The 59,428-nt window shown below is 45.2% G+C and overlaps 2 protein-coding genes, 1 long non-coding RNA gene and 1 pseudogene across 12 annotated transcripts; 2 read left to right on the top strand and 2 right to left on the bottom strand.

Moving 5' to 3' along the window:
* The first annotated feature begins 240 nt into the window (after positions 1-240).
* On the top strand, positions 241-31,795 carry SLC36A2 (solute carrier family 36 member 2). Of its 6 annotated transcripts, XR_008289115.1 has the most exons (13): positions 247-739; positions 1,595-1,801; positions 4,761-4,851; positions 5,414-5,502; positions 6,048-6,143; positions 10,875-10,959; positions 13,770-13,988; positions 15,489-15,587; positions 20,445-20,611; positions 22,623-22,792; positions 26,006-27,313; positions 27,601-27,767; positions 31,638-31,776. XR_008289115.1 is itself a non-coding variant. In XM_015063926.3 (11 exons), exons 2-11 carry the CDS (start codon positions 1,638-1,640, stop codon positions 26,275-26,277), a joined length of 1,452 nt encoding a protein of 483 aa, XP_014919412.1. In that variant the 5' UTR covers positions 241-735; positions 1,595-1,637; the 3' UTR covers positions 26,278-27,379. The 6 variants fall into 6 exon arrangements, 4 of the variants coding, with proteins under 4 accessions (XP_014919412.1, XP_053055970.1, XP_014919411.1 ...); XR_008289117.1 differs by lacking the exons at positions 27,601-27,767; positions 31,638-31,776 and adding an exon at positions 23,337-23,486 and having other exon boundaries at positions 260-739; positions 26,006-26,140; XM_015063926.3 differs by lacking the exons at positions 27,601-27,767; positions 31,638-31,776 and having other exon boundaries at positions 241-735; positions 26,006-27,379.
* LOC128311124 (uncharacterized) lies at positions 10,713-37,143 on the bottom strand. The gene is made up of 3 exons (XR_008289118.1): positions 36,718-37,143; positions 14,080-14,198; positions 10,713-11,054 (listed from the first exon to the last, which is right to left on the bottom strand). It is a non-coding gene; the product is annotated as an uncharacterized LOC128311124 (long non-coding RNA).
* On the top strand, positions 31,886-57,886 carry SLC36A3 (solute carrier family 36 member 3). 5 transcript variants are annotated; one of them, XM_053199968.1, is made up of 12 exons: positions 31,886-32,025; positions 32,239-32,360; positions 35,707-35,797; positions 38,244-38,332; positions 41,192-41,287; positions 46,092-46,176; positions 47,100-47,318; positions 49,210-49,308; positions 49,694-49,860; positions 52,795-52,964; positions 56,141-56,395; positions 56,537-57,886. In XM_053199968.1, exons 2-12 carry the CDS (start codon positions 32,239-32,241, stop codon positions 56,626-56,628), a joined length of 1,485 nt encoding a protein of 494 aa, XP_053055943.1. In that variant the 5' UTR covers positions 31,886-32,025; the 3' UTR covers positions 56,629-57,886. The 5 variants fall into 5 exon arrangements, with proteins under 5 accessions (XP_053055943.1, XP_026933283.1, XP_053055945.1 ...); XM_027077482.2 differs by lacking the exon at positions 31,886-32,025 and having other exon boundaries at positions 32,229-32,360; XM_053199970.1 differs by lacking the exons at positions 31,886-32,025; positions 56,537-57,886 and having other exon boundaries at positions 32,229-32,360; positions 49,694-49,898; positions 52,795-52,900; positions 56,141-56,409.
* Positions 37,659-43,795, bottom strand: LOC128311123 (rab9 effector protein with kelch motifs-like; annotated as a pseudogene).
* Positions 57,887-59,428: the final 1,542 nt, after the last annotated feature.

Consider the following 59,428-nt stretch of genomic DNA (forward strand, 5'->3'; position numbering starts at 1 on the left):
TGGGGCCCGGATTCAAACCAAGGGGTCAATGTAGTAGTCAGGGCCACAGGCCTCAGAGACAGAAAGATCTGGCTAGGGTAGATTTGGGACTCTGCCCAGGATTGGCTGTGACCTCGGGCATGCTATTCTTTACCTCTCTAAGCCTCAGTTTCCACATCTGTAAAAACAAAGTGGCAATGCTCCCCAGAGAGGTAGCCAGGTTTTTTGGAGCCTGACGATTAAGCCACTTGGTGGGTGGGGGGTGTCGGTAAGGGGTGGAAAGGGCCTCTTTCGGAATAAGAATACAAAATTACAAATTCAAAATTGCACCCAGGACCTTGGAAGGAGTCCCGTGGAAGGGAGGGCCTGGACAAATCTGTCTCAGACGCCACCAGTTAGCTGAGAGATCATTGGAGCAAAGCCTTTGGCCCATGAGATGATGGTACAGGGAGCGGTGTGGCTTGAGTAAAATGCTATAATTTTGAAGGAAGGAGGAAATCTTGGCCTGTTCATCTGTCACTGAAGCAGAGATAATGACAGAGCTTGGAACACTAGAGAAACCCCCTCAAGGCCTTCTTTAGCTACGGAGTTCAATCCTGAATGTCATGTGCGACCTTAGGCAAATCACGTGCTCTCCAGGCGCCAGTGTCCTACCCAGTGAAATGTGGCTGGGGGTTGTTACAGTCTCTGCCTTTTCCAAAAGAACCCTCACGGCTCTCTCCCTGGAGCTCCACAAAAGCTAAGAAGCTTCTGGAGGTGGGTGAGTGCTGGCTCTTTTTTCTCCCAACTTTTCCCAAGAAAGGGAAGCACCCAGAAGGAGGCCTTACAACAGATGTCAGCCAGTGGGAAGTGGAGCCCCCAACCTGGGATGAATAAGGAGATGGGATGTATGGGATTCCCTTAGAGACAGAAATAAGGTGTTAGTTAAAAAGCCTGCCGGGTGGCTTAGATGGTTAGGCAACGGACTTCAGCTCAGGTCTTGATCTCGTGGTTCATGAGTTCGAGCCCCGCATGGGACTCTGCTGACAGCTGACAGCTCAGAGCGTGGAGCCTGCTTCAGATTCTATGTCTCCCTCTCTCTTTGCCCCTCCCCCACTTGGCGCACGCGCAAGTCTCTATGTCTCCCTCTCTCAGATTCTATGTCTCTCTCTCTCTCTCAAAAATAAATAAAAACATTAAAAAACAAAAAAAAGCCTGACAAGTTGGGCTCTGGTCCCTACTCTGTCACTTTCTAGCTATATGATCTCAGGCAGGTCCCTTTAGTTGGGTCTGATTTCCTTGGCATTTAATTTATAGGATGAAATGAGAAAATGTAGGCAAAGCACTCAGGAGAACATCTGTCTCTTAGTGAAGGGCTTCATAAATGTGAGTTCTTAAAATAATGGGTATTGCAGTCACTGGTGCAGGTGAGGTGGGTAACTCCCCTCCCAGATCCCTTCCTTCCTGTTCTGCTCCAGCCTCTCTTGCACTGGGCTCCTTGGGGCAGGAGGAGTGCGCTCCGGGGGAGGTGGGCGGGTCCTCATTCCAGCTCCACCAGAGCCTGCTGAGGCAGGAGCCTAGCCGCTGAGCTGCGGGTTTGCACCTGACAGATACCTTCCTGCTTGCCTCCTTCCAGAGCAGACCTCCTCATCACCCGGAGCCCTCTCTCGGAAACAGTCATGCCCGTGACAAAGAGTGCTGGGGGCCCTCAGGGAGCCGTTGACCTCAAACTGGACCTCAGGTACCCACCCAAAAGTGCCAAGAGGCTGCACAGCAAGGACTCCAGTTTCTGGGATGGACACCCTTCCGAGTCGCCAGGCTTAGAGAAAACCACAGGCATAACGTGAGTGCTCTTTTCTGCCACCCCCATTTCTGCCTTCGAGCCCGGACGCTTGCCTTGGCAAAAACCCTCGAGTGGCTGCGTCTGACCCCCACCCCATTGTGCAGATGGGAAAACCAAGGTCACAAACGGAGCAGTCAGAGACTGGGTCCAGATGAGAGCGGAGACTTGTGGTCCCGCCCTCCACAGGTGCAGATGGGGACGTTAAGGCCTAGTTACCCCAGGCCACGCACTGGGCCATTGGCAGGAGGGGCGCTAGAATCCAGTGCTGGCCCTACGTCAGTTTTGTTCCTGGTCAATCCTGACCATTGGGAAGTGGGGCAGAATCCCCAACTTCTCAGAGGAGAAGGTGAGATCTGGGCTTAAAACCACAGTGGCCTCACCGACAGCCACGCCTTACCCACCACCCACCCCATCCTCAAGCTACCCTGGCCTCTACTTCGGCCTCTACTTCAATGGTGAGGACATCAAAAGCACAGTATGAGGAAGACTTTCTTCCACCTCCTTGGGGTGTGTTTGGGAGTGGAGGGGGCTTGGAAACCATGACAAGGAAGGGTCTGCAGAAGGAGTTTAGGTGGGGAAGCCAAGCTACGGGGCTCAGTAACCTCGGCTTCCACCACTCAAGCAGAGTGGCCAGTCCACTTAGGAAATGTGGGTGAGGTGGCGTGGTGGAGAGTGCCGCCGCTTCAAGAGAACCCGTTGACCCCACTGGTGTAGTAGAAAAAACACCTGCGTTTACCTTGTGATTCTGCACCTTCCCTTCCCCAAGCCTCAGTTTTCCCCATATGCAAAATGGGGCTAATTTGGCCTCAGCACGAATTTAGAGAGGCTGCCTGTGGGAATTACACCTGAAGGGAGGGGACGAGTAGCGGGGAGGGCGAGCCAAGCTCCTTTCCATTGCTGCCCAGGACGCTGTGGACACAATGACTCCACCAGACAGGGCTCAGCTGCCCCGGGGGCTAATCCTGGAGGCTGTGAATTCCTGACACTGAGGGTGAACTCTCCAGGCCTTGGGGCCATCCACTGCTGAGTAGGGATATTTCTCAATCGGAGGCCTTCAGGGAACAGACTAGCTCTCACGTCCTAAACCGACACGTGGTTTGGAGGCAATTTCAACTACTCAAGAATCAAAGAAATAAAAGCATGAGAGAAGTAGAGGGATCCTCTGTGGCTTTTGGAGCGAAAGAGAAACAAGTCAGGCAAGCATGGAACTCAGGTCAGCTCACCCGAGTTCACATTCCCACTTAGCTGCTAACTGGCCTGAGCAAGTGACGGAACTTTCTCTGTGCCCCAGTTTCTTTTCTGTGAAATGACATTTCACTCCTCCCAGGATGGCTGCAGAGGTGATTTGTACATAAAGCCCTCAAGTACAGCACCCTTAAAAGCTGGATGCTGTGAATCCCAGAAAGGTCCAAGGTCAACAAATGAGTTAGGGCCATAAATCATGGGTCTCCCGCCTCCCAGCCCAGTGCTTTGCCCAGCTCACCCCACTAAGTTTTTAAGTTGGCTGAGTAGCCCAAAGTTAAATTCTGATTTCCTAAGTCCTTTGGTTAGAAATGTCTAACGTGACCTACTGACCCTTTCCTTGTTGCAAAACAAGCCTATTATTGGAGAGCCGGCACAAGTGCTCAGTCAGCAATGCTGACACCCACAGGGAGAGAGGAAGGCACCCGACTCTCCGCCCTCTTTCCCCCTCAATTGTTCTCTTTAACCCTTAACAAATGGATGGGCAGATCCTTGGAAAGCTACAGGATCTAGGGATTAACATAAAGATGAGGGTGGTTGGGGCAATCCTTTAAAAATATCATTCCTCCCAACATTCCAACATTTGCAGAGGCTTAGCAAAGTAGACGAGTTGCCCAAGATGACACAGCTAGTTAAGTAGTGGCCTTGGGATTTAATCCCGGGTTCGTCCAACCTCAGAGACCAGGCTCCTTCCAGAATACATCACAGTCAGTGTCCTTGCTGGAAAGCTCCCGTAGGGTACTTCCAGTGTTTCTAAAGTTGTGGATGTGAACCCAACACCCACCTTGGTTTAACCTGGTCCACGTACAAAGAGGTATAGCAATAGATTGTTTTGTAATTCACCTCCCTGGAACTTAGCCCTGATGGTGTCCTTCACACAACCTTCCCTTCTGTCTTAAAGAAGGGGTCTGAGTTTTTGGTTTTGTTTTTGTTGGGGGTTGAAGGAAGCAAGCCACTCCCTAGCTTGATGTCCTGGCCTGAGGGGCAAAAGAAATTCCTCTGGAGCCCAGTCCTCAAATGATCCTGTCTCAATAGACCCCATCTGGAGACCCAAGTCATCTGACCTATTTATTCAGAAGTCACCATGATTTCTCTTTACTGCCAGCCCTTTTCCCTTTTCTCTGAGTTCAGTCCTATTTCAGCTACTAGTTCTCTGACCTTGGATCATTCCCTTTCTGGGCTTCTGTTTCCTCGGTTATGAAATAGCATTATCCCTTTATGCATCTGTCTGGGCCTATTTCTAGGAGGCAGTCCAGTGAAAGTGGGGTAAAGAACAAGGACTCTGAGGCAGTTCTGGGTTCAAATCCTGACTCCCTAGTCTATCTTTGGACATATCGTTAAAAAAAAAAAAAAAAAAAAAAGATCTTTGTGCTCAGTTTCCTCATCAGCAAAATAAAAGCAATAACCTATTTCCTAGTCTTGACAAGGGGTTAAATGAGGTAATATGGGTAAAGTACTTAGCATAGTGTCTATTATATACTAAATATTAGAATCGTATACACTGAGTGTTAGCTGCTAAAACCAGAAGAGTTTTGGCAAACTGAGATGGTTGGTTACCCCACAGGAAACCCAGAGGTGCCAGTCAAGGCCATGGGGACCAAGAGATGGCCGGGAGCCCGCCTATCCAGCTGAACTCTGGTGTTGGCATGCTGTGAGAGGAGCCTGTTGGACCTCCTCACCTTCAAACACCTACACCCTCATGTCTCTTCTCCTTTAGAGCATTCCAGACCTTAGTTCACCTGGTAAAAGGCAACATGGGCACAGGGATCCTGGGACTTCCCCTGGCTGTGAAGAATGCGGGCATCCTGGTAAGAGGGGCTGCCGTGGGGGGGTGGGGGGGGGACCAGTATGACTGGATTGTAGAAGGGAAGTGGGAGGAGAGGCTCTAAGGGTTTTCAGTGGCTTGCAATGAGCAGTCTTTCTGGGAGGCAGCTGGGTCCAGACTTAGAGTCTAGACATCTAGCCAGGGCTTGAGTTCTGGCTCTGCCACAGACTCTGAGTGGCCTTGGCCACTCTGTCCCTTCTCTGGGACTCCATTTTCTCCCTTGTAGGACGCAGGGGTTGGACTATGACTAGTTTTCCAGTTGTGTCCTATGGAGCACTAGCGCTCAGTAGGGGGTCTCAGAAGGAGCCCCCTACTTCCACCACAACACCCACTGGAATTGCTTTAGGTACTTTATCGGAGTACCACTTGAGATTATATTCGAAAGAATAGCTGCTGCTTTAGCAAGCAGGGACTTGCAAAGCGGTTTGCTGGAAAGGCCCTCGAGTGCTGAATGGCGTCTGTGCTACCAGGTATCTCCTTGCAGTGCTCTTCATAAGTCCATCCTCTTCTCTCTTCCCATTTCCCTTGACTCCCCCTTCTTCCAGATGGGCCCGCTCAGTTTGCTGGCAATGGGCTTCATCGCCTGCCACTGTATGCGCATCCTGGTCAAGTGTGCCCGGCGCTTCTGCCACAGGTAAGGAGAACAGCATCCTCCCGGTGATTCCTTTGATACTCGGGTCTCAGGGACCTCCCAGAAACCTCCTAAATAAGCCAGAGTTCTGAATTTCGTCCAAGAAGGCCAAGGAAAAGAGAAAAGCAGTGGGACAGGGATCTAAGGCGAGGCTCTGCCATGTGACTCAATAGGTGATCTTGATCAGGCCACTGGGCTTATCTGCTTGGCTCATCTGGAAATCAGGCATGAACAATCCATGCCTAACCCTGCCTCAGAGAACTGTGATGAGAATCCACTGGGATCATGGACTTGAAAACTACTGTGCCCACGTGAGGTATGCATTATTACCCTTGTCATGTAGTAACCACCCCACTTGACAGGGAAGGAACACAAGCCACCCAAGAAGTACCTCCAGGCGTCTAAGTCTGAACTAGGACTTGGGTCTCTGCCCCAGTGTTCTTTCCACTCTAGTGGGGTCCTGCCTTGCTGTGTGTCTCCTGACTTTTCAGTACATGATCTTAGGTTAAAGTGCCTCTTGGTAACTGTGTGTGTACTTTCTCCCACAGGCTTAACAAGCCCTTCATGGACTATGGCGACACAGTACTGCACGGACTGGAAGCCAGCCCCAGCGCCTGGCTCCGGAGCCATGCCCACTGGGGAAGGTACCTTGTTCTTGCTTTGCCTGAAGTGGAGTAAGGTACAGGAGGAGGACATGTGTGGCTGTCAGGCATGCCTTCTTCCCTGGAAATCTGTCTCGTGTGGCACAGAATACTGGACCTTTCCACATGGACGGGGTTCATTGGCAATCTTCCCGATCCAGCCCCCCTCCTTGTATACCTCCAGTGACAGGGTGCTCATTCCTTTGTCTTGCAGCTTTAATACTGTTCGCTTATTTATTAAACTGCATTTGTCCAATTGTACTATGTACTAGGCCCTGGAAATACTGTGGAGAGCAAGGCAAGGAGGCTTTGTTCTCAAAGAACCCATAATCCAGTGGCAAAGACAAGCATTATACAGTTTAGGAGACAGTCACTTAATAACCACTGGGATAAGTGTGATGAAGGAAAGAAATACTAGTTTCTGGGGTGCTTTGGGTGGCTCAGCTGGTAAAGCACCTGACTCTTGATTTTGGCTCATGTCAGGATCTCACAGTTCGTGAGTTTGAGCCCCACATCGGGCTCTGTGCTGACAGTGTGGAGCCTGCTTGGGATTCTCTCTCTCCCTTTCTGTCTGTCCCTCTCCCACTCATGCTGTGTATCTCTCTCTCTCTCTCTCTCTCTCTGTCTCTCTCTCTCTCTCAAAATAAATAAATAAACTTTAGAAAAAAAGTAAAAAAAAATACTAGTTGCTACCGGGCAGGTAAGGAGATGCGCATGAGCTCATGTGGGCTGCCTAAGATGGAACAGTTGAGATGAGCCCAGAAGGGAAGAATTCTTGAGTATGAGGAATTACCTAGGGGAAGTGGGCAGGAGCCTGGACAGCCTTCCAGGAAGAAGGAAGAGCAGGGTGTGAAGGTCTGAAGCACGAAAGTATGCGTGACAGTTTCAAGGCACAGAAATACTTAGGTAGCTTGAGGGCAGAGAATCAAGGAGATGACACTGAGGAATGACCCAGGGGCCCAAGCAACCTGTACCTTTTAGACCCTCCTAAAGGCTTTGTTCTTTTCTTCAAAACAACCAGGAAGCCACCGGAGTGTGTTAATCAGGCAAATGATCATATTTGTATTGTTTAAAGATCTCTCTGGCTTTGGAACGCCTGGGTAGCTCAGTCCGTTAAGTGTCTGACTCTTGATTTCAACTCAGGTCATGATCTCATGGTTTGTGGAATCAAGCCCCACGTCGAGCTCTGTGCTGCCAGTGCAGAGCCTACTTGGGATTCTCTCTCTCTCTCTCTCTCTCTCTCTCTCTCTTTCTGCCTCTCTCCCACTCCCACTCTCTCAATCTCTCTCTCAAATAAAAAAAATTAAAAAAAAATTTTTTAATGTTTATTTATTCTTGAGACAGAGAGAGAGCACAAGCAGGGGAGGGGCAGAGAGACAGGGAGACACAGAATCCAAAGCAGGCTCCAGGCTCCGAGCTGTCAGCACAGAGCCCAATGTGGGGCTCGAACTCACAAACTGTGAGACCATGACCTGAGCTGAAGTCAGACACTTAACCAACTGAGCTACCCAAGTACTCCATAAATAAAAAACATTTTAAAAAATGTTTTAAAAAAATCTTCTGTTAAGAGAATACATTGTAAGCGAGCAACCATAGATTTAGTGAGACCCATGAGAAGGCTATTGACAATATCAAGGCAGATAGCAGTGACAGCTGGGACCAAGCTGGTGGCAATAGGGATGGGGAAAAGTGAATTTGGTTATGCTTTGGACTGTGGACTGTGGGAAAAGGAAAGGCAAGGTTGACTCAGATTTCTGAGGACTTCCGTTTTGGACAAGTTGAGTTTGAAGTTCAAGTGGAGATGGCAGGTGGGTAGTGATATATATGGATTTGAACATATCTTCATGCAAGAGATACAGAACCGAAGTCATCAGCCATGGTGGCAGGGGTCAGAAGAGGTCCCTCAGGGAGAATTGATCGTGAGAAGAAAAGGGAAGAAAGACCAAGACGTCAAGGACCCTTGGCTGTGCTGAAGTCCTCCTCCAGCAACTCCTGTCTTTTGCTTTCAGGGGTGACACTGACAAGTCAACCCCTTCCATTCTGTGGTACTTGGAGCTAAATCTACTCTTCCGTTTTTGTTTTCAGGCCTGTCCCCACCCTGTCTGCGTACTCTTTTCTGAGCACCATGTATGCCAAAGTCGCTGTTGAATTCGGATACCCTACACCATTACAGTCCCTGCGCTGTGCCCTCTCATGTAATGTAGTCGACAGACCATCATGGGTCTGGGGCCTCCTTAGGCCCAAAGCCTGTTCACATACTGAATCAATAAATTCAGCCTCTGAGCGGACGAGGGAAGACTTTGGGACGATAGCCAGAACTTTCCCAGAGTGTGAGCCAAGAGGAGGCTTCCCCTATCACTTACCCCTCAAATCCTTGTACTCATCATGGGACATATTAAGCAGCATTTACCTGGCTGGTTCAGTCAGTAGAAGATACGACTCTTAACCTCAGGGCCATGAGTTCAAGCCCCACACCGGGTGTGGAGCCTAGTTAAAAAAATTTTTTTTAATTTTTTTTTACTGTTTATTCAGTTTTGAGAGAGAGACAGAACATGAGCAGGAGAGGGGCAGAGAGAGAGGGAAACACAGAATCTGAAGGAGGCTCCAGGCTCTGAGCTGTCAGCACAGAAGCTGACACAGGGCTCAAACTCACAAACCATGAGATCATGACCCGAGCTGAAGTCGGACTCTCAACCGACCGAGCCACCCAAGTGCCCTGAGCCTAGTTAAAATTAAAATGAAGTTAAAGCAGCTTTTCCTGCGCTTCTTGGGGCTCTTGCTCCACGAATCATCCCCTCTCCTATAACTTGAACTTCTATTTTGATCCGTGGTCTCTTCCTCTCAACATTTAAATGCACTCATGCACCGCCATCTTAAAAATAATGAAATAAACTCATAAAGTTTCCTGGACCTCACGCCATCCTCCAGCAACCATCCTATCTTACATTCAGCAGCTGCTTATTCAGCAGATATGTACTGAATGCCTGCAGTGTGTCAGGATGTGTTCTAGGCAATGGGTCTACAGTGATGAATGGAAGGAATGGGCCCATCAAGCCCAGACTCACACTTAGCTCTGTGAAAGAACAGCACGCCCTCTGACTTTGCTTCCGTACATCTGGTTCACACCACTTCCGTGGGTCACCTAGATTTTCTGTCCTTACACTTCTGTTGAAGCTCTTTCCACCAGTGTCCTAAAAGGCCTCTTTATTGCACCTTCTTTGCCCTAGAGAGCCTCTCAACAGTGTGGGTACAATTGGCTATTCTCTTCTTCAAACATTCTCTCTTCCCTTGGCTTCTACTAAACCCTCTCCCCACTCCTAGTTTCCCACCTACCTCTCTGGCCAGTCCTTTGCTTTCATGGCAGGCTCCTTTGTTTCTGTCTCCGCTTTAAATATTGGTGTTCTCTAGGGTTTGGAACTCTGCCGTCTCTTCTCCTCCCCCCACACACTCCCCAGCACTGACCTGCCTTCTCAAGACCTTATCCATTACTAACAAATCAGTAGTTCCAGACCCTATATAAGGGTCTCCTGAATGTCTCTTCTAGGAACCTCAGACTCAATAATTCAGTTACTGAATGTGTCAATTCATGCCCTTCTCCTAAAACCTGTTCCTTCCTTCCAGTTCGTTTTGTTGTCTGAGCCAAAGCCCATCAGTCACCTTTCATCATTTCCTTTCCCTTTCCCCCAGATGTAGGTGGTCAACAGGTTATTTAAGTTCTAGATCCCTGGTACGCCTTAAAATGCTTTAATGCCTTTGTCTTTGTCCAGGCTGCTGGACACCTCTGTTCTTGTAAGAATCTCCTATCCAGTCTTCCCATCCTGAGTCTTGCCCCCTCCAATGGATTCCACACGGCCAGAGAAATCTGCCTAATTCCTCTGCTGAAATGCTTTCCTCACTTCTTCCTCTCCATCTCCTCCTCTTCGTCTTCTTTTTAAAAATATCTCTCTTTCTTCCCCTCCCCAAGGGATTCCCACCGAGTTACTGGTTTTTCTAGGAAGGCTGTCTGCTCTATAATTTGGGGAAAGTGTCCTTTTCACCGTGGCCCTCGGTGCCATATTCTTTTTTGTCCATCTCACCCATGACTCTATGAACCCCTAGAGGAGGGCGCCATGTGATATTTGTGTTTCCTCAGAGCCTAATGAAGTGTCTGGCACCTGGTGGAAAAAATTTTAATGTTAATGATAGCTAATTAAAAATGTAGTGCCTACTGCCCTACATCAATTTAGTATCAATTATGAGGAATGCCACAGAGCCAGGGATGGGGGAGGTTCCTAACCATGAAGAATCTCACCACTTGCTGAGCTGAGAGTGTGAGGATGGTTGAGAAACATTTTTTAAAAAGAGCTGTCGGGGGCGCCTGGGTGGCTCAGTCGGTTAAGCGTCCGACTTCAACTCAGGTCACGATCTCGCGGTCTGTGGGTTCGAGCCCCGCATCGGGCTCTGGGCTGATGGCTCGGAGCCTGGAGACTGTTTCCGATTCTGTGTCTCCCTCTCTCTCTGCCCCTCCCCCGTTCATGCTCTGTCTCTCTCTGTCTCAAAAATAAATAAACGTTAAAAAAAATTAAAAAAAAAAAAAAGAGCTGTCGTTACCTCACTTCTTACTGCCCCATTGTTGATTGAGGTAGCAGAATGGAGGGTGCTGGTACAGGGACACCAAGCCCTAGGGACAGACATCGAATTGACAAATCAACTCTTCTTTTATAACGCATTTTCTCTCTCTCCTTTCTCTTCCAGGCATATCGTGAGCTTCTTCCTTATAGTCACCCAGCTGGGCTTCTGCTGTGTGTACGTTGTGTTTCTGGCTGATAATTTAAAACAGGTAGAGTCTTCTAGAGAAGGTGGAAGGGAAAAGGACATGGAAGAGGAGGGTCCTCATTTAGTTGTTCAGCAAATGTGGCTTCTTCTCTTGGGCTCCTAGTGTCCTCATCAGTACAACAAAGGAAGTTAAATTAGATGTTATCAAAGAACCTAGACTTCCCCCAATTCACGTGTCTGTTCTACAAGTGGTTACTTTTTTCATAGTACCCTTGGTCCGTTGCCTTGGACCCGTTCTCAAAGCCCGTCTCTAAAACTGAGCTGGAAGGAACCTTGGATTTTGTCAGTTGTCCAGCCTTGGAGCTTAATCACCCTTAACTCTCCTAAAATGGATATGGTTCTTTTTGGATGATATCTAATCTTCTTTGGACGATCTTTTTTTTTTTTAATTTTTTTAATGTTTATTTATTTTTGAGAGACACAGAGCATGAGCAGGGGAGGGGCAGAGAGAGACAGAGACAGAATCTGAAGCAGGTTCCAGGCTCTGAGCTGCCAACAGAGTCTGACATAGGACTTGAACTCATGAGCTGTGAGATCATGACCTGAGCTGAAGTTGGACACTTAACCGACTGAGCCATTCAGGCATCCCATTCTTTGGACCATCTTTATCTACCTTTAGCTTCTTAACCTCCGGTTTAACAGTTGTTGTCTCTAGGACATTGTTTTGATCTAGCCCAGAAGTTATCTTGTAGCAATATAAGCAAAATAATATGGGTAGTAACAAAGGCCATCCTTAGTCAATGATTTAGAAATTTAGAAATGTAAAGAAATTAGAAGGAAAAAATAGTAAGCGTTCAGAGTTAGCCTCTGTTCTATGTCAGGAACAGGGAGCATGGTATGGGCTTCCCCTCATTCAGCTCTATCCATAGCCTTATCAGAGTAGGTACTGTGGCTATTCCCATTTCGCAGATGAGAAAACTAAAGCTATGAACTATAATGTATACAAGATCACAGAAGCACAGTCAAAAATCCAGGCCTTTTGACATAGAGCTCCAGTTCTTGAACACCATACCATATTGCTTTTCAAAATGAAACAAAATTATTGTTAATTCAACCACTCAGGTTATTGTTTTAAGTTAGTATCAGCTGGTGAGCATTTTGTAATGTCCTTATATTTTTAAATATAACTTCTGCTAGTTTCATATTTCATCACACAGATTAGCCATGACTTAGTCTTCTGTCATTGGATATTTTCTTTTTTTCCCTTTGTTTTTCTACTAAAATCTGTGGCAATGTTTGTATGCCCCTTTATTTCCTTAGCATATATTCCTTAAGGTAAAATTATGGGGTCAAAGAGTTTGATTGTTTGAAGGCTCTGAAAACACGTCATCAGATGGCCGCTTGGAAATCAGTCTGCTGAACGTTATCATCTCTGTCTAAAGACATAGCAAGCATTCACTTGAAGAGTTTGCAGGCTCAGTAGAATGTGTTCTAAAAAATAAAAAGTTAGCATCAGTGTATTTTGGTGCTGGGTCAGGACACCACTGACAACACTCTGAGGGCAGGGCTGCTTAATTGTGAACTTAAGGGGCAAAATACGTGGGGGCAGAAAAGATCATTAGAGCAAGGGAAGTCTCCCTTGTGGAGGTCCATCTGGGCTGGGTATTGAAGGAAGGTTGGAGGAGAGGTTCTGGCAGCCGAGAAGGGAGGCATGAACACCTGGAGGCAGGAATGTGCAGGACTTGCCCAGGAGAGGCAATAAAATTGGTTGTAGAAGGTGTCGGCTTTGGGAGAGGAAGAGCCTTCCAGATTGAATGGTGCCCAGTATAGAGGACCATGAGTGCTGGCTAATGTGCCAAATATTTTTCCTATTATAGTGAGGAATCAGAAAAAAAATAGACTTAATCGTTCATTCAAGTAGCTGTGGTATATTAAATGAAAAGGAGACTTCAAAATAAGAGCATATGCTGTGATTGCAGTCTTGTAAAATGGAAAGGATGCATGTGATACATGTAATTTGTGATATGGAATAGAAAATGCATAAATGGGGAGCACCTAGGTGGCTCAGTAGGTTAAGCGTCCGACTTCAGCTCAGGTCATGATCTCAGGGTTCATGGGTTTGAGCCCCGCATCGAGCTCTGTGCTGACAGCTCAGAGCCTGGAGCCTGCTTCAGATTCTGTGTCTCCCTCTCTCTCTGCCCCTCCCCCATGTGTGTGTGTGCTCTCTCGCTCTCTCTTTCTCTCTCTCTCTCTCTTTCTCAAAAATAAGAACATTTAAACATTTTTTTTTAAAAAAAGACAAGAAAATGCATAGATGAATATATTCCAGGACATTACCCTGGCTACCAATGGGTACTGAGATTGTCATTGCTTTTACGTTTTCTTCTTGCCTAACTCTAGTTTCTAATTGTTCTAATTGTATTGCTTGCAGAATACAACTGTATCAGTTAATTCAGGCTGATTCTAAATGAGGGTAGTACCAACCCAATTCTCCCCCATTCCCCCTGACTTTACCAGGGGATGTTTGTATTGTGTGCAGAGGGGTGTTTCTTGTGCACCACAATGATTGGGGGATGCAAATAGCTTTTATTGGGTGGGGTCCAGGGATGCTAAATGTCCTACAGTGAATGCAGTCCTGACAAAGAATAATTCTCTCACTCAGAATGCCAGTATTGGTCCAATTAAGAAACAGTAAGCGATGGGTTTTTTGGTTATAAGCAAAAGAGACACCCACCCTAACTCATTGTGAGGCCCTGGCGTGTGAGACATTCCAGCTCTTTGTGAGGGACTTGATTATGGGCCACGCACTAAGCTCATCGTGTGGCCAACAGATACATTGAATCTTCCCCCTTGCTTTTCCCATTTCTTCCTCAGGTAGTGGAAGCAGTTAATGGCACCACCAACAACTGCCATTACAATGAGACAGTGATTCTGACGCCCACCATGGACTCTCGACTCTACATGCTTGCCTTCCTGCCCTTCCTGGTGCTGCTGGTCCTCATCCGGAACCTCAGGGTCTTGACCGTCTTCTCCATGTTGGCCAACATCAGCATGCTGGTCAGCTTGATCATCATCACCCAGTATATTGCCCAGGTTAGTGCACACCACACACCTGACCCCTCCAGTGGGCAGAGACTTTTCTCTAGATACCTGCCTAGAGCCAGCCCTGAGGGTAGGTATGTACCTGACTCTCCAGCCTAGTACCATTGTACCATTTTTTCCACAAAGGTGTCTCTGTGCAGTCTCCTTCTTCTCGGTATCTCCTCTTTTATATTGCTTCTCCAATACTTGTCAAATTCTGGGCTTTGAAAAAAATTATACTCTGTAAGGAAAACATCTTGATTGGTGAACTACAGATCATTCCTCTAATGGTTAGATAGCAACAAAATGCAAATGAAAAATAGGATCCCGTACTGGATCCTATTATCTCAGAGACTAATCTCAGAAGACCACAAGCAAATCTGTCACAATGCAAATTATGATGCCTTTGAGGTTGAATTATGGATACTGATTTTCCCTCAATTTCTACTTTTCCATCCTTTCTAATTGTATTTATTGGACAAGGCTGCATAGAAACTTAAACCCTTGGCCTACCTCATACCTTTCAGATGTTATTCTCTTTCAGAAGTCACAAGAAAAAAATTATCTTGTCCATGGAATTTTTTTTTTAATTTTTTTTAACGTTTATTTATTTTTGAGACAGAGAGAGACAGAGCATGAACGGGGGAGGAGCAGAGAGAGAGGGAGACACAGAATCGGAACCAGGCTCCAGGCTCTGGGCCATCAGCCCAGAGCCCGACGCGGGGCTTGAACTCACAGACCATGAGATCGTGACCTGAGCTGAAGTCGGACGCTTAACCGACTGAGCCCCCCAGGCGCCCCTTGTCCATGGAATTTAATAAAAATAACAAATTAGTTAAGTATTGTAGGAGGACTACAAATCGGTCTTATATTCCTTAAGACAATATATTAATAAATCCTACAAAAGTGAATTTCTTAATGAGATAGCTACCTTTGAGTCATTTTTAGACCATTCCTGAGGTGGCCCAGTTAGAGAAATAGCTCTGTAATTGGTGTCACATTCCAGGTCACAGGGCACATAAAATATTTATTCCAGTACTTTTCTTCCCTTCAATTTATAACTCATTGAGGATCTATAAAAGGGGACTTTCATATCTATCTAACTACTTTGGACTCCCTAGAATATCACTGAAACTATAGACACAGCACTTTCTGTCACCCCTAACCTCTGGTACATACCAAGTGTCCAAGGGCATTTCAGGCTGGTACCAACCTGTGGTGTGTAAGATTTTCTTTTGGAGGATTCTGGTAAGCCATACTCACATCATGAGGTCCTGACCCTTCAGTACTCTGAATACCTCAATGTCTCTTTCCTCTGGCTCTTCGGTATCGTGTGGTGTTAAAATCAGCTTTGGTGCCTACTTCCTTTTGAAGTTTTCTGAATTTCTTGACATACATTTTTGGTTTTGTTTTTGTTTTTTAATTTAGATTTACTGTCAGAATATTCCCCTCTTAAATGAGCCCAAACACGCTTTAAGAATAAAGGTCCTACTACATTTCTCTCTCCCGTAGGAAATTCCAGACCCCAGCCGGTTGCCACTGGTAGCAAGTTGGAAGACCTATCCTCTGTTCTTTGGAACAGCCATTTTTTCATTTGAAAGCATTGGCGTGGTAAGGTTGGAATTGGGGTAGCCTTTCCCCGGTGCTGTGGGTGGCCTTCTGAACAGGAGCCGGGAGCTCTGGGTTTCTGGGTTTCTGTGTGCACATAGGAGAAAGTAACCTCTTGTCCCAATACCTCTATTAAACATTTATCTTCATGCCAACATGTGTTTCCTAATCTTTTAAAAGCAAGGCAAACGGAGGTATACAATTTACAGGATGTAATGAAGCAAACAAAAGGAGTTTTAAGCTGGAAAGTACTACACGTTTATGATGGATTATTATATAGTTTGTGCTTCCACACTTGAGGAAGGGAAGTGCTGTGCATGTAATTTTTGTTTACTTTTAGTTTACATACAGTGCAATTCACTTGGGGGGGGGTGTACATTTCTCTAAGTTTGGGAAATGCATAGAGTCATAGATACACCACAATCAGGACACAGAACAACTCCCTCACCACAAAAAAAAAAAAAACCCTTGTGCTGCTCCCATTGTAGTCTGCTCTCCGCCCCCCCCCCCACACACCCCTGGCAACCACCCTCTTTCTGTTCTCTGTCTCTATTGTTTTATTGTTTCCCGAATGTCATACACATGGGGTCATGCTGTATGTAACCTTTTGAGACTGCATGTAAGATTATCTGTGTTGTGGGGTGTCTGGGTGGCTCAGCTGAGTAAGCGCCCAACTCTTGATTTCGGCTCAGGTCATGATCTCACTGTTCGTGAGTTCGAGCCGCGCATCGGAGCTTGGGATCCTCTCTCTCTTCCTGTCTCACTCTCTGCCCCTCCCCTGCTTGTGCACACATGCACACGAGTGCCCTTTCTCTCTCTCTCTCTCTCTCAAATAAACTTTATATATATATACATATATATATATACATATTTTTTTTTAAAAGATCATCTGTGTTGTTGCATCCATCAATAGCTCCTTGCTTTCGATGGCTGAACATCCACTGTGTGGGCAATACCGCGATTTGTTTATCGGTTTACCTGTTGAAGAGCAGCTAGGTTGTTTCCAATTTATGACAATGGCAACATTGTTCATAATAGTCATAAACTGGAAATGACCTAACAGTTGTTGAATTGTAAGAATTCTATACATATTCCAAATGCAAGTCCTTTATTGGATATATAATTTGCAAATATTTTCTGTAGTCTGTAGCTTGTCTTTTCATTCTCTTAGCAGTGCCTTTCATAGAGCAAAAGATTTAAAATTTGATGACGTCCAGTAGATCAAAATTTTAGTTTTATGGATCCTGCTTTTGATGTTTTATCTAAAACCACTTTGCCTAACATAAGTCCACAAAGATTTTCCCCTATATTTTCTTTTAAATATTTTATAATTTTATCGTACATTTAGATCTGTGATCCATTCTGAGTTAATTTTTGATAAAGATGTTTATACATTGGAGTTCATTTTTGTTTAATAGGATGGCCAATTGTTCCAGCATCATCTGTTGAAAAGACTGTTCATTCTCCATTGAATTGCCTTTGCATCTTTACAGTATTGTCCTCCATGAACATGGGATGTCTTTCCATTTATTTGGGTCTTCTTTCATTTCTTTAAATAATGTTTTGATCTTTCACATCACATTTCCATACATGCACAACTTAGGGCTGAGCCCAGGACTTCACCCACAGATGCAGGAGATCAGTTTCTCCAGCATCCTCCTATCCATGTTTTCCTGCACACTCATCAGCTTCCAGTGGCTTTTTTTTTTCTGGTTCTCTGGCTAGAAAGCTAGGGTTTTAGCCTCCCTATAGTGCTATGCACACTTCCTGTGACTGAGTCTGACTGGGGTTAAACACTGAGAGAAAAGAGAGGGAAAAACTAAAATAAAAATGAACGAATGAATGAATGAATAGGGATTCCTTCCAGGGCCTTCTTCATGGACATGCAACCTGTGCAATCACATAGAGACCTGCCTTTGGAAGGATACCGTACATGGTTTAATGCTCTGCCTTCATCATCTTGAAATTCTTGATTTTTGAACAAGGTGCCCTGCATTATCATTTTGCATTAGACCCTGCAAATTATATACCAGTGCTGATTTACGCCTACATTCTATAGACCCCCAAATCCCCCTCCCCTAGTTCCTTTGCTCAAAGAGAAAAGCTTGTGTCAGATTTTTAGGTGCCTGTGTGACCACCACAGTCACTGGTCCACCAAGATGCTGCTTTGTGATGGGGACTTGCCCTGGGAGTGTGGTGTTGAGAGTAAAAAAGGAAACAAAAAAGTAGGGACCCTCTTCATACTTTTCAGAGTCCTTGGGTAGTTGTTTTGTGTATCCTGCCCAGGGCTTTTAGGTTTAATCAGAAAGAGAGCTATGGTGGAACGTGCTTACACCATCTTAATGGAAATGGAAGCACTTTATATTTAGAATGTTGGATACTCATGGCAAAAAGCAGAGTGCCGTGGTTGCGTAAAAGACTTTGGAGGCAGACTATGCTGGAATCTTACTTCAGCCATGGGTTACTCTCTGAACTCTAATTCCCCAGCTAATGATGGAAGTAATTGTTCAGTAAGTATCAAACACCTACTAGATACTAATGATGATCAGTATCAGAGTTCAGATTACCACTAGAAATCTTCTAGCCCAGTCTCCAACTTTACAGAAGAGGAGCCTAAGCCCTCACAGGAAAGGGACTTGAGTCAGGTCACCAGCCGGGAACAGCTGCAGCTGTGGCTAAAACCAAGCACTCCTTACTCCCAGTCCAGGGACTTCCCACTTTATGTGAATGGCCATTTATCTCCTTGGTTGATTGTGGGAGGAGAAAGGAGAGAAGGAGAAATCCAGCTACTGAGTAAAAAAGTCATTGTGAGCCTGGAGAATTTATGCAGCAAAAATGTATTGCAGGAGCACCTGGGAGGCTCCGTCGGTTGAATGTCTGACTTTGGCTCAGGTCATGATCTTGCAATTTGTGAGTTTCAAGCCCCACATCGGGCTTTTGCTGACAGCTCAGAGCCTGGAGCTGCTTCAGATTCTGTGTCTCCCTCTCTCTCTGCCCCTCTCCTGCTCATGCTCTGTCTCTGTCAAAAATAAAGAATGAAACATTAAAAATTAAAAACAAAAATGTATTGCAGGGTGGGAGAACTCAGGTTGGATTGTTCGCTTTCCATATAATCCCCCAGACATTTTCCTGAGCACCTGCCACAGCTAGGAGCCTGCCGCTCATCTGGAGGAGAGTGGAAAGACACAACCATGACCCTGACATGGCATTCCCCTCAAGCATTTTCCATTTGCATGGAGCTGGGATGCGTATAGGACAAAAAAAGGAGTCAACAGTACAAGGGAGTAGATGCTAAGGTCCTACCGAGTAATAAATATATCCAGCACTGGAGGGGTACAGTCAAGATTGGATAGAAGCAAGTACTTGAACTTTGGGGGACAGCCCCAGTCTGCCGCAGTCTTCATCTGCAAAATAAGAATTATATAGGCTCCATCTTCATAGAGATGTGGTCTTCACAGTATTAAAAACAAGAACAGTTAACATTTACTAAGCCCTTACTGTATGCCATTACGGTCCTCACGTAAATCTCAAAAAAAAAAAAAAAATTCCAACACATAAGTTTTCAGATACAGAAACTGAAGCACAGATCAGCCTAATGGTGTGTGTAGAGTGCGCTTTACCCACAGCCTGATCAAGGAGAAGGAGAAGGTGGAAGCGGACTGTCAGCCGAGAGAAGCCTAAGGAGGAACGTATATGGGATGGAAGGCCAGAAGGTTGGTTCCAAAGATAGACGTGACCTTGGGGTACCCAGCAGGCTCCAGGTAGGCGGTCTCAACTCCGACGCTCTTAGGGCCAGATATACACGTGGGGAAAAAGGATCCTGAGAACGTGGTGTGCAGGGGAGTGTCCTGCTGGGGAACCAAGAACCCCCAGTCCCAACTCTTGTCACCGGCTTACTGTGTAAGCCGAGTCTCAGCCTCCCCTTCTGGACAGAAAGCAGCAAATGCGCTAGAATCAGAAGTCTCAAACTCAAATGCCTTTAGCGGGCAATGTGGGCAAAGAGGCCAGGTATATGTCAATGTGAGGGGAGAGGCGGGCCTGGTGAATGGGGCAAGAATATTGTGCCCAAAGGCATTCACCTTCAATTGTCTACAAGGCTATGCTGGCCTAACAAAATGCATCTGCTAGCCAGATGGGGCTGCCCCAGGGCACTGATCTCCTTGGTCTGAACAACCTGAAGAGCCCTTCCAGCTCTGAATGTTCCAGGGCTCATCTTGTGAGTCCAGGCCTGCCGGCCGGCCTTCCTTCCTTCCTTCCTTCCTTCGTCTTTTATTGTGGTAAAATACACCTAACACAACACTTACCATCTTCACCATGTTTAAGTGTAGAGTTCAGTGGCATTAACTACATTCACATTATTGGGCAACCATCACCACCATCCGTCCCCAGAATTCTTTTCTTCTTGCAGAACCAAAACTCTGTACCCATTGAGCAATAACCACTCACTCCCCATTCCATGAACCCAGCATGCTACTTTCTGACTCTCTGAATTTAACTACTTCAGGCACCTCATGTAAACGGAGTCACACAGTATGTGCCATTTTATGACCGGCTTATTTCAGTCGGAATAATGACCTCAAGGTTCATCCGTATCACGGCCTGTGTCAGAATTTCCTTTTGTTTTGAGGCTGAATGATATTCATCGTATGTATATACCGTCTTTGTTTATCCATTCATCCATCACTGGACCCTTGGGTTGCTACTGCCTTTTGGCTTTGGAAATAATGCTGCTATGAATATCAGTTCCAGCCCTTGCTTCCGGTATGTTGGGATATACTCAGAAGTGTCATGCCTTTCTTCTTTATGTTCATGTTCCTCTTTCTCCTTCTTCTCTCTTTTTATGCTATGATGCTTCTGTAGGTTCTTCCCCTGGAAAACAAGATGAAGGATGCCCGCCGCTTCCCAGCCATCCTGTCTTTGGGAATGTCCATCATCACTGCCCTGTACATTGGCATCGGGGCCCTGGGCTACCTGCGGTTTGGAAACGACATCAAGGCCAGCATAACCCTTAACCTACCCAACTGCTGGTAACTTCACAGGCCCTCAGGTGGGGGGGACGTGGGGCCGGGTAGAAATGTGTGAGTTACTTCCTCCTGCCTTCCACAGATGGCAACTGAGGCCTACAGGGCCTCCACAGCAAGAAGCAGAACTGTCGTTGGCACCCTGGGCTCTGGTTTCTCTGTCCAGGGAGCTCCTCTTTGAACAACAGCCTCCCGTGTTGAGTGAGGCCTTGATAGCTTTGGTATGGAGGACAGGATTTAGGAAGAGACAGAAGTGACAGTCCTTGGTCACCCAAGGAGAGAAGGGAGGGGCCCTCGGGGAGAATAAGAGGCAGAGAAAGGAGTCGTTGGGCAGCAACACTCATTTCCAGCAACACTTCCTAAGGCCTATGCTACCAAGCCTTCCTTGCCACAGCCAAGGGTATACATCCTCCCGGTCAGAGTAGGAGAAAAAAGTAGTGAAGCAAGGACCAATTTGGGACGACCACTGTGAACATTTTATGTTCAAATGCAACCAACTCATGCAACAGTTAGCTGGCCCAGACTTAGCCAGGATTTAAATAGACACATGAACCCATATCGCGTTGTGTGACACTGTCTCCCACACCCAGGCAGGTCATTAATGACAGGGGGCTTGTCTTTTTAAGGGTCACTTGGAGGCTTCATTTACCTAAATGGGGCCCCTTTCTCAAGTTGATAATGTCATGCATCAAGCATTTCCTGCATGCCAATTAGGTGGAGACGCCAGTCTAGGCACGAGGGAGCTGGGAGGCACCGACTGAGTAGGCTAAGATCTTGAACTTCGCTACCTGCCCCAGCTCGTGATCCAGCGAGGATGGGGGAGGGATAGGTAGTGTATAGACACAAATGGAACAGAAAAAGGAGCCCTCCAGAGCAGCAAAGAGGCTTTGGGAACCTTTGAGGAAAGAAATCCATCAGAACGGGAATCTTTTTGTCCAACAAGGCAGCTCTGTCCAGACAAGGACGACTCTGTCACTCATGGGCCCAAGTCTCTGTTGCGCCACCTTCTAGCTTGTGGTCATGGGTGATTTCCTCAACCTTTCTGACCCTCAGTTTCTTCATCGATAATGCAGAGTTTCCCTGGGGATTAAGTTGGGCATGTCTAAAAATATCTGGCGTGCAGTACAGCTCAAAAGATGGGAATTTCAAAAAAATTAGTGGGATTTGGACCGGTGGAAATGGAGTAAGTGGTGTTTCAGGCAGAAGGACTAGTGAAAACAAGAAACTCAGAAATGTGGAAGTTAGTCTAAGGAATGGCTCCCAACACACACACACACACACACACATATACACACACACACACACACACACACACACACACACTCATTTCTTAAGTATGTGAGATGTAGCTACCACATTAGTGGACTAAAGGAAAAAGTCCTATCTCCATAGGTCAAAACAGGCTTTGGTAAAACCCGACATACCGTCTCTGCCTCAGTCCAAGGCCTACAAGGGTTACTTTCACCCCCAGCCTGCACACAACCCTATTTGTAGACCGCGTCTTCCTGCAAGGGTTCGGGACTCTGCAGTTCTGTCAACCCACTAGAAGCATTTGTTGAGGGCCTGTTATGTGCCAAGAACTCTGGGGGAATCCAGAGCATCGCTAAGGACTGACATTAGATCACAAGGGACGAGAGTATTTTAGACCCAGGGTTTTTGGTCTTCACCACTTAACACTTCTGTCTCCCTGCACGGGGTACCTGGCCTGAGCCTGTAGTTCCTAAAACCTAAACTTGACCACCAAGTGATAGTGGCTTGTGAAGGTGTTGCATGTAACCATGCTCAAGATTCTATTTGGAGATGACCCGTTTCCATTCGAATTCGTGATACTTTATTCTTTAGTTTCCACTGCATGCTCTGCTGTGACCCCCTCTTAGCTCCAAGAAGCCCCTGCCCATCATGTTGACAAGGAAACTGCAGCCCCGGGGACTATCCCAAGGTCAGAGGTTAATGTTCCTAGGGCCCAGGCATCAGAGCACAGTGGCCTCAGGGAGCAATGCTCTGCTTTGTCCCGCAGGCTGTACCAGTCGGTCAAGCTCTTGTACATCGTGGGTATCCTGTGCACTTACGCCCTGCAGTTCTACGTCCCTGCAGAAATCATCATCCCCTTTGCCACCTCGCAGGTGTCAAAGCGCTGGGCACTGCCTCTGGACCTGTCCATCCGCCTCGCCATGGTCTGCCTGACATGTGAGTACAAGGCACAGCAAAATGGTGCTCTTTCCCTGAGGGCTATCAGGAATCAGCCAGATGGTGAAGGATAATCATGATAACCAGCATTGTTTGAGCACTAATTGTATTTCAAGGACCATACTTTACAAGTAGTAACTCATGTAAGCCTCAGGGACAACCTAATTCCTACAGGTACCTAATTAATCAGATTCGCAGGTGTCCAGCCTGAGGGAGTGAGTGACAGCTTATTGAACAATAATCATCATCATAAGAACTGATATTAAATACCTACTGTGTACCAGCCACTGTGCTCTTTTTTTTAATGTTTATTTATTTTTGACAGAGAGAGAGAGAGAGAGAGCGAGCATGAGTGGGGGAGGGGCAGAGAGAGAGGGAGACACAGAATCCAAAGCAGGCTGCAGGCTCCGAGCTGTCAGCACAGAGCCCGACGCAGGGCTCGAACTCATAGACCGTGAGGTCATGACCTGAGCCGAAGTTGGACACTCAACCGACTGAGCCACCCAGGCACCCCATAGGCCGTATTTCATAGTATTTTATTCAGCCCTGCAGGAACCCTAATGAGGTAGGACTATGATACACTTCACTTTACAAAGGAGAAAACTGAAGCAGGGAGCAGTAAATAATTGGCCAGGAGGTGCTGGATTTGAACCCACATCATCTGAGTCCAGAGCCAACACCCTCCAAGACAGAGGTTTGTGGCCAGTGAGTCTAATCGGACAGCAGAGGTGTGTTGTTTGAGCCTGAGTGTTGTATAAATTTCAGCCAACATTTAAAATGTCTGAGATCTGATATACATCCAGACTTCTAACATTGGGGGGGGAGGAAACAAAATGATTTGGCAAGCCTAGGCTCACGTTCCCACTGGCAGCAGTGAGCTGGACTTGCCCCCGGGCTTCAGCTGGCCGCGGTCACCCCCTGGCAGCCCTCCTCATGCTCCAGGCCCCATGATCCAGGGCACCCCATCTGTGCAGGTGTTTTAGCAGGGGCGAAGGAGATGACAGAGATTTCTGTGTGGAGTGTGGTATTCCCCAGCTATCCCTCAGTCTCCTTTAATGTGTTATTTTTGAGAGAGAGAGCGCGCGCGCGCACAAGCAGGGGAGGGGCAGAGAGGGAGGGAGACACAGAATCCGAAGCAGGCTCCAGGCTCTGAGCTGTCAGCACAGAGCCCAATGCAGGGCTTGAACCCACGAACCGTGAGATCATGACCTGAGCGGAAGTGGGACGCTTAACTGACTGAGCCACCCAGGCACCGCTCTAAGGTTCCTTTTAATTGTGATTCTAAGACTCCTTCTCAGGGAGATTCTTGCTTCTTGCTGTACTAGACCAACCTATGCAATTCAATGGACACTGGTTTTCTTTCTTTAAAGTGATTTGTCCCTAGTTTACCCCAGGAAGCCAGGACACTACCATTTGGAACCTTAGAGATCAAGGACTTTGTCCTCGAAGATAAGAGTTCCTGAGGCCTCCAGCTTCTGAATGCATTGCCTCAATCAGCACAAATGAGGAAACACATTGAAGTAACAATAAAGATAACTTTTCTAAGGGCTTTACATCAATTAACTCTGTTATCTAGGGACATAAACCAGTTTAAAACTTTAACACCGTCTGCAGTGTGCGCCATGCTACCTACAAAGATAGATAGCATTTATCCCCATTCTGCAGAGGAGGCAACAGGCTGAGAAGGAGGCTAGGGACTTCCCCAAGGCCACACAAGGGGAAGCCGGAACCCTGCCTTCCAGACCTGTTGCGGTTCTGATACACCACACTCCTCCACAGCAGGCCCGGGGGAGGCTTTTGGGCTTTCTTGGTGAAAATCTGCCAACAGGTCAAACAAGGAATGCAGAAGCCCACACCTGTAAGATATCCTACTAAGAAATGGATAAGTTCAAAATCCTTAGCTTCTAGTGTCTGTTAGATGTTTTCTGACATGGATGTAAAACCTGGACAAGATACTCTTTTAATGAGCCCCTGCAATCTTGTTCCAGCTGAAGACCCCTTTCCCCTATAAATAATTTCACATTCTAATTGTTTGCAAGTAAGAGGTGCTTATAGTTGTGTTAATTATTAAAATGTTAGCTCTAAAAAGTTTTTTTAATTTAATTTATTTTTTAAGTTTGCCTCCAAGTTAGTTAGCATCTAGTGCAACAATGATTTCAGGAGTAGATACCTTAGTGCCCCTTACCCACTTAGCCCATCCCCCCCTCCCAAGGTGTGTGTGTGTGTGTGTGTGTGTGTTTAATTTCTGTCTTTTTGTACATTGATGCGTCCCAAACAGATGGGACAGTTCCCAGCACTGATATTTAATATTATTTATTGAGTAAGAGCTTAATCATTGTTGAATAATGGAGGATTCAAAGTGTGCCTCGGTGGCATAAAAATTATTTTAAACTAAATTTGAACAAACAGCAGCCACAGGGAAGGGAAAAATAAACCCTTGTCTAAACGTCCATTGCTGAATTAAGGAGGATCCCAGAAGAAGTACAGCCTCTATAGATCCCCTCTCTGGAAGGTTTTCAACCAGAAAAAAAGACCAACCATCATCACAGACAAGTTCCTTAAATAAATGATAGGAACCAGTTATAACTTCCACTTTTTCTTACATAGATGCTCTTTCTGCCCACTCCTTTCACCCTATGAGACAGGCATGTGGACCCCTATCTTTGGCTGTTCTGGGAGGAGCCAACTCATCTGAAGGTTCCCTAACCCTAAATAAACTGTCTTTTGACCGGTTAATCCATTGTCAGTTCATCCCCAGCCTCTGCCTCCCCTCGCCCCCACCCGGCCTAAGTAGGCAGAGGGAAGATTTCTCTTCCCAATAAGTATGAATGCATATTTTAGAAAAATCATTAAAAACACACCAATTTTTTTTAAGTTTATTTATTTTGTGTGTGTGAGAGGGAAGTCCCCAGCAGGCTCTGCAGAACCTGATGTGGGGCCTGAACCCACAAACCGGGAGATCATGACCTGAGCCGAGGTCAAGAGTCAGACACTTAGGTGACTGAGCCACCCAGGGGCCCTGAGACACGCCAGATTTTTAATGTGTAACCTCTAGTGAATATGATCAGAGTATTACAGGACTTTCGATGTTTTACTTATGCAATTAAATGCGAGAAACAACTGGTTTGTGTTTTAACAAAAGGATTTTAAAACCAAACTTGAAAAACTTGGCTAAGTCCCAAAAATCCATGCATCGCATATCATCTCCTGCAGGCACCTTGGCCATCCTCGTCCCCCGCCTGGACCTGGTCCTCTCCCTGGTGGGGTCCGTGAGCAGCAGCGCCCTGGCCCTCATCATCCCGCCCCTCCTGGAGATCACCACCTACTACTCGGAAGGCATGAGCCCCCTCACCATCGCCAAGGATGCCCTGATCAGCATCCTGGGCTTTGCAGGCTTTGTGGCAGGAACCTACCAGGCCCTGGACGAGCTGATCCTCTCGGGAGGCCCTCTCACCTTTTCCAACTCTACCGTTTTTATTCAGTGAACATGGCACTGTCCCGTACCCACCAGCGCCTGACTTATACTGATGTGGATATCTTTTATATGCACTATCTGTATTTTACCACTTTATCCTTTTTCTGGGCCAAGTCATGGTGAAACAAGCAAAGACTCACTGGCTACAGGGTCTAGATGGTAATTTAAAAATTTGGTTCTGTTATTCCTTTTCTTTCCATCTCTAGCTTTCCATTAAGTCGAGAGCTCTCCCATGGAAGGCTCTTGATTCCATCCAACTTTTGGGCAATTCACGTCACCTTGAGTGGTGCTAGGCACGAAGAAGCCACCAGGGGGAAACCAAGTGACAGCAACTGGCAGAAGGACGTGCAGCTGACTAAGGCTGACCCTGATCTGGTAGACCAAGGGTTTCCCCTTTTCCAGATCTGTTCAATGAGCAAAGACTAGGGGACAGAACCTATAATCCAACAAGGTATGCATGGCTCCTGTGTCAAAATGGGTAGGGCAAAGAGGTCCAACGTTGATGTGCCAATGTGCCAATGGCATGGAGAAGTTGATGTGCCAATGGCATGGGGTAGGGGAATGGATAATGCCATTACAGTATTTGGCATTATTTACCTCTTAACTCTTGCAACAAGCATTCTCCCTACGGTGTGTCAAGCATAGTTCAAGGTTCTTATAGTAGGTTGCAAAAATTGCCACAGATTCCTCTGGACAATGTGACTTTGCAGCTCCTCCCATCAAGAGGTGAAATCCATGTCTCTACTCCTTGAATCTGGTCTTGCCCTTGTGACTTATTTGGGCCCGTTGAACATCAGTAAATGTGACACAAGCAGAGATTTGGTGATGGCTTGTGCATCAGGACTTTCATTTCTCCCTACGCTATGGGGTGAAGATCCACCAGTGGAAGAAGCCTGAGCTAGCCTACTGGAGGATGAGAAGCCATGTTGCACAGAAACGAATCATCCCAGTTGAGCCCATCCCTCAGATCAACCAGCCTGCCAACCTCTGACACATGAGGGAAGCCTCCTAGACTACATCCAGCTCCAGTCAAGCTGACCCAAGTCGTAAGAATTGCCCAGATGATCCACAGAATTGTGAGAAATAATAAATGTGGTTTTAAGCCATAAGAAGTGGGAGTTTTTATGCAGCAAAAGTTAACTGATACTCTAAAGGAGATATACCAATGAGTGAGAAAGCATCCCTGCCCTCAAAAAAGCTAATTTACTATTCACCAGGGGGGAGACAAGGGGGGAAGAATTATAGGTAATCACCTAAGTTGATACCATAACGGGTCCTTATAAGGGCAGAGGGACACTAACTGCTCTTGAGGACAAAGTATGGCTTTCCACAGGTGGTGCCATCAAACTGGATTTTGAGTAAAACTTGGGTCTCCTGACACTGAACCTTTCCCTCCTTCCACTCCGACCTGCCTCTTTGACAGTCCTGGGCCTTTTCTCATGTCTGCGCTCAGCTGACAGCAAGAGCCAGCCAACCTGAAACACCAGCTCAACCTTCCAGGTAGCGTTTGCTCCTTCATCCCTAAAATTACTAAAACTGGGAAAGTGCCCCCAAATAACTGAGTAGATATTAGAGGCAGGTCTATAGTCCCAAGGGAGAGAGTTTCCCATTGGACTTCCTGTAATTTATGGGAATGACCCATGCTTGTTTCAGTCTTCGTTTCAAGACAGTGTTTGAAAGGCCCTTTCTTGCTTCTTTTCAACCGTGATCCTCCCTATATGGCCTAGGGAAGATATTGGGGGAGTGTCTGCCCTAATTCCTAAATCCTGGTCTGCTCCTTTTGTGTGTTACTTTCTACCTGCTAGACTTCAAGAAGGTACTTCATGAGCACTAGCCTTGCTCAGGTGGGAGGAGGGCCAGCAGGCCACACCCATATCCCATAGTCTGTCTGCAGAGTTCCTGTTGGGAGGCAGGACACCCTTAGCCTATGCAATGGTACACAACCTACCTGGCCAGGGAGCTGGCTCATCACTTCCACCCTGTACTTCTCTGTTTCATCACCAGACCCAAAGCCCTCCCACTGACTGGCTCAGAGCTGCGGCAAAGCGTTCTTCCTCTCTCTGAGCTCGCCTCTCCCACCATATTCCACCATCACCCCAACCGACCTTGCTAAGTTTAAGATTGTCCTGTTGTTAAAGAACTGTCACACTCCTTGTCCAGGCACAGGCCCCTACAGTGTAAGATGCTCAGGCTAATCTTATCACTTAGGCTAATCTGGCTAACGCTCAACTTTGCAAAGAAAAACAAAATTTAGGGGCGCCTGGGTGGCTCGGTCGGTTAAGTGTCCGACTTCAGCCTAGGTCATGATCTTGCGATTCGTGAGTTCAAGCCTCATGCCAGACTCGGTGCTGACAGCTCAGAGCCTGGAGCCTGCTTCCAGATTCTGCGTCTTCCTCTCTGCCCCTCCCCTGCTCATGCTCTGTCTCTGTCTGTCTCTCAAAAATAAATAAATGTTAAAAAAAATGTTTTTAAAGAAAAAAAAATTTAGCAACATAGATGTAACTGATCAAAGTAAGCTAGTGAGACTCGTTAGTCATTGTCAGCAACACTAAAAAATGCCAAGTATTAGAACTGTGTCTGAGTGTGAGGATATTAAGGGGTTTTTTTGTTTGTTTGTTGGTACTGGTTTGCACACACACACACACACACACACACACACAGGCTCTCCACCCTCTCCTCATCCCAACTAATTCTTTTAAGTTTCAGAGCTTGTGCTTGAATCAAGAATCATAGAAAACCCTTTCTTCCTTCCCTCACTGAGCGCTTACTGTGTTTTACATGGGATTATCTCCCGATTAATCCTTACAACCACCCTATGAGGTATGTACTGTCATTGTCCCTATTTTCAGGTAAGGAAACAGGCTTAGAGATATGAAGTGACTTGTGGGTGATCAAGCATGCAGTGACAGTTGGGTTTAGGACTCACACAGTTGTGCACAACACCTTTGTAGGGCCCAAGAGAGGGCGCAAATGGTGGTGGTCAAAATGAAAGAGAGCAAAAACGTGTCCAGTGAAACAAGCCAGTCACCAAAAGACAAATGATGCATTGTGTCAGTTTTATGAGGTACCGGGAGTAGTCAGACTCATAAAAACCCAGAAGGGCGGGGGTGGGCTGGTGGGTGGAACAGGCGGCTGTTGAATGGGTACAGACGTTCCGTTCTGCAAGAAGAAAAGAGGGTTGGAGATTGGTTGCACAAGGCTGGGGATCATTTAGCATTACTGAACTGCACACTTAAAAATGGTTAAGAGGGTCAATTCGATGTTACATGTATCACAGGGTTTTTTTTATTATGCATTAAGTTGGTGGCGAGCTGTGTGCAAGTGCTCACGTGTGCGTGAACAAAGCACATCCAAGTGTTCACAGTTGTCCTCCCTGGATGGTGGCGGTGATTCTGTCTTCTTTTGGTAGTTTTGAGTTGTGTTTTGCTTGCTTTAAAATGAGCATGGCTTTTGTTATAACCTCTCACTGTCTAGTTTTCTGGTTTCGTGTCCTCTCCCTACTTTCCACTGAAACGCAGACTCCTTGAAAGTGCTCCTTGCTAGCTTGCAGTGCCTGACAGGGTAGGCATACTCTAAGAAGTATTAAAGCAGCAAATACATGCTGTAGGGGAAGGGAATTCTCAATGCGAGAACAAGACTTTAGCGCATCAGAGGAGGGAGAAGTGTCATTTGACATTCAGAGGAAGGGAGAAGCCCTAAGAGTCGATTTTGCGGCCATACCCAGTTGCCATGGGCAGCACCTGGCCGCCATGATCTTCATACATAGCCTGTCTAGACCATCGCGAATGAACAAGCCAAGTACGGCGTGCCCGCAAGTGCGTCTTTGAAACAAGGCTTGCATGCCCCAACTCCTTCTTTCCCGTTGTGTCAAAATTCGTGAGGTCCTCTTGACCCTTCCCCTCCTTCTATACCCTTCTATACCCCTTCTTCACACCCATCAGCACATCATCTAAGCTTTGCCTTTTAAAAGTACACAGACTGGGGTGCCTGGGTGGCTCAGCTGGGTGAGCACAACTTCAGCTCAGGTCTTGTGAGGTCATCTCACGGCTTGTGAGGTCGAGCCCTACATCGGGCTCTCTGCTGTCAGCGCATAGCCCACTTCGGATCCTCTGTCTCCCTCTCTCTCTGCCTCTCCCCCCACTCACACTCTCTCTCAAACATGAATCAACATTTAAAAAATTAAATAAAAATAAAAGTACCCAGACTTCAGGCACTTATCATCCCTTAGCTACCGCCCTGGTCTAAACCACACTGTTGACTAGCACCGGGCTCATTGCAGTGGCCTCCTAATTATCTCCCCGCTTTGGCCCTTGCCCTCCTTCCATCTGCTCCCAACAAATGGCCTGGAGAGATCCTGTTAAAATGCAAGTCACATCACTTCCCTTCTCAAACCCTCCATGATTCCTCATCTCAGAGTAAAAATTAAAGGCATTACCGTGGCCTACATGTTCCTGCCCGTCCCATTCCACCCCCTTCCATTACTTCCACTTAAGTTAAGTGCATCTCTGGTGTGACCATGTAATTTCTCATCCAAACCAGAAAAGAGGCACTGTTGGTAATTATGTCCAGGCAATAAACACACACCAACACAGTCCTGGGCAAACCAGACATATGCCCACTCTACTCATCTCCCCTCTCCTCTGTGCATGCTGAGCCAGCCACATGGCCTTCCTACCATTCCCGAAACACCCAGACCCTCTCCTGCCTCAGGACCTTTGTACTTACTCTTCCCTCTGCTTTAAGTTTCACACCCAAGACATACATGAGGCATGCTCCCTCATCCCGTTCAGCCCTTTACCCAGGTGTCACTTTCTCAGTGAGGCTCTCTCTGACCACCCACTCTAGAATTGCAACCCCCCAGGGTGCCTGGGTGGCTCAGTTGGTTAAGCATCTGACTCTTGATTTCGGCTCAGGTCATGATCCCACAATTTGTCAGTTTGAGCCCCATATCGGCTCTGTGCTGACAACGCAGAACCTGCTTGGGATTCTCTCTCCCCCCCTCTCTTTCTCCCCCACTCACGCATGCACACTCTCTCAAAATAAATAAACATTTTTTAAAACTTATTTTAAAAAAAAAGAATTGCAACCCTCCCCCCAGCCAGCCCTTCCCATTCCCCTTTACTGCATCATTTTTCTCTATAGTACTTATTACCAACAATACATACTTGACATATTTATTATCTGTCTCCTCACTAGACTATAGTCCCATGAGGGCAGAGACTGTAGTATGTTTCTACCCTAATGTATTCCCAGCAGGCGGAACAGTGCCTAGTATATCTTAGGTGCCCAATAGATATATTTTAATAGACGATAGATATTATTGAATAAATGATTTTTTTTAAGTTTACTTTTGTACTCCATTCCAAATAGGCGCAGTCCACACACCCTTCCTGTACAGGAATTCTGAGCAGGTAGCACTCAGGCCCGGGAAGAGCCACTCTTCACTCCCGCCCTGGGTTGGGCCACACCTGCATCCTGGGACTGCGTCCTTATTGGCTGGGCAGCCTCCATTGTGAGGTAGCTCTGGCCTCCTCCTCGCAGAGGTAGACGGGCACGGAGCCTGGCCCCACATCCAGGCACCTGCAGTCCAATGGTGCCTTCCTCCTCCCGGGCACACTGTTCACTTTGCCCTATAGCGTTAAGGGCTGAACTGGGAGGGACTGGAAGCCCAGAGGAGTCCTGGCGTGTGGCCGACCGATCGTGAAGGGCACTGAGGGTCATGCCGAGATGAGACTCTCATAAGTGCCCCCAAAGCCAGGTGAGGCCCAGTCAACATCAGCTTCTCCTGCCACCAGCGCTCCACTGATCCGCACACTTGGGCGTCAGTCTGGGTCAGGCACCCTCAGGAAACGGGAACCAGTGTCTTGGGCCTGCAGCCCTGGTTTCTCTGGAGAAAAACCCATGGGAGGCTGGTTCAAGGCTGTTACAGGCCTTTCCCCTGAGCTGCCACCCCCATCCCACCTTGTTGAAGATGTCACTGCTTGGAAGGGACTTCCACAGCTCCTTGGATGATGGGTCCAAGTCACTTTTGGAGAGGAACAGCAATGTCACTGCAGAGAACGTCCATCCTGCTGAGGAAGCCAGTGGCTTATCGTAAGTGGCTGTCCTGCCCTTTTAGATCTGAGGTCAAGTGCGGCTGCCTTCACAGCTCTGGGCCACATCTGCCCACTTCTGTCTTCCTAACACCCGCACCCCCATGGAACAGGAGACGCATGGAGGAAACATGAAAGCAGAAACTAAGAAGGTTGATCCGTGCGGCTCTGGGTATTACACGTGCTTCCCGGTTGTCACCGAGAACCCAGATAGAGGAGCCATCCCCAGCATGAGCTTGATTCTAGGAACGCTTTTCTGTCATAGGCTGGCTGCTCACCCTTCCAGTCTCCTCTGCTCTCTTCTCTTGCTACATCCACTAGTATTTATTCTTTCCCTCCCTCTCCCCTATAAACCCTCCTGGCCCCATGTCCCTACTTTCACTGCTATAAACTCAGACACATGGAACTTTTTCTTAGAACTTTATTGCCAGTTAGGCTCTTATCTACTAATCAGATCAGATAACAACCTTGGGCATAATGAGGTTGTAAGTGACCGTACCCAGTGTTGATAAGGATGTCAGGAAATGTCCTTCCTCTAGACCTTTTAGGAAGAATTAAGCTGGGACCTTTCCAGATAGCAATGTTGTAATGTATGTCAAATCCTAACACGTATTTATATAAAACATACAAATGCTACTCCTGAAACTAATACTACACTGTATGTTAACTAACTTGAATTTAAATAAATAAATTTAAAATAAACCATGCAAATACTTATTTGGTATATGCTTCCTTTGGAAGTACACACATGCACACACACACACACACACACACACACACACACACAACTGGCTGCAATGGCTCCTTAGGGGTAAAAGAATTGGGAAACTGAGAGGCAGAGAGATTTATATGCACTATGTAAGGTTTCTTGGTTCTCGTTTTTGTTTTACCTTTTGAGTTTCCTACTGTGTGTTACTTAGGTATTTTTAAGTGTAGATATAAATAAGTATATCCTTTGATGGATAAATACCACTTCTAGGAATTTTTCCGAATGAGATAATAACACAAGTGTGCATGATAATTTTATTGAAGCACCAATGATAATATTGACAATTTGGAAACAATAGGAGATTATTTAAAGAAAATGTGATACCTATATACACAGCCATTACAAGTGATGAAGAAAGCCTATGTTGGTGGAAAGCGTGAAGGAGACACTATTCATAAAATTAATATAGGATACAGTATTATAATGGCTCTCCTTGTGTAAACTTGAGTGCATTTCAAAACAGACAGAAATGCCCAGAGGAATGTTAGCCAAAATACTAACAGTGGTTATTTCCAGTTAGTGGAATTTCACTATTTTGTTTTTATAAGGGCAATGTATCATTTTTCAAGGAAAAATAAAGTTATGCTTTTAAAAATCCCAACATGTATTTTATTCTCCAAGTCCCTGATCTAGGATGCTGTTAGCTAGGGCACATCGTTTCTCCAAAAGTTGGTCTCACTTTTTCCAAGAGATCTGATTCAACTTGGACAAGATGCTGCCGTAGGAAAGAAATGGGAGATGGAAGGATGGAGGGCAGGAAGCGGGGAGACAGAGCACATCTTTTGGAGACACTACTATCAAGTAATTGATGAAAGATAAAAAGTGGTGTTTTGTTTTGCTTTTTGCTTTGACACATTTTCCAATGATTGCAGTTATCAAGAAATAAAGTTTATAAAAATAGCCTCTTGGAAGTGAACGTATAACAGGGCCCCACCCCCCCACCATCCTCAGGTGAATAGACTGAGCTAATGAAGACGCAAGAAGTCAGGGGGGTGGTCCCAACCCTCTCCCAGGTCGGTATTGAACTGGCCCTGACTCCCTAACCACTGAGACAAAGACCTAGAGACATGAGCACAGTCTCTAAGGGACTTGCTGTGTGACCATGCTAGGCTGCCTCTAGACAGTTCCAAGACTGCACAAGGAGGTACCTCCAAAGGCCTCCTCAAGGCACCATATTCCACAAGGAAGGGACACGTTCACCTGCTTCAACCAGCCCTTTCTTATCTGTTTTCTATCCACCCAGCTCTACTTCCCCTTCAAGGAGGCCCTTCTAGCAGGTAGGCACCATAACGTCAGACCAAAGGTGGTAGTGTCGCTGATGAGGACGAGAATGGTGGTGATGATGGTGGTGGTGATGGTGATGATGCCTCACATCTTAGAAGCACTTCATGATTCCAAGATTCATCATGTCATTACCTCTTCTGATTCTTAGCACTTCCCTGGGTGGTAGGCAGGGCAATAATTATTCCCTCTATCTTTCTTTTTTGGCAGATGAAGAAACAGAAGATGTAAGCAGCTAAGGGTCTTTCCAAAGTAGTAACCAAATTTCATAGGTTAATGGCAGAGCTAGAACTCAGAAATCAGTGCTCCTTACCTCTGAGTTCATTGCTCTTGCACTCAGCTTTTCATTTCAGTTCCTTCTTGATTCTCTTCTCATGATCCAGCCCCGCCTTCCACCCCCCCCACCCCCCCACAGTGAATGGGTGGTACCTTAGCAGAAACTGCCAGCACAGGCATGGAGATCATTTAGAACCCTGGTACCCAGCACCCTACTAGACACATAGTTAGCATTCTGTATGCACAATAACAATTGTTACTAAATTGCATCCAATGCAGAGCATGGAACAGTTCACAGGAATATTGGTTGAGTAAACGGATGAAGGAATGAACTAGAACCAGTAAATACTCCATATAGCAGAAGAAGGTATGTTTTTTTTTCTAGTGAATGAATTAATAAACTGGCACCAATAATTACTCTATAAATTAAGAAAATCATTAATTATTTCATTGTCCATCTAGATGCCAAGGCCTAGTAGGTCTCAATAAAAATTATTTTAGGGGTGCCTGGGTGGCTCAGTCGGTTAAGCGTCTGACTTCAACTCAGATCACGATCTCGCGGTCCGTGAGTTCAAGCCCCACGTCGGGCTCTGGGCTGATGGCTCAGAGCCTGGAGCCTGCTTCAGATTCTTTGTCTCCCTCTCTCTCTGCCCCTCCCCTGTTCATGCTCTGTCTCTCTGTGTCTCAAAAATAAATAAACGTTAAAAAAAATTTTTTTTTAATTATTTTAGTGAATAAACTGAAAGAAATCATTAGATGAATTAATGAATAAACTGATACTAGGGGCTCATCCAGAATGGTAGCAATTGTCAACCTTTTCTTTAGAGCCTATTGTGGGTTAAGTATGTGTTGAGTCATCTAAACTAGCATCAGCCCTGGATCAGATGTTCCAGAGTTCACCTCATCGGGTTTTGTCCCTCCTCCCAAAGGGTGGCAGGTGCTGAAGATGCTGGAAGGAGCTTGAGCTTTGGATCACCTTTCCCACCCACTAACCCTCTTGTCTCCCCACTCTTCCCTACAGGAGAATGCAAACTTTGATCCATTTACTGAAATGCAACATTGGCACAGGACTCCTGGGGCTTCCCCTGGCCATGAAAAATGCCGGCTTATTGGTAAGAGGGTTCTGTGTGATGGAAACTAGGTTTACCCACTGTTTGGGGGGGGGTGGGGGAAGGTAGTAGGCCCCTAAGGTCTTTGCACTGTTTATCAATGGGTTTGGAGATACTCTCTGCAATAGGAAATGTGCTTCTTGGCATCAATCCAGTGGAGTCAAATGGAGGGGACAGGCCATTACTCTTTTTTGTCCCCCCAGTTTTATTGAGATATAAATGACACAGAGTACTCTATAAGTTTAAGGTGTACCACATAATGACACATAGGTATATTGAAAAATGCTTACAATGAGTTTAGTTAACATCATCTCTTCATGTGTGTGTATATATATTATATATCATCTATTTTGCAAATTTCAAGCAAGCATACCATACACCTGTGTCAACCATGGTCATCATGTTGCACATTACATCCCCGGTACCTGTTTATCTCCTAACTGGAGGCTTGTACCTTTTGAACCCCTTCATACAACTCCCCCACCCCGCAGCTATTCTTGAACACCCACCATCCTCACACACTGGCACACAAGCTACTTTGCCACAGTCCTCCCCACTCCTTAGAACTATATCCAGCCCATTTCACTCATTTACCTTAGTAGCCTCGTCCCTGCAGATACGTGAGTCTGAGCTCTTGTTTCACACCATTATAGTGGCTGTGAGAACATGGCTTGAAAGACGAGGATGATGAAGGCTTCACCAGTCCCCTGACACCCTGTGTCACCCCACCTCTGTCTCTTTGCTTATGCTGTTCCTTCTCCCTTGGTTCTGCCTTTCGAAATCTGCCCCCTCTGTGAAACTTTACTTTTTCCTATTAAAATTAATGCCACCTTCACCTTGTGTTTTTCTAGAACTTCTATCGACCTCACCTGGAATCCTTACAGCACTCACAAAGATGAGACATAATTTTTTAGTATACCTACCTTCCTCACTTCCCTGAAAGCTCTGAGGGCAGGAACTTTCTGATGTATTTGTAAACCTCCTCACAAAACCTGCTATAGAGACAGGAACACAGGAAGTCCCAATTCATGTCTATTGAATTGGCCAAGTATACGATTTCCTTTTAGATGATGCTAATTCCTCCTTCTCTCCCAGGCCTGGTTAGTGGTCCCCATGTCAAAAGAAGGCATATCAAGACCCTGGCTTCTTCTGATATGACTTCCAATCTGTCGCAGTTCCAACCCAGAGATGAGACTCTCCCCCTTTGAAATCCTCAGGGTTCTAGAACTTCTGAAGAGTATTATTACCACGTGGCCCTCAGGCAAACTGCCTTTGTCCGTGTGGTATTTGCTGTTAGCTCTTTTATCCTCTGATTTTTGCCTCCCAAGAGTCATTAGATTATTTCTCCGCCCCCCCCCCCCAACTCCCACCAGAACTTCTGACCATGATTCATTTAAGAAATGCATATTGGGCACCTACTATGTGCATTCTTAGGTCCTCGGAATGTGCAAGTAAACGAGATCAAAGGAAGTCTCCCTTATACGGAGGCTAGTGAAATCTAGTGAATTCTAGTGAAATCTAGTGGTGTCCTTGATCTCTCATTTGTTTCTTTGTGATAATGTTACATCAGGTCATATCTATAAAGGCACAAGTGTCCAGCACAGAGGAGGTGAAAGAGTCCTTCTTTATGCCCTTCTGATCATATCTGGGAGATTAGAATTAACAATGAGCTAGCTCTGTTTTTTAATCTCATCACACAAATAAAAAATAGAAACTATGTGAAAATAAGATTTTATTAGCTTGACTGTAGTAATCATTTTGCTATGTAGATGTTTGTCAAATCATCATGTTGTACACCTTAAATATATACAATCTTTAAAAAAAATAAAAGGATTAATGACAAATTAGACATACAGGAGCAAGGATTCTTGACTGGGGACACGTTTGCACATACACCCCCCAAGACATTTACAGTGTCTAAGCTGTCACAACTCATGGGGAGAGAGCATGCTACTGACACCTTGAATAGAGGCCAAGTAACGTACTGAACACCCTACAATGCAAGCAGGGCCTCCACAACAAAGACTCACCTGGAAAATATCACTAATGCCCCTGTTGACAACTCTATGCTGGAGGAAGAGCACCCAGTCATAAAAGGAACCTGGGTCTTCAAGTATCTTGGAGGAGGTGAGGGCCGGGGTGTGAAAAAGGAATGAGGGATCTAGAAGGCAGAACTCAAGGCAGATGAGGAAAAGCATGGGCTGTCTGTGGAGGTGGTGGAATAGTCACGGGCAGTATCCTAATAGAGATTGGGCGGCCACTTTGCAGTGATGCTAAGAAGTGTTCTAGAAGAACTAGAGTGTCTGGGAGCACAAGGACATTCAGGCAGGGACTTGCATCCCAGGGGCAGCTTTATGATGAGAGGGGCCCAACACCCAGACTGGGAGAGGGGCAGTTATAGGAATGATCAGTCTATGGCTCACTGTCCCCACTTCTTTTTCCCTTCCAGGTGGGTCCCATCAGCCTGCTGGGCATTGGGGTCCTCACCGTGCACTGCATGGTCATCCTGTTGAACTGCGCCCATCACCTCAGTCAGAGGTGAGAATCCTGCTTCTCTCTCACCCCCGTGTCAGGCCCCATCTGTGTTAAGTTTCCTTTGACCACTGACCCGGTTGACCGGCCACTTCTCCAGCCACTGCACCTGCTGCCGTAGATTCTATAGAGCTGGTGGAGAGGATGATAAAGTCCCAACTGGAAACTCCTAAGTAAGTCCAGGCCCAGCTCTGCTAACCTGCTGGATGACTTTGTCAAGTTCCTGTACCCTTTGACCCTAACTGTCCGTACCTGGCAAGATCAAAAGTGATAAAAGATGCCAGCATGCTCTAAACACTGCCATAAATATACAAGATACTTAGGATGTCCTTCCTTCCTTCCTTCCTATCTCCTCCTGCCCAGCCTCCCCCAGCCCCAAGACACACACCTTGTAAGAGTGATTTGTTCTAGGTAAGCCTCTTTTGGGGACAATTTAGTAAGAGCAAAAAGCATAGTTGAAATGAATAGTTTGCAGTGGCCCCGGTCATTAATAAAGCATACATACACTACTCAGTGTTTACATATTTGAAATCTCAATGCAAAAAAAAAAAAATCCTGAAACAGAAGTCAAATACAATGAACACAAACAATGCGGAGAGTTTCGTATTTATAAACCAACAAGCCGAGGGTAATTAGTAATTCCTTACAGCCATCTGCCTGGTGGTTCTCTGTCTGCAGCACTTAGGGGCTCCCAGGATCAGAAACTCCCCCCAGGTCAGAGTAGAGAGAGACATCAACTGAAACTCCTCATAAAGCCAAATTATCAAACCCAAATAGGTGTATCTGGAGCATACATGAGTCACACCTAACTTGTAGGCCACTTTCCAGCTCGCAAAACACTTTTAAGAGCACTTAACTTATTCAGCAATTAAATGTATTGCCCAATTACACGTGCCGGGTACATGGCCAGAGCTTTAACGAGCCTTTTATTTACTCTTTACAGTAAACCTCTATGGCAGGCACTATTATTATTCCCATCTCACAGATGAGTAAACTGAGACTCGGTTGAGTTAAATGCCTGGCTCAGGGTCACATGGCAGAGCCGGTCTTTGAAGGCCGGTCTGATCTGACCCCACTCTAACCATTTTGCGTATCTTCTCTCCCCTCAAGCCTACTGGGACAATTATATCACCATGAAGGTTTCTGACACCTCAGCCATTCACGATAGCCTTTTTCTGATTTTTTTTTATGACTTGTTTTTCTTTTTTTTTTCTAATATAGAGGTGACAGACTGATGGCCTAAGAGCTTCCCAGTTTTTGATTTGTTTTGTTTTGGCCTGGAGATTTCACATTGGAAAAAAAAAAAAAGCAAATTCCACCTTCTCCTTGCCAATTAGACAATCTGGCACCTCCGGGGTCTCATTCCGTCATTTCTCAGGGGGCACCAAATCCCAAACAATCCCTCTTTGGGCGCCTGGGTGGCTCAGTTGATTAAGCATCTGACTTTGGCTCAGGTTGTGATCTCACGGTTTGTGAGTTCAAGTCCCGCTTCAGGTGACCCTGCTTCTCTCTCTCCCTCCCTCCCTCTCTCTTTCTCTCTGCCCCTCGCTCACTTGCACCCTCTCTCTCTCAAAAAAAAAAAATCACTTTCAGAACAGATGGTGGTATATGCTACTGTCTCCACTGTTCCCCTTTCTGGTGCACCAGCCCCTCTCACCATATTACTGATACCTGTCTGGCCCCATAGCTTTTGAATTTGTAACCCTCAGACTAATACGTTTGCCACTCCTATGCAGTGTGACCTCATTTGTATTTGGAATGCCAAGCACAATGAGCAATCATAAAAATAAGGATCGAGCCATGTTTCCAAAGCGTCTCCACATTCATCTGTCCCTGTCCCTTCCCCCAACCCCAGACTGCGTGTGAAAAATACTGAGGCTCAGAAGTCTAAAGAGACTTGCTCAAGGTCTCCTGGCCATCTGAGGGGGTGTGTTGGGATTTAAACCCAAGACCCAAGTCTCGGTCTCTTGCCCTCTCCCAGCTACTCCCCTCAGTCATGCAGTTAGCACTGGGGATCCGTTCCTTGGCTACCTGCTGCTCCCACTTGCTTAGAGATGGTTCCTCAGTAGGGCCTTCCCTGCCCTTAGGAAGGGCCACCTAGGGAAGAGGGATACGACAGACTGGAACTTGGGTGTCACATCCTACAGGGGTGCTGGGCAAAAGCCTAAGTACCACGTTTGCATGGGATCTGGTCTGAAGCAGGCACCTCAAATGTCCCAACATCCTCAGCAGTGGGAAGGAAGGAATAAAGTCCAGAAAAGACCATTACTGGCTTGGCCATACTCACACCCCTCTGCCCCTATTTCCTCCTCCCCCTAACTAGGTTTGCACACCTCACACCTTTCATGTCCCTGCTTTCCTGGTTTACAGACCTAAGTCAATGCACAGCTACTGTTAAGTTAAAATTTTTCTTTCACTTAAATATTAGTGTTTAAAGAGACAACTATAGGGGCGCCTGGGTGGCTCAGTCAGTGAAGCGTCCAACTTTGGCTCAGGTCATGATCTCACAATTCATGGGATCAAGCCCTGCATCGGGCTCTGTGCTGACAGCTCAGAGCCTGGAGCCTGCTTCGGATTCTGTGTCTCCTTCTCTCTCTGTACCTCCCCTGCTCACACTCTGTCTCTGTCTCTCTCTCAAAAATAAACATTAAAAAAATTTTTGTTTCAAAGACAACTACAAAAAAGAAGAAAAGGCAGACTCCTGAAAGCTTTTAAAGTGTATTATAAAATATCTCAATACTATTACTGGGAAATTCCCAGGATGTTCCATGTTAACACACAAATGTATAATAATGACTCACTTTGGGAGTAAATTGCACCTTTAACAAAAACGGTTCCAGTTACACATTCTTGTCCTTTCCCTAGATGGCAAAAGACTTTTGTGAACTATGGAGAGGCCATGATGTACAGCCTAGAAACCTGCCCAAACGCCTGGCTGAGGACCCACTCGGCGTGGGGCAGGTACAACTCGTTGCTGTCCTACTGGTAGTGGTGGGCGTAGTAATAACAATGATAATCCTCACCTGATCTTCCTTTATTTTTAGTTACACAGGGCTAGGTGAATATGTTCTTACAAACCACCAAACAACCCAGGGAACCTTCCCTGAGAACTCCAGCCCCATCTTGCTCTTCATCCAATACATATCCACTGATACATCTAGTTAGTAAATATCCCTCTGGACTTTTTCTCCGCATGTGCATGAATATATGTGTGTGAGTGGAAATGTAGATTGCATTTTGCATTTTCTTTTACACTAATTAGAACATTTTTTTTTTTTTTTGGAAATTTGCTCTTCCATCTAACAACATGTCGCTAATTTCTCTCCACGCTGGGACATAGACATCTACCTGATTATATCTATTTTTTGTGACTTAATAAAAACGTGGGATTTGTTAGTCAACTACAGTCACAGTACAATCACTGTATATTTCCCCTTCCGTATTCATCCTGCCAAACACAAAAGGGAGCATGTATCAGTATGGCTTTCGTCATGTGAATCACCACCAGGGGTCACTCCTTGGTCGGTGGAATCCCCTTTCTGAGTATCACAGTTTACAACGACAGAATTTGAATCTTCTTTCTCAGAAGTCCCTGGCCATGGAATGACACACATGGAATGATCCAGTGGTCCAAGGGGGAGAAAACTGTCAAATTTAAGCAAGGTCCAGTGCTACTTTTCTATGTGATACTGATACATGGTATCCAGTGCTCCTGTGGGAGTCATCCCTCTAGGATATATAGAGCTGAGTGGGCAGCACAGCCTCTGGGAGGTGCCCCAGTGGGCCTTAGCTTCTACCACTTCCTGTCATTTATATCAAGACAATGGAGATCATCATAAAATTTGTCCCCTGCTAAGCTGCTATGGATGAAGAGCTTTGTCCGTGCTGCCACCACCACATGACCATGCCAGGGGGATGGAGGTTATCCAAGTGTCTCTGTCTGTGACCAAGTCACAGTGTTTGCCTTCAACATATGCAGCTTCACATCCCGCACGGGCTGGGCACATCTCTCTCTACCTGCAAAGACATACAGCTGGTTTCCGATGGCTATAGATGATGTGTGGAATGTTCTTGGGGATGGCAGGGGGCTGGTCACCTCTGGCATGGTCCAAGTCCTAGTTTCAGGATTCAGAACTTACAGGTAATTTTGATTTCCTGACTAGTCAGCACTTCCAAACACCCAGATGCTATGTATGAGGTGCCCAAGAGGGAGCAAAGCTGGTATGCTTGTAACAGGGCAAAAGGCCCTCCACGGTGGCTAAATCCCACTGGTATGTTCTCGGATCCATGGTGTGCACGTCTGTGAAGCTCCTGTTTGGACCTGGCCCCCCAACAATGAAGACCTTCCCTCTCTTGGCATCACCAACTGGGGCTAAAGACGAGCAGCTGTGGCCAACCTGAGGACAGGAGCTGTCTCTAGGGGCGGTGGGGGAGGGGTGGTGTCATGGTGTACCATGTTGCTTTCCTGGGCTTGTCTCCAGGCTTCAACACTGGCATCAACTCCATGGCGTCCTGTGGCAGCTTAAGATGGTCCCAGGCTTACCTGATTATTTTTTAAGGTTCACAATGTTCCTCAGTGGGGATGTGTGCCATAGTTTCATTGAAGCCTTCCCTTAATGGTGAACATTCAGGCTGTCCCTTGCTTGATGAAAGTGCCTGGTACACAAGATGTTTTTCTGTGTCTTAGCTCCTCTGATCATCTCCACAACCTTGTAGGTAGGCAGGGTGGGTCTTTATTGTCCTGGAAATATGAGATGACCAAGGCTCATAAGGAAAAAAAATAACACGTCCACAAATAGATATAAGATAGTGGTTGTGCAGAAATTCGACCCAAACCTAACATTTCAGCCTTTCCCAGCAGAGCCCTTCAGGAGGTAGTGAGTCAGTATTGTGGCTGCCAAGATCCCTTCTTCAGCCCCTCTCTTGGGACTCTCAGTAGGTCATCGGTCTCTTGACCAGGAGTCACTCTAATGATCAGACAGGTGAGGTCATGGGGCAGTAATAATGAATGACTCACAATTGCTCATCCTTTCTCACCAAGATTTATGTTTCTGATGACACCCCAAATAAAACTTTCGAGTAAGAAGCGTCCTTAGAGACCATCGTATCCAGGCAATTCAATGGAGGAACATAAAGCCCAGATAGGGCAATAAAAGTGCCCAATGTTACCTAGGAATTTAGTGGCAGAGCAAGAACTAGAATCCAGAACACCTAGCTTCCACCCATTCCATGCACCATTTCTCTAGAGCCCCAGTAACTGCAAAAGAGTTGGGAAAATGTCTTAAGCAATGATTTGTAATTTTTCGTGTGCAAAAGGGATACCTAGGAACTTGATGTAGGCAACAATCGTCAATGGATGCTCAAGCCATAAGGTGAGAGGTAACTGGGAAACTTTATAAAGAAAGACTACACTGACACCACCTGGTCCCAGGTATTAATCTTAGCATCTCATGTTTAGAAATGAGATAACCAGACACAATGTGTCTTATAATGGGATATAGTGGGGACCTGGAAATATGCTTAGCAGAGCAATAAAGAAAGACTCTCAATCTAGTCAAGCTGCTAGATCTAATATCAGTTCACAGGAAACACAGGGGATGGAGAAATATGATAACTGACATTATGAAGAAGTCATCAACCAAATCTAGTAAGTGAAACATACTATAGGATAAATTCTCTGGTGTCTTCAACCCCCACCAAAAACTTAAAAGTTACAAGGAATAAAAGAAAGCAGAACAAAGGGAATATAGCGGTTCTAAAAACTTAAGAGACATAGTAACGAAATGCAATGTATAGACTTGTTTAGAAATCAGACGGAAGGGGCGCCTGGGTGGCTCAGTCAGTTAAACGTCTGGCTCTTGATTTTGGCTCAGGTCATGATGTCATGGTTTGTGAGACCAAGGCCCACATCAGCCTCCAGTTCTACCTCTCCTTCTACCACTCAAGTTCTCTCTCTCTCTCTCTCGTTTTCTCTCTCTCTCTCCAAAAAATAAATGAATAAATCAGCGGTAAAATAGATTGTTTTGAGGCAATTGGAGAAATCTGAATGTGGGCTGTTATTAAATGACATAAAGAAATTATTATTAATTTTGCAAGTGATGATAATGGCACATTGGATATGAATATATATATATATATATATATTTTTTAAGTCCTTGTCCATAAGAGCTGCATATGGAATTATTTACAGATGAAGTGCCTTAAGTTCTCTAGTTTGCTACAAATACTCCAACAAAATAAGCATGTGTGTGGTAGGGGTAAAGGGATAGATGGAAGAGGACTGGCAAAAAATTAATAAGTATTGAAGCTGGAAGGGGCACACGAGGAGTCAGTGGATTATTGTCATTGCTTTTGCATGTGTTTGAAAATTTCCATAATAAAAAGAGAGAGAACATCTCTGTTCTGGTCTCCCATGATGCCACCGAGCTTCTGATTTGATAAGCTGATATGAGAGCCAGGAATCTGTATTTTTTGCATAAACCTCAGGCAATTCTGATACAATTGGTATTACAGAGCAGCTTTGCAAACCACTGCTCTAAACTGATCTAAGGTCCGCAGCCATCCCACGCTTAACGCATCTCCAAATTTGGGACAATTGAAGAATCCAAAAAGAGTAATAACAATAAAAGATTATGATACATTACATTTAAAAAATTAACGTGCAGCTTTTTGTGATACAAAATAAGAGGAAGAATGTATCTTTCTTAAATGCCAACTGATGAATTTAGAAAAAATGAGAGTTAGAAAAACATCACCATGCAACCACTGATAAAATAGTTGATTCAGACAAGGATCATCAATGACCATTAAGAAAGACCCTTTGGTTTGAGAGGAAGGGGATATTCATATACCATGTCGGTTTTACCTCTGGATTATAACAAGAGAAATGTACATCTACAATGGACAGGTCTGATGGCCTTCACCACAGTGGAGCCACAGGATACCATGTGGTTTCCAATATGATGGAAAAAGTACAAAATATCCCTAATGTGTTATGCTTGCAAAAATACTTACCTGAATCTAATCATGAGGAAACAATCCTCCAAGTCCACAGTGTGGACCATTCTACAACACAATTGGCCTGGACTGTTCTCCAAAAGCCAATGTCACGGAAAACCAAAAAATGTGCGTGTTCTATGTGGATAACCACTAGAAACAAAACCACATGCAATATGTAAACCATGATTAGATCCTGAATCCAAAAAATAACTAACAGCTATAAAAGACATTTTGGAGATAATTGAGCTATTTAAATTATGGACTATGTATTTGAGGATATTGAAGTTGATTTTCTGGATATTATGATCTTAAGAGGAATATGCTGAGAGAGTCAAGGTTGAAGTGTTAGGATATCGGCAATTGACTTTCAAATGGTTCTGGAAAAAACTGCGTGTGTGAGTGTGTGTCTGTGTGTGTGTGTGTGTGTGAGTGTGTGTCTGTGTGTGTGTGAGTGTGTGTCTGTGTGTGTGTGTGTGTCTGTGTGTGTGTGTGTGTTTGGATGAATACATACATTCATATACACATACATATTTATATAATGCAGTTAAGGCCAAATTTAACAAGTGGTATATTTAGTTTAAAGGATATATGAGTGTCCATTATACCTGTCTCTCAATTGTTTCTGTGAACTTGAAAATTTCCAAAAATAAAAAAATGTAGGAAAATATCACAAATAACAACAGAAATGATCACTTCAAAAAATAAAAATAAGTGCATTTTAAAAAGTAATTTGTTTTCTCTCTCTGTCTCTTCTTCTCTGGCTCAGGTACACTGTCAGCTTCTTACTAATCACCACCCAACTGGGATTCTGCAGTGTTTATTTTATGTTTATGGCAGACAATTTACAACAGGTAAAGAAGCTTCTTCTGGACAGAGTGGGAGAAAAACAAACATCCCTAAGGCTTCTTTAGCAAAAGCATAGTGTTTGGATCATGGGAGAAAAGTGGCTGCATTTCTACTCCCCGATCAGACTACTTGGGAGTTCTCTCAGTCCTGGGAATCACTTTTGTAAAGGATTATTGAGAAGCCAAAGCAACATCTGAGGAGTGTAACCACGATGGAGGGAGAGGCTTGCAATTATGTCCAATCAAAAATAATTGAGAATTTGTAGCCTGAAACGTGTTGGTGAGATTCACTTCAGGTATGGCAGGGTTGTCACACAGAAGGTGACTAAATATAAGACAAGCAAGCTGCAATCTTGCCCTCATTGCATTCCCAAGAGGCATTATGAATCAGTCACAGCATTCTTTCTTGGCTTCATGGGCTAGAGGAAGCATAATCAGTTTTGCGCAAACAGCCAAGTATGTTAGGTGAAATAGTCAAGAAGATAGATTCCACTCAGTATTCAGAGCTTTCTGACTTTTAGGGCTCTCTTGAGTTAAAGAAGATATTCTTGTGTTATCAACTCCTGTTCTCTGGGTGAATGAAAGGAAACCATGCGGCAGGAAAAAAGAGGTTGAGTTAGATCACAAAAGGACCCTTCAGCTTTGAGATTTTAAGATTCTAAGGGTTTCCTATTGTGACAGTCACGGGCACTACAGGTGAGGTTACCAGATTTGACAAATAAAAATATACAACACACAGTTAAATTGGAATTTCAGACACGTAGCAAATATTTTTTTATTTTTTTACTATGAGTGTGTCCTATGGAATATTTGGGACATCCTTTTACTAAAAAGCTATTTGTTTATTATCTGAAGTTGAAACTTCACTGGGCATCCTGTGTTTAATCTGGCAACTCTAAATACACTGCCCCGCATTGTGTCTACATCAGATGGTTGAAGAAGCCCACATGACGTCCAACAACTGCCAACCCAGGAAGTTCCTGGTGCTGGCCCCGATCCTGGACATCCGCTTCTACATGCTGACAATCCTGCCCTTCCTGATGCTGTTGGTGTTTATCCAGAACCTCAAGCTGCTTTCCATCTTCTCATCGCTGGCCAACATCACCACGCTGGGGAGCATGGCTCTGATCTTTGAGTATATCGTTCAGGTCTGTGCCTGAAACCACTGCAGGAGGGGGTTGTGAGACACCTGGGGAAGGTGAGTACCATTATGGGCAGGTGAAGGTGAGGAAGGTAACCTGCTCCGAGCAGCCTCTGCTAAAGGGACATGTGTGAACACTTCTGCCCCACGAGCTGTAAAAGCTAGTCATCATCTTCGTCATGGTCGTCGTCGTCACACTGGGTAACAGTGAGTCATTCAACAATTAGTTATTGAACGCCTTCTGTGATCCAGGCATTGTGCAAATGGGGCTGGGGTTCACTGGTAAGCGAAACTGATGGGGCCACCTGCCTTCATGGAGGTTACATTCATTGACGGAGATAAACCTCAACAAATAACCAACAAAAATTGTAACAATGGTAGGTTGACAAGGGACGCATATATGATAAAGAAATTTTCTTTCCTTGGTGCCAGGTTCTTTACATGTATTAACTCATTGACTCTTTATGACGATACTATTTTGCAAGTACTACCCTTATCCTCAGTGTACAGACAAGGAAACTGATAAACTGAAAGTAATTTTTCTGCGAATTCCAACCAGTTTACCTCCCAAGCCCATGCTTTGCTATTAACACAGGCCCTGAAATTCTACCATTATAGCTTCATTTCTTTGAATCAGAAAGTCTTTGGGGCTATGTTACTTTCCTATTGCTGCTGGAACAAATCATCACAGATCTAGCCGTTCAAAACAACGCAAATTTATCTTAGAGTTCTGTAGGTCTCACTGGAATAAAATCAAGGTGTCAGCCCGACTGGGTTTCTTTCTGGAAGCTTATGGGGAGAATCTGTTTTCTGGCCTGCTCCAGCTTCTAAAGGCTGTCCACATGCCTTGGGCTCATGGCCCCCTTCCTTCTCCAAAGCTAGGAATGTAAGGCTGAATCTTTCCCCTGCCACCATCTCTCTAGTTCTGTCTTCTGATTCCCTTTTCCACTTTTAAAGACCCTTGTGATTACATTGGACCCACGCAGATAATCCAGGATAATCTCTTTATTTCAAGGTCAGCTGATTAGCAACCTTAATTCGGTCTGAAAACTTAATGCTCCCTTGCCATGTAATGTAACATATTCAGAGTTTCCAGGGACTAGGATATAGACATCTTTGGGAAAGAGCCACTGTTCTGCCCGTCACAGGAGTCTATTGAATAATCATTCCCGCTGCACCTGTACCAGCTACTAGACTGCACAGCCCTGGGAGCAGTGGTGAGAAAGAGGCATTGGAGAACGTGAAGACAGGAGACCTGAATTCTTATCTGGGTCATGCCCCTAACTTGCAGAATAGCCTCGGGCAACTCCCTTCCCCTCCCTCGCTCCCACTCTCCCCACATGTAAAGATATGGGAAATCAAAATGTGGTAAATATAGACAATGTATTCCTTAAGAAGGAATGAACTTCTGATCTGTACTACAACATGAATGAACTTTAAAGACACCGGGCTCAGCGAAATAAGCCAGTCGCAAAAAGACAGATACATGATTTCACTTATATGAGGTGATGGGGGCGAGTGCAGCTGGGCAATAGGGGGTTACTATTTCATGAATAATACAAAGTTAAGTTTGGGAGGATAAAAAAGTTCTGGAGATGGGTGGGGATGACGGTTGTAGCTCAGTGGGAATGTACTTAATACCGCTGGATTGTACCCTTACATGTTTATAAAATTGTAAATTTTAGGCCATATATAATTTACTACAATAAAAAATAAAGAACTTCTTTTAAAAACAGGAAGGCTGATTCATCTCTAGCTATCTCTAGCTACCGTGTCTCTGTTGATGACACATATGGCCCAGCTTTCTACCAGCTTTCTATCAACTCTCTACCAGGCAACGTTTGGGGATGACGTCCATGCCATGGCAAAACGAAGGTCCTTCTTCTACTTCCTTTCAGGAGATTCCAGATCCCAGCAACCTCCCGTTGATGGCAAGCTGGAAGACCTTCCTGCTGTTCTTTGGTACAGCCATCTTCACATTTGAAGGTGTTGGTATGGTAAGATGGATGAGGGCTCTGCATGACTGGTCCCTGTTGCCCTCTAGGGAAGCCAGCTTTTCCAGATATCCAGAAGTATTTATGAAGTGCAGAATGTGATCTTCTCCTGATGGGAGGGAAAATCAGGACCCACCCGCTGGGCACCAACTGCTCCATGCACCACACTAAGCCTTGAAGACTGAATGTGAATTTACTCACTAGCCTAGATGGAGTAGGGCACTCCTGGCCATAGAAAATAGAAAATTAAAAGGGGTGTGGCCCTTCTTGACCCTGGGCCACCTGGAAAAGGACGTCTGTGTCTGTGGGGGAACCCTACTCCTTCACAAGGTGCCACATTTCTTACTACTTTTTTTTTTCTTTCTTTCTCAATCTCCTTTCCTCTCAGGTCTTGCCTCTCAAAAATCAGATGAGGGATCCACAGCAGTTTCCTTTTGTTCTGTACTTGGGGATGTCCCTTGTCATCACCCTCTACATCTGCCTGGGGACACTGGGCTACATGAAGTTTGGGTCAAGCACCCAAGCCAGCATCACCCTCAACTTGCCCAACTGCTGGTACGCCCATCCTTGCCTGCTTGGGGGGAGAAGGGGAGGTGAGTCATGGGATCTGAGCCTCAGCAACAGAACGTGGCATCCCCTAGGGTTATCGTTAGCACCAGATATTAACTGCTAATATTAGTATTATAATAACAGGTAGGTGTGATAATCCAGACATTGTACATTGTCTCATTGAGTCCTCACAACAGCCCTACGAGTTACCATTATCATCAGCTCCATTTAATGGATGAGGAAGTTGCTCTTTGGAGAGGCTGTGTGCAACTTCCCCAGCTCACAATGTGTGTGAGAAGCTGAAACTTGAAACTGAATCTGTCCGACTCTGTGGTTTAAAGACCCTAAAATGAAACGATCTGGGAGTGTTTGGGAAACACAAACAGCAACAACAAAAAGTATAACTCCAAAACGATGACTGGGGGTCCTGCCCACGGATCACTACTCAGGCCCCCGGTTCCAGAAATGGGCCTAGGCTGCCATTGCTGTGCTCCAGTGGGGATTTAGTTTTGGAGTTTTTACATTTGATCGCTCATTTATTTATGCATGCGTTCATTCATTCTTCCAGGTACCAATCTGGGGGGGGGGGGGCTGGCACATAGCATCATCGAGTGTGAGCTATCCTCATTATTCCGGCACTATAGTGAGTGCATTGTGACTAGGCAGTCAGTATAGCCAGGCGTTTCACAGCAAAGGTTTCAAAACTAAGTAAAGGAATTTGCATCCTGGTTCTTATGTGACCCTGGACAAGCTGCCTCATCTTGCAGACCTCATTCCCATCCTCAGTAAAATGAGGATAATACTAATGCCTATTTGTCTAGGCTTGGTTATGCTCCAGTAATAAACAACTCCAAAATCTCCGTGGCTGAATACACACACACGCTTGATTCTATGCTCAAGTTGCCCGCCCCTGACGGGGTGGCTGGGGCTCAGCTCTGCACCATCCCCTCCCCAGGACACAGAATGCTGAGACAGCCACTCCCTGAAACGTTGCCATGGCAGAATGCAGTGAATCATGCCCTTCACCATGAAGCTGCTAAAGGTTCCCTGGGAAGTGACATACATCTCTTCTGCTTGCACTTCCTTGGTCAAAACAGCTCCCAGGGCCACACCTCACTCCCGGGGGCGAAGAAGTGAAATTCTACCAGTTGTCTGGAAGAACTGGAAGCACTGGTGAACAGCAGAGACAAATGACTGTCACATGATCTCGAAGAGTGAGTGTGAAGATTAACTGGTTTAATGCACATAAAATGCTTAGAAAAGCATCTGGCACAGAGTAAGTACTCATCGAGTATTAGCTACGATCATCGCTGTGTCTTCCCGCAGCCTTGTTCTTTCATGGGGAGCAGAATGACGGGGCATTCATTTCCCACAAGGCCACAGTTGTAAAATGAGACAAATATCACCAGCCCACCCACCTCATTGTGCGGTGGTGGAATAAGGCATGGGATAATAATATGGGATTTCTTTGAAGTCACGACTTACATTACACCAGTAAGACATCATTCTAATACTCTGTTCCTGGTCAGAGCAGTTCGGGCTGCCGCTAGCTACATTGGGCAGGGCACTTTCCTTACAGGGACCTCGGCTGGAAAACGTAGCCCATGAGCACATCACACCTGCTCTGAACCTGGCTGGCCATCAGCTTCCCCAGAGGAGTCTTAGACAAGCACCCCTTCCCAATAAGAGAAAGACCCACAGCCCAAGAAAACGATGGGCATGAGCACACAGTTCACAGGCAGATTTTTTAAATGGCATTTTATACATTTGAAAAGATCATTTGTTTCCTTCATAATAACAGAAATGCCAGGAAAAAAAAAAAAACCAGAATGGCAAAGACCAGCACACGTTCACAGGCTGTGTTTTGGCAAGGATGTGGGGTAGCAAGTACTTCTATATGCTAGGACAACAAAGGGGCAGTATGTCAGTAGCTCTCAAAAGTTTAAATCGCATATACTTTTAGCCAGCATTTATACTTCTCAGGTTGTATGCTAAATGTGCATAGATATCTATGTGCAAGGGTACACTTCCCAGCATTCTTTACCAGCAAAAGACGGGGAATAATCTAAATATCCATGATTTGAAGACTCGTCAAAAAAATTATAGTATATGCTGTAGGAATACCAAGCATCTATTAAATAGAAGCCACATCTGTGTGGACTACTAGGAAACAATCTCCGAGGGGTGCCTGTGTGGCTCAGTGGGGTTAAGCGTCTCTTGATCTCAGCTCAGGTCATGGCCTCCCAGGTCGTGGGACTGAGCCCCATATAGGGCTCTGTGCAAATGGTGCAGAGCCTACTTGGGATTCTCTCTCTCCTTCTCTCTGCCCCTCCCCTACTTGTGCAGAGTCTGCTTGGGATTCTTTCTCTCTCTGTCTCTCAAAATAAATAAATAAAATTTAGAAAAAAGAAAGAAAGCAATCTCCAAGAAATATCTAATGAACAAAAACGGAGCTTAGCATTATATAGAGGACGCGACCACGTATGTGTAAGCGTGTATACGTTTGGTATAAGCTTGTAGATACACTGATTATTTCTGAAAGAGCTACAAGAAAACTGTTAGAGGAGTTGTCTATGGAAAGAAAAACTGGAGGCTGGGAATTAAGGGTGGGAGGGAAGCTTTTCACTGCATGACTTTTGAAGTAGAAACTTTATACAGATACACTTTTTTTAAGAAGTGTATTTTTAAGAATAAAAGTATATTTTTTAAGAATAAAAGGCGCAGATTCCTGAGCCGTAGGCCAGTTGAATCAGAATCTCCAGGAACGTGCACTTTTAGAAGCTTCCCAGGTGGCTCTAATGGCGGGTCGAGCCCGAGTCAATGGAAGTTAGCCAGTTCCGTGACTCAGTGACAAGGTACCAGCTTCTGAGCAATGAGCGAGTCTTGAATGGCCCTTCCCAGAGCCACATTACATTTCACGTCCTATCCATCTCTCTGCAGGCCATATCAGTCGGTCAAGCTGCTCTACTCCATTGGCATCTTCTTCACCTACGCCCTCCAGTTCCACGTCCCGGCCGACATCATCCTCCCCTTCGCCGTCTCCCAGGTGTCAGAGAGGTGGACGCTGTTTGTAGACCTGTCTGTCCGCATAGCCTTGGTCTGTCTGACCTGTGAGTAGGATAAAAGGGCACCCTTTGCCCAAAGCTGTGCCTGTGAGCCACACTGGCGTCTGTCCCACTATCACTGGCTCTGCCACTTACCTTCTTTGCGACCTTGTGCAAGACACTTCGCCTCCCTGAACCTCAACTTTCCACCTGAAAAACGGGCTTACTAGAACCATCACATGTTGCAGACATCTCTGCTGCCTACACATGGAAAGTAGACACTGGCTGGTTTACGGGAGAAAAAAAAAATACCATTCATTCAATCACGCTCCTATATGCCTGCTGTATGTATGCCAGGCACCATACTGACATTGTCGAATACTCACGACAGCCTAGCGACATAATATCACCAACAGGAGGAACTGTGGCCCAGAGAAGTTGGGTGACACACTCAGATCACAGAGTTGCTAAGTGACAGAGCTGGGGTTTGAGCCACAGGTCGTGTAGCACCTAAGTCTGTTTTCCATCACGTGCCATATTCCTTCCTATCCTAAATTAAGATCGAGGCACTTATCTAGAGTGGTGTCGAACTGCAGGGGAAAACGAGGCTGATTTGTTATAGTCTTAGCGATCATTTTTGGGGTGCAATCTTTTCTCCTCTCCCCCTCTGATCTTCCTTCCTTAATGCTTCCTTCCATTCATTTATTCACTCTTTCATCCTACATTAGGCGCTGTTGTAGATGTTTGGGAAACATCATGAACAGGCTGGGGAATGTTTTCTCTGAAGCATGTCCAGAGAAAGGAAATGAGAAAAGGTGCCCCGTGAGGAAAGGGAAAAAGAACTAGGGATGTTTTTCCTAGAGAAGCAAAGCCTTGGGGAATTTCTGTATCTGTCCTTAAGGGATATCTGTCTTTAAACACCTGTGGGATACTGTGCAAGAGAGAGAGAAAATGAAGTCTTAAAGACTCCAGGAGTCAGAGTTTAAAGTTGAGGAAATCCAGTCTCGGTTCAGGGTCAGGAGAAATTGTGTGATTCTAGGAGCCTTCTAGCAGAAGAATATGCTATCCGATGTTACACGTCACATAAATGGAGTTCTTTTGGCAGAAACAGCACTCCTGCTCCATTTAAGGTATCACAGAGTTTCCAGTATGTACCCAAGACATTTGGGCCCTGTAGATCTATTGTTTTGAGATCATTCCCAGTAGGAATGGCCTAAGTTGAAGAGAAAAACTGAGGCCACTTGAGATCAGGGAAGGCAGTGCTAGACAGAGCTGACCTTCTAATGATATGCACTGCTTCTGTTATACCATGGGTGACCACTTCCTCTTCCTTTATTCATCTGTCAGTTCCATTATTCCTTATTCATTCAACAGTCATTTGTTGAGCACCTACTATTGTGCTAGGCACCCGGGATACAATAATGAATAATAAAGCAGACATGGCGCCTGCCCTCATGAGGCTTACCATCGAGTAAGAAACATATGCAAGGAAATAATTATACTGCATTGTGATCAGTGTTAAGAGGGTACATAATGATGTAACATATGATGGTTAAGATCATAAGAGGAGGATGCCCTAAAAGCACACAAAGGTCCTATGCTTTAGCCTAGGCCAGGTCAGGAAGTCCTTTCCGGGGGAATGATGGTTCAGTTAAGACCTAAGAGACAAGTAGGAGGTAGAGGAGGAGTAAAGAATGTACCACGTGTAGGAAGCACGCTATGCACAGATCTGAGGTAAGTACTTATGGCCTCTTTGGAGAACTAAAAGCAGCGGGGAGTGATAAGACACAAAGCCAGAGAATCTGGAAGGGCCCAAGTCATCAGGGACCTTGTGCTAAGGAGACTGGGCAACGGGGAACCGCGAAAGATCTGTGAGCAGTGGGTTGGCATGACCAGATATGAACCTTCTAGAGAACTCCTGCAGTCTATCTTGCATTATAGCTTTACTATAACATATTTTCTCTGCCCTGTCAGTGTAAGCTCTCTGGGAGGACACTGAGCTTTCTCTGTGCCTTCTCCAGTAAGCAATTTATCAAATACCTGAGGAGGGAAAACTGGACAGGACCATCCCATCAGAGGGGTGATGAATTCTCACCTGCAAGAGTTGATGAGTCTCTCTCATTCTCTGTTTGGATGTGTTGCAGCAATTTCAGAAAGAGGTGATGTTTTCTTCAGATCCAGGAAGCTAGTATGGGTACTTCCCAGGGCAGTTTTTTCCCTAATTTGTTCATAGGAAAATCATATGGTTGTACAAAGTGAAGTCACATGAATTGTATGTTTGTTCATTCAAACATTATTGAAATTGGACTCGCCTGGAGGAAGAGAAGGGAATGAAAGAGAAGAGAAGAGGAGGGAGCAGACAGCCTAAGGCTGTTTTATGTTCTTTTTAATTTACCAGGATCCGTCTAGGAGTAGGGAAACAAGTGGTTGAGATTCTGACAACAAATCCATCTCTCACTTTTTATTCATTCTTGCTTCTAGACAGTAGCTGTATTTTGTAGAGTAGTATAGATTCACAGTAGATTCAGTGTCTGAGTAAGAGTCAAACGTTTACTGAGCACTTACTATATACCAAGTTCTTTCATATACAAGGGAGGCAGCATAGTGGAGCAGAAAGAGGCTTAGATAGGCATTTCAATGGATTCTCATCTCAGAGAATGTATGACCTTGGCCACATCTCATTCCCTCTAGACCTCTAGATTTCCCCATCTCTTTAATGAGAACGTAATAATAGATAAGTGGTAGAGGAGACTTTCTAACAACTATGATATGTGAAAAACCCAAAGGAGGGGTGCCACCCAGGTGCCTGGGTGGCTTAGTCAGTGAAGTGTCAGACTCTTGATTTCAGCTCAGGTCAAGATTTCACAGTTCATGGGCTCAAACCCCGTGCCGAGCTCCACGCTGACAGCATGGAGCCTGTTTGGGATTCTCTCTCTCTCTTCCACTTGTGCTCTCTCTTGCTTAAAATAAATAGATAAGCTTTAAAAAAAATAAAAGGAGAGCACCTACATTGGTCTTTAAAACAGAGGTGGGAGTCCAGAGCCACAGTGCCTGACCTACTGTTCACGTCCTCGATGGGATCTTTTCCCACTATTCCCATTTTCCCATCATTTCCCACCATCATTTCCCAAAATGGTCGGTCAGGCATCTGTGGGGCTATCAGGCTCCAAAGAAATGGTTTGTTTCTGAGCTCCCTTCTTGCAGGAACACTCAGTGATTCTAAATTTCTTCTCTCGTTGTAGGTGTCTCAGCCATCCTCATCCCCCGCCTGGACGTGGTCATCTCCTTTGTGGGCTCTGTGAGCAGCAGCGCCCTGGCCCTCATCATCCCGCCCCTCCTGGAGCTCATCACCTTTTATCCTGAAGACATGAGCTGTGTCACCATTGCAAAGGACATCATGATCAGCATCCTGGGCCTTTTGGGGTGTGTATTCGGGACATACCAAGCCCTCTATGAGTTGATCCAACCCATCAGCCATTCCGTAGCCAACGCCACAGGTGTCTATGCATAATTATCTATTTTTATTCTAATCGCTCTGCCCTCCTCCCACCCCCAACTTGACTTCCGTTGTGGATGTTATATACGTTCGTCAAACCCCAACATCTCTATATTAATTAGCGGCATCTTTATCTTTCCAGGAGAAATGGACCTGACACAAGTCAGTACTCATATCCCTCAGGGTATGCCTTTTTTGGTTTGGGATTGCTTCGGAGGTCTTTTGTACCTATGAACCAAACCCTCATCCGACCGTTTGTACCATCAGCCTCATTTACTGGGAAAAGGAATGCCATTCACTCATGACATTCTTGGAATCAGACAAAGCATAGATGGAAACACAAAAGCAATTGTTTTCTCTAATCTGCAGTTGCTGCCCTTAAGGCATAAGATTTAGAAGAGTGGATATTGGGGGAAGGGGGATTTTCTATTCACATATTCTTCTTTTTTTTAAGTTTGTTTATTTTGAGGGACAGAGAGAGAGAGAGAGAGAGAATCTCAAGCAGGCTTGATGCTGTTAGCACTGAGCCCAACACGGGGCTCCGTCCCACGAACTGTGAGATCATTACCTGGGCCAAGATCAAGAGTTGGATGCTTAACCAACTGAGCCACCCAGGCTCAGATGTTGTTCTAAGTGGAAGAGTCACAGACAGAACAAAAACAGAACTTAGCAGTAATTTTACCCAACCCTTTGGCCCTGCCACTAATTTCCAGTGGCATCTTGGGCAAGTTCCCTCACTCACTCTCTCTGACACCATTTTCCCATCTATGAAATGAAGGACTAGACGGATCTGTTAAGGATTCATCTAGATCTGACATTCTGAAAGAGGAAAAAAAATTAATTTATCTTTCAACCACGTGTGAAAATCAAGGTGTTTGCCATCAGCAAGACATGCTATTGCCCCGGAGATACGTGCCTACCAGAAGTAGGGTAGGGATACAAATTTATTTCTTAGCAATCTGTCGTTACGGTAACTTCCCTACGTAGAAGCACATCACCTTTCTTTTTCTTCTCCAATATCTTAAGTCCCCTTACAGCCATTTAGGCTGAAGAGGCTGAGTGATTTGTGTGAAGGAGAAGGATTTCATCATGTGCAAGGACTATCGACCTACTTAAAAAAAAATACCTAGTTTGGGGAAGGGTTTTGAAAAATAGACAATCTTATACTCTGCAGATGGGGGTATACATTGTTATGGCTTTTCTGAAGGGCAATTTTACGACACCTAAGTCTTCAAATGTGTAGCCCTCTGACCCATTAAACCTGGGAATTTATCCTAAGAATATTTTGTGTTTGCAAAACTTTATGCAAAAGGAGAGCTTGTATTTTGATAATAGTAAAAAGTTGGAAACAAACATCCAACGTTAGGTTACATTATGATTTATCCCAAATAAAATGGTATGATGCCCCCAAACATTACAAAAATTCACCTATTGATATGCAAATATATTTGTGGTTGATCAGTAGGGAAAAGCTGTTTTATTAAAAATAGTATGTGAGATATATAAAAACATTTATAAATGTTATATATATACATATATATGTATATACATATAATGGAATATTACTCAGCCTTCAAAAAGAATGAAACCTTGCCACTTGCAACAACATGGATTGAGCTAAAGTATATTATGCTAAGTGAAATAAGTCAGTCAGAGAAAGATAAATACCATATGATTTCACTTATATGTGGAATTTAGGAAGCAGATGAATATGTGGGAAGGGGGGAAAAAAGAGAGAGGGAAGCAAACCATGAGAGACTCTTAATGATAGAGAACAAACTGAGAGTTGATGGAGGGAGGTGGGTGGGGAATGTGCTAAGTGGGTGGTGGGCATTAAGGAGGGATCTTGTTATATAACGAGCGCTGGGTGTTATGTGTAAGTGATGAATCACTAAATTCTATTCCTGAACCAATATTACACTATATGTTAACTAACTAGAATATAAATAAAATAATAAAAATAAAAACTTGGAGGAAACAAAAGAAATCATCTCTTACACCAAGACCACACACACAAAAAAAAATCCAGGGTTGGTTTAACATTTGAAATCCGTGTAATTCACCACTATTAACAAACTAGAAAAGAAAAAATAAATGATCATCTCAATGGACACGGAAAGGCATTTGGTGAAATCCAACATCTATCCTTAATCTAAAACTCCCGACAACTAGGAATACAAGGGGATTTCACAACCAGTAAAAAGCATCTATGAAAACCTACAGCTAATGTCATACTTGATGGAAAAAACTGAATACTTTCCCTGTAAGATCAGAAGCAAATCAGAGACTTCTATTCAATATTGTGCCAAATATCCAGACAATGAAATTAGGCAAGAAGAAGAAGTAAACAGCATCCAGATTGGAAAGGAAGAAATAACTGTTTCTATGAAGATGGCATAATACCAACGCAGAAAATCCAATGGAATCTGCAAAATGCTACTACTAATTGGTTTACAAAGCTTCAGGATACAAGGTCAATATACAAAATCCAACTGTATTTCTCTATACTAGCTGCAAACAATCAGAAGTTGCACTTATAATTGCGTCAAAAATATGCAGTAATTGGGGGTAACTCTCATGGCAGATATGAAACACCTGTTAAAAACTATAATATATAATCTTCATAAAGACTAATATATTGCTAAAAGAAATTAACACCTAAATAAGTGGAGAAATACACCTTGTTCATGACTCAGAAGACTCTGGGGTTCAGATATCAATTCTCATCAATTCTCATCAATTCTCAGATATCAATTCAGATATCAATTCTCAGCAGGCTTTTTTGTGTGTGTAAGTTGATCAGCTGATTCTAAAATTCATTTGAAAATGTAAAGGACCTAGAATAGCCAAAATATCTTTTAAAAAGAACAAAGTTGGTGTGCTAATGTTGTCTGATTTCAAGAATTATAACAAAGATAGGGGCTGGGTGGCTTGGTCGCTTAAGTGTCCGACTTCAGCTCAGGTTATGATCTCACGGTTCATGAGTTCGAGCCCCACATCGGGCTGTCTGCTGTTGGTGCAGAACCCACTTCAG

The sequence above is a fragment of the Acinonyx jubatus genome, chromosome A1 (genome assembly GCF_027475565.1).
Source record: "Acinonyx jubatus isolate Ajub_Pintada_27869175 chromosome A1, VMU_Ajub_asm_v1.0, whole genome shotgun sequence".
NCBI classification, from domain to species: Eukaryota; Metazoa; Chordata; class Mammalia; order Carnivora; family Felidae; genus Acinonyx; species Acinonyx jubatus.

What these genes read in the sequence shown, in the direction of transcription:
- SLC36A2 (XM_015063926.3), top strand. Translation starts at nt 1,638, where the DNA reads ATGCCCGTGACAAAGAGTGCTGGGGGCCCTCAGGGAGCCGTTGACCTC. An exon ending in TGAAGAATGCGGGCATCCTG is followed by an intron (nt 4,852 to 5,413) that starts GTAAGAGGGGCT and finishes CCCTTCTTCCAG; the next exon opens with ATGGGCCCGCTCAGTTTGCT. An exon ending in CTTAACCTACCCAACTGCTG is followed by an intron (nt 20,612 to 22,622) that starts GTAACTTCACAG and finishes TTTGTCCCGCAG; the next exon opens with GCTGTACCAGTCGGTCAAGC.
- SLC36A3 (XM_053199968.1), top strand. Translation starts at nt 32,239, where the DNA reads ATGTCACTGCTTGGAAGGGACTTCCACAGCTCCTTGGATGATGGGTCC. An exon ending in CTCAACTTGCCCAACTGCTG is followed by an intron (nt 49,861 to 52,794) that starts GTACGCCCATCC and finishes ATCTCTCTGCAG; the next exon opens with GCCATATCAGTCGGTCAAGC. An exon ending in AGCCTTGGTCTGTCTGACCT is followed by an intron (nt 52,965 to 56,140) that starts GTGAGTAGGATA and finishes CTCTCGTTGTAG; the next exon opens with GTGTCTCAGCCATCCTCATC.